This window comes from Macaca mulatta, chromosome 3 (assembly GCF_049350105.2).
Source record: "Macaca mulatta isolate MMU2019108-1 chromosome 3, T2T-MMU8v2.0, whole genome shotgun sequence".
NCBI lineage: Eukaryota > Metazoa > Chordata > Mammalia > Primates > Cercopithecidae > Macaca > Macaca mulatta.
In genome coordinates, this window is record NC_133408.1 from 1,445,984 (window position 1) to 1,515,282 (window position 69,299).

The window sequence follows — 69,299 nt, forward strand, 5'->3', positions numbered from 1 at the left end:
GACGCTGGTGGGGGATGCTGGTATGGTATAATTGGTGAAGGGCCAGTGGTGAGGGGCGGTTGCTGGGTGGAGCCTGTGGGTAGCTGGAAGTCCTTTCTAGTGGGACTGATGTTCCTGCCCTGCAGGGTCCAAGGCTGCATACACAGGAGCTGGCACCAAGGAGGGGAACATCCTCTCCCTGCAGAGGCCCTGGGTGGCTCCTGTGGGCAGAGCTTGTGCACCTGCAGGGGCCTCTGCCTCCCTCCGCCTGAGGGACCTGCAATGTTCACCTGGAGCACAGAGATCTGAGGACTGACACTCAGGGCACAGGGGCTTAGCGAAACAGGCAGGCCTCTTCTGCGTCTGTTGCAGGCATTTGAATAGATTTTTGTGGGATGGGAAGAGGAGAGGAAGAGAAAATAACTGATGTCCTGTCCTGGAGCTGTAGGCTGTGTGGTCAGATGACGGAGAGGTGGAGTATGAAGAAAAGAGTGAGTCTTCTCAAAGAACAACCAAGTTTTGGGTTATCTGGAGTGAACTGCATTCCCCCAGTTTCACATGTTGACTCCTAACCCTAACCCTAATCCTTAACTCTAACCCTAACCCTAACCCTAACCCTAACCCTAACCCCAGACCTCTGGATGTGACCTTGTTTGGAAATGGGGTCCTTGCAGATTCAGTGAGCTCAGGTGAGCTCATCCCAGAGCAGGCTGAGCCTGGTCCAGTGTGACTCGGGTGAGCTCGTCCTAGAATAGGCTGAGCCCTGGTCCAGTGTGACTCGGGTGAGCTCGTCCCAGAATAGGCTGAGCCCTGGTCCAGTGTGACTCGGGTGAGCTCGTCCCAGAATAGGCTGAGCCCTGGTCCAGTGTGACTCGGGTGAGCTCGTCCCAGAATAGGCTGAGCCCTGGTCCAGTGTGACTCGGGTGAGCTCGTCCCAGAATAGGCTGAGCCCTGGTCCAGTGTGACTCGGGTGAGCTCGTCCTAGAATAGGCTGAGCCCTGGTCCAGTGTGACTCGGGTGAGCTCGTCCTAGAATAGGCTGAGCCCTGGTCCAGTGTGACTCGGGTGAGCTCGTCCTAGAATAGGCTGAGCCCTGGTCCAGTGTGACTCGGGTGAGCTCGTCCTAGAATGGGCTGAGCCCTGGTCCAGTGTGACTCGGGTGAGCTCATCCTAGAATGGGCTGAGCCTGGTCCAGTGTGACTCAAGTGAGCTCATTTTAGAGTAGGCTGAGTCCTGGTCCAGTGTGACTCGGGTGAGCTCCTCTTAGAACAGGCTGAGCCCTGGTCCAGTGTTACTGGGGTGAGCTTATCTTAGAACAGGCTGAGCCCCAGTCCACTGTGACTCAAGTGAGGTCATCTTAGAGCAGGCTGAGCCCTGGTCCAGTGTGACTCGGGTGAGCTCATCTTAGAGTAGGCTGAGCCCTAGTCCAGTGGGACTCAGGTGAGCTCACCTTAGAGCAGGCTGAGCCCTGGTGCAGTGTGACTTGGGTGAGGTCATTCTAGAGCAGGCTGAGCCCTAGTCCAGTGTGGTGACTTGTGCCCTTATCTAGGAGCTCAGGAACCCTGGGATGCTGGGGAGAGACTGGGGCAGACCCTTCTCTAGGCCTCCAGAGGGAGCTTGGCCTGGCTGACACCTCCAGAGCTGTGGCTGATAATGGTAGTTGTTCAAGCTGTGTCTGTGGTGCCCCGTGATGGCCGCCAAGCCCACTCCTGCCAGGCCAGCACCTGCCCATGGAGCCTGTGGTTCACCGTGGGGCTCCCAAGCTAAGCCTGAAGGACCCTGGGGGTCTGAACAGCAAAATCTCACCGAGATTGCCCCAATGAACAAAACAAGCTCAGAACCTGCCGTCTCTCCCCATCTAGTGTCAATCATGCGTCCGCCCACAGAAGACCCTCACAGCCATCGTGACACTTCTTAGAGCACTTTGGACCTGGCTGGGGCTGGAGGGAAAGTTTGCTGATGAAGCCCATGGGGTCTGCACAGGTGGGGTCAGCCAGTGCCTGCAGGTGATGTCCTAGGAGGGCAGGGCTGGGCCAGGGGGAGCCATTGATCCTGGTGGGCAAGTGACAGCTGCAGTGTTTTCCTTCTGACCACAAGACAGCTTTGGGGTCTCTCCTGAACACAGATGCTGGCAAGCGGGCACGCAGTGGGTTCAAAGCCTTTATTGGGTCAGGGCTTGCTCCCGAGCTCAGGGGCCAGGCAGGTCAGGAGCCTGGGAGGGCTGCAGGGGGAGGGAGGCCAGGCAGCCTGCCTGGGGCCTGGGGACACCTGGGGCTGGGTGGGGTCTGGGGCTACGGGGATCCCGTGGGAGGAGCTGGAGGGGTGCGGGCCCGGGGCGTCCTCCGAGTGAGCAGCGGTGCTGGCTGTGCGGGACCCGGGCCCGCTTAGCACCATGGACGGGGTGGGCTCACGACCCTCGACTGCGGGGCCGGGTCGCGGTGCTAGCAGATCCAGCGGATGAAGCGGTCAAAGAAGCCGGGTTGCGCCAGGCTGTCGTAGTCCTTCTCGCGGAACACGGCGGCGCGGTCGCCCAAGCTGAGCGTGGTGAGCACATCCATGTCCACGTCGCCGCCCACGGCCACCACGGTGGGCACCACGTTCTGCTTGCGCATGGAGTGCGCGGACTCGTGCAGGCTGTCGTTGCCCGTGACGCCGTCGGTGAGGAACACGAAGGACAGCTCCGCGTTCCTCCGGGCCCCACCACGCGCATTGAGCACGATGGCGTTGATGGCGTGCACCACGCCTGCGCCCACGTGCGAGAAGGAGTTCAGGTATTGTGCGGCCTCCAGCGCCTCGTGGATGGCTGTGAGGTTGTGGCTCAGCGGGAAGGCCACCTGCTGCTCGCCAGGGCCGCCGAACTGCAGCAGCGCCACGCGCGCGTTGAGGGGGTCGTCGTCCCGCCGGGCCAGCGTCAGCCGCCGTGCCACCTGCTCCACGAAGCGCCGGGCCTTGTGGAAGTTCTGCTCACCCAGCCGCTCGGAGCCGTCCAGCAGGAAGACGATGTCCACAGGCCGCTGCGTGCACTGTGCCACGGACAGCTCTGCGGGGAGACGCGGGTGGGGGCTGGGCGGAGGGGAGGCTGGCAGGGCCGGGCAGGCGCCAGCCCCGCACCTGCGCCCCTCCACTCGCACCCCACCTGCTGACCCCACAGACCGCTGGGCTCTGCGCGGGCATTTCTGCAGGGCAGCCCTGCGTGTGGGTCCTCAGCCCAAGCCCCTTTGAATTGGTACTGGCGGAGCCACTGTCTCTTCTGGTGCTCCCAAGCCTGAGACCCTGAGGCAGGCCCCAGGCCCTGTCTGCCTGCTGAGTGCCATCCCCACCCGGGCTGCCCTCCTGGTGGCGGCCTGTATCTGCATCTTTCTGTGGCTCAAGAATTTGCTGCCCACAAAAAGGCCACTATCTGTGTGGTGTGGGAGGGACTTCAGGAGGACCCCGGCCCTGACACCCCCAGCCTGACCCCTCGCTGGCTGGGTCCTAGAGCTGCTCAGAACCCCTAGAGCTGGCCGGGCCACGTCCCTCCCAGAAAGACCAGGAGCCCCTGACCCTTCTGATTGGCCATGGTGGGGGGCAGTGGATACAGGGGCAGCCAGACCTTCTGCGGCCGCCCAGGTGGGCTCTGCCTTGACTCCTGTTACCAAGAGGGGCCCCCACCTGCCTGGGTGGTCACCAGCCCCGGGCATCCTGGACAGCTTGGGGGCCTAGCCATAGCCCAGGCCACCCACCACACGTGGGTGTCACGTGGGGTCAGGGACCACAGGACAGGACACGGACAGTCCACATGCTTGGACCCGGCCCTGCGGCCTCGCCAGGACCTCAGCTCCTGGGACGGGGGAGGGGAGGGACACAGCCAGTTTCCCCAAGGGTGTCTGCTCCTCGGCCCAACCCCTGGATGTTGTCACAGCTGGTACATGAACCCCCAGGAATCCCTCAGGAGCAGGGTCCTGACCCCAGGAATGCACACGGAGGACACTGACCCGAAACTCAGCTGCCGGGGGGCCCTGGAGGTGCAAAGGTCCAGCCCCGCAGGCAGTGGGCAAAGCCCTGAACACAGCAGTGTGACCTCATACTGCACTGCAGCCGTTATAGAATGCTTGAGACACGGACCTCGTCTGCGCACACACGAGCTGGCAGACGGGGTTCCCTCAGTGAGCTTATGAGTGACGCAGCTTATTCAGTGAAAGGAAGGGAAGCCTCCACATTAAGGCCACACCCAGGAACCGGCTTAAATGTCCAGAAACTTCTCAGGTACCACTGGGCTTCCCAAACCCCCTCCAAACTAATATTGTCACTGCTGTCAGCACACACACGGAGACAGACATGCAGGCGGAAGCTGGTGTTGGGGGTCTCTCCATGTATCAGTGTCTGTGGGGCCTGGAGGAGACGGGGAAGCCGTGGGGGCCGGCCAGGCACAGGGAGGCTGAGGCTGTCAGGATGTCTGTGGACTCTGCTCTCCCTCTGTGGGGGATCCTTCATCCCCACAGTGGGAAGCCCAGCCTGGCCTGCCCTGTGCAGCGGGCGTGGGGACGAGAACCTGGCCCCATGAGAAATGGTCACAGCCCTGCCCAGCAGGAGCCCAGCCTGGATGAAGCCTCAGAACATCGGGGTCTGAGCTCGCTGTGGGGGCTGTGCCCTATGGATGGTGACCCCTGCTGCTCCCCAACATCGTGGCCCCCGGGGTTCTCTGCTCAGTCCTCCGAGGACAGCAGAGGTCGTGCCTGGTGGATGCTCCCCCGACTGCTTCTGGGGACCCAGAGGATGGGCTGGAAGGGTGCAGACACCCCGGGACCGGAGCTGCTGGCAGGCAGCTGTGTCCATTTGCCCCAATGGGCATGACACTGGCCCAGATCGGTCATGGTGCCAGGACCGCCAGGTTCCCCCAGGACTATCTGCTGCCCAACCCAAAGCCTTCACCCACCATAAGGTGGGCCATGAGCGCCCACGAGTCACGGTGCACGGGATTAGTGCCCACACCCAGCAAGGCTTAGCAGCCTTGGGGCCTGTTTCTGAGGCTCCACTGGAACCCGGTAGGGGAGACATTCTCCAGCGGGTGGGCTGCACCCTCCCTCAGCCACATCCCAGATGCACAGCAGCCCAGCTGGGCCACTAAGTAAGGGCCTCCAAAGACTTCCACGCCCCAGCACGGGAGCCTGCGAGGGTGACCTGAATTGGCAAAGAAGGACTCTGCAGACGGGACTGAGTTAAGGGTCTTGTGAGGAGGTCATTCTGGACTTGGGGTGGGCCTTAAGTTCAATGACTGGTGTCCCTATAAATAGAGCGGCTACAGTAAGACGGAGGAGAGAGCGGAAGATGCAGCCACAGCAAGGGACATGGCAGCCACCAGGGTGGGAAGAGGCCGGAAGCTGCCCTGGAGCCCCTGGAGGGACTGTGGCCCCGCTGACCCCGATCCCAGACCTCTGGCCTCCACTGAGCGCCAGCCTGCAGGGGCAGCCCTGGGAAGTGAGCGTGGCAGGGAGGGGCTGGCCCAGCTGGGCGGGTGCCCCGGTTTCAGCAGAGGGCCAACGCGGTCTCAGGGTCGCCCACGATGTCCCTGTGAACCAGCTTAAAGGTGTCAATGAACAGCTCCATCCAGTCCTGCCGCTCTACCCCGGTGGCGAACTTGGCCCGCTCGGCGGTGTAGACCAGCACGGCCACCAGCTGGGAGTAGGCGGCCGGGTCCTGTGTGAGCTCCGTGGCGTTTAGCAACTGTTGGATCAGGGGGATGGTCCTGGGGAAGGTGGCGTCCGGCCCCTCTTCCGTGCGGAGGAAGGTGACCGGGGACTCGCCGCCAGGCCACGGTGCATCTGCAAGGGAGCGTCCAGAGAAGACTTTAAGGCCTGTGGCGGGTGTGGGCCTAAAGCTCCTCCTCGGGCGGCCGCTTGGCGAGGCCAGAGTGAAGAGAGGCACTTGGGCCGGCAAGTTGGTGGAGATGCAAGTGGAGCGGTGTGTGGCTCGGCCTTGGCAGGAGGCATGGGGGCGGTGAGCACGGGAACGGGGAGCTGGCAGGGAGCTAGGAGAGGAGACCCACACGGCAGCACCTTTGGGGGACACCACGGACCCCGAGAAAACCTTTCAGCACAAAACAGCTCCGTCCAAACCTGCGTCAGAGACGCGCCAAACGCCAGCAGGGCTTCCAGTGCCGCCGGCCCCGCTGCCAGGGAGACCCCAGCCACCCTTCAAGAGCCTGCCTAGGAAAGCTTGCGGTGGCAAACTCTTCCTCAGCCTCTCTAGGATGTGTCCTCTACACCCAGAACTGTCTTCCCCTGAGCAGACCTGGCCTCTGCCTTTTCTTTCCACCGAGTGGAGCTCAGGTTACGCTGCGGCCCCCATGCAGCTCTTATCGCTGAGTGGGCTCTGCCCTGGCTGCCTTCAGCTGCGTCCGGTTTGTTTCTCCGGCACCCTCTGGTCCCCATGCAACTGAGACCTCCACAGGCCTGGTGCAGGCCCAGGGTGGCTGGGCTTGAGGGTGGACAGGGCTGTCTGGAGAAGGCCAGGGCCAGGCCACAGCCAGTGGCGTCCACCCAGTGCCCAGGAGAGCCGAGGAGGATGCCTGGCCGTGCAGGCTGGTGAAAGCTGATTTAACACTGTCCCTGCTGTATCTCCTGGAGCCACAAGGTCGAGTTCACTTTGAAATTGCAAACAGCTTGAAAGGAGGATGAGCTCTGAGTGTGGTGGACGGGGTGTCAGGGAGCCGAGGGGAGGGGTTCTGGGGGGCTGCTCCCAGTCACTGTCAGGTCCTGGAGGCCTCAGAGGAGGCCAGAGCTTCAAGGGCCCCCGTGTCCTCCCTGGCTGCCTTCCCTGTGGTGCTCTGGTGGCCTGAGTGACCCCCTCCCAGGAGGGAGAACTGGCTCACCCCACATCACCATCTTGGCCCTACGAGGCCCACATCACCCTGAGGCCAGAACCAGAGACATGGTAAGAAAGGAAAAGTGCAGGCCAATACCCCTGATGAGCACAAACCCTCAGGCAGGCATCAGCAAATCAGGGCCCACACGCATAAACAGAGCCACACACCATGGCCAGGTGGGTTCATCCCAGGCGTGCAAGGCTGGCTCAGCATTGGAAATTCAATGAGGCTCAATGGGCTCACTCCCAATCACAATGGCAGGCTAAAGAGGAAAGGTCACGTGACATCCACAGACGCAGAGAAAGGCCCTGACAAGACGCAGCGCCCACTCACGATAGAACCCGGGGTGGAGGGGAGGCCGCAGCGCCCACTCACACTGGACCCCAGAGTGGAGGGGAAGCCACAGTGCCCACTCACGAGAACCCGGAGTGGAGGGGAGGCCGCAGCGCCCACTCACGAGAGAACCCAGGGTGGAGGGGAGGCCGCAGTGCCCACTCACGAGAGAACCCGGGGTGGAGGGGAGGCCGCAGCGCCCACTCACGAGAGAACCGGGGGTGGAGGCCGCAGCACCCACTCACGCTGGACCCCGGGGTGGAGGGGAGGCCGCAGTGCCCACTCACGAGAGAACCCGGGGTGGAGGGGAGGCCGCAGCGCCCACTCACGAGAGAACCGGGGGTGGAGGCCGCAGCACCCACTCACGCTGGACCCCGGAGTGGACGGGAGGCCGCAGCGCCCACTCACGAGAGAACCCGGGGTGGAGGGGAGGCCGCAGCGCCCACTCACGAGAGAACCCGGGGTGGAGGGGAGGCCGCAGTGCCCACTCACGAGAGAACCCGGGGTGGAGGGGAAGCCGCAGCGCCCACTCACGCTGGACCCCGGGGTGGAGGGGAGGGGAAGGCCTCCATCTGGTAGAGAGCAAAGCGCCCACAGTGAACATTGCCGTGTCGCCCATCATGGGGTCCTGAGACTTCCTTGCCCCATCAGGGACGAGGGGCTGGGTGGAGGGGCCAAGGTCTGGTTCCTGCCCTCAGGGTCCAGCTGCCCCTGGTGCTGGTGCAGGCCCTGGCAGACCCTGAGAGAGGACGCCCACGCCTCGGTGGCAGAGGCACAGCCCACTGTATTGTGGGACCAGAGGCTGCCCATCTGCTGAAGGGCAGCCAGATCCAGATGCAAACTCCAGGTTCTGTCGGAGCACGTGTGGGGAACCCTGGCCCCGAGTCCACAGCTCCTCCCTGGGGCAGCCTCAGGGCCTGTGAATGTGGCCCAGCGCACCCACCGGAAGTTCCCCATGGAAAGCCTGAACGCACACCCTGACCCGAGTGCTGAGGAAGTGCTGACTTCGCACTGCAGACCCCGAGCTTTCGTCCCTGTGGTCCTCCAGGTCGGACCCTCCCACCCGTCTCCACGGCGTCCCCACCTTGATGCTTCTGGAGGGGACGGTTCACGGAGGGGGACTCCTGTGGGCCCAGTTACGGTGCAGCAGTCACTGTGGGGGCAGCACCATGTCCAGCAGAGCCTGGATGGCACCCCCAGCCCTGGGCACTGGCAGAACTTCTGCCTTGGGCACCCCCAGCTCCAGCTTCACATCCACGTGGGCCACATCCAGGACACGGGTTCCCCCACTCCCAGAGATGAAAGCCACGGCCGTAGCTCCGAGGCAGGCCAGGGTCGGAGCAAGACCTGCTGGCGCTGGTGGGTGTCAGTGCCTCTGCCCTGGGATGGTTTCACTCACTGAATCCAGGGCTTCCTCCGAGTGGCACAGGCATGGCCAGCCCATGGGAGTTGGGCGGCAGCTGAGGGAGACTGCAAGGTCTCCTCATGGAGACCTTGGTGGGTGATGGGCCTTCAAGACCAGTGGCCACACGCTAAGCACAGAGCCAGGCCAGCAGCAACCGCCCCATGGCCTGACGATGCGGTTCCTGTATTTCCGGGAGCCTGCCCTCCCCGAGCCCCTCCTTTCCTGCACTGCCGTCCTGCTGTCCCGGGGGCATCTCACTAAGGAGCAGCCTCTGTGGCTTCGCTGCCCGCTGGGTCCCTGCACGGCCCCTCCCCCAGCCCGGCCCTCGAGGAGGAAGGACACCGGGGCTGCTCTGCTAGTCTGGGGTGGGGGGCTCGGGGTGCCCTGCATTACCTGTTTGGCAGGGAAGGTCTGGGCACACGATCTGAGGGTCTGAAAGAGAGGAGAGAGGCCGGGCCAGGGTCAGTTCCTAGCGAGCCCTCAGTGGCCGTCCACTGATCTGCCCAGACAGGCTCAGGGTGCAGCTGGCCTCTGCCATGCAGCCCCGAGAGGAACCGACTCCTTCCCATCCAAGCCCAGTGTCCTGGGCTGCACATTTGTCCCTCGGGTGAGGGGTGTCCCTGGGGCCGGCGCTAGACAGCGGCTGGGGCCTGCTGCTCCTCGGCCGACTGCCCCACGCCTGCACGCTCACCCGGGCAGAGGACGTCCTCCATGTCGTCAATGAACTTCTCAGCCACCAGGTCGGAGAACAGCGTCATGTTGCGCACCTGCTGTGGCTTGTCGCAGGCTATGGAGTACAGGTTCTCGCTCTCGTGCTTCTCGTGGAACATGTCGCCAATGCCGATGGCCGTCACTGTGACGTCGCGGTCACACAGCGCCCGCAGGTTGAGGTCATCATCCCGAGGGTCGTGGCGCCCGTCCGTGATGACCACCGCAAACACGCGTGTTTTCTGGCGCCGGCTCTCCTTGATGAGGCGGTCGTAGGCAAACTTGAGGGCCGAGGGTGTCCAGGTGCCGCCCGCGATCCACTCGAGGTTCTTGACGGCCTCCTTAAAGCTCGACAGGGAGTCGATGCGTTCGTCGTCCAGCTGGATGGCCTCGAAGGTGCCCTCGTGGCTGTACTGCACCACGCCCACGCGCGTCCCTGTGAGCCGCACGCGAGGCCGTCGCCGGAGGCCCGGGGGCTGGGGCGTCCCCGGCCGTGCAGAGCCCTCGTCGGAGGGACGTGTCCGGACTTCTCCCGTCCCATCGCCTCCCACGCCCCGCCCGGCCCCTCTGCCGTGCCTGCGCCCGCCCCTGCCGCGCTGACCTGTCTCGGACTTGGGGTCCTTCGCGATGGCGCCCAGCCTGTTGACCACGTTGATGACGAAGTTCTTCTCCAGCGTGAAGTTGGTGTACCCAATGCTCTCGGAGCTGTCGATGACGAAGACGACGTCCAGGGCGCCACAGCGCTTCTCACAGTCTGGGGGTGGCAGGGTCAGCAGGGCGCACCGGGGAGGGAGGCCTCAGACCCCAGGGCCGGGCACACATGCGGGACCCGGCGATGACCCGGCCCTGCCCGCCCTCCACCCGGCGCGTGGGCCCCGACCCCACCGTGGGCAGTGCTCACCGCAGCACCCGCAGGTCTCCCTCACGTAGGTCATGACGTCACACTCCTGCAATGCACGCGTCAGGCAGGGCAGGGCCGGCCCCCCCGCCCCAGAGGAGCTTCCACAGCAAGGTCCTGGCCCGGGGGCCCCGGGACATTCCAGCCCACGGCGGGAGGCTGGTTGGGTCCTGTCCCTGCCAACCTCGCTGCCGCCCTCCTCCCCCCACCAACCTTGCCCTGTGACCTCCCCCAACCAAGCTTGCCCTCTGACCTTGCCCTCTGACCTCCTCCACTGACCTTGCCCTGCTGACCTCCCCCTGCCCCGCTGCTCTTGGTTTCTAGTTTTGGCAGGAGAAGGACACTGGTTCTGCCCCATGTGACACCTACCGTCAGGCCGGGGTCTCCAGGGGGTCCAGGCTCACCCTGGGGAGGGAAGGATGAGGCTGAGATGCCGGGGCCAAGGCTGAGCGGCCAAATCACTCCCAGGCCACTGTCCACTGAAATGTGGGTCCACCATGGGTGGAACCATGAGGCTTGGGTGCGCGTTGGCAAGGCAGGCCGGGGGCTGAGGTCTGGAGGGCACGGGGACTGGCCAGCCACCTACCTCGGGTCCTGGGACTCCTCTTGGCCCCCGAGGGCCTGGCTCACCAGGGGGACCAGGATCCGCCTGAGAAGGAACAAGGACAGGTAGGCTTCAGTGGCCACAGGGACAGTCTCTGCACCCAGCAGGGCCCTGTGCTGTCCCCAACCACGGGTCCTGCCTTGGGGGGGCCTGACAGGTGCAAGGAGGAAGATGAGGCTGTGCCCCCACCTTCCCTGTGCTGGCACCAGAGCTGGGAAGGCCGTGAGTGGCCACCGTCAGAGCCTGGCCCATCAGAGGAGTAGGGGCCTGGCAGAGCTGAGTGTCCCAGAAATGGCAGCTAAAACAGCTCATTCCAATCCATGGCTATTCCACCCCATTATCAGGTACCCACCAATTCCATGCCCACCCAATCACCCATCCATCCAGCCACCCACTCACCCATCCATCCATCCTCTATCCACACACCCACCCATCCATTTATCCACCCACCCACTAACCTATCCATCCATCCTCTGTCCAGCCACCCATCTATCCATCCACTCATCTATCCACCCACCCACTCACCCATCCATCCATCCATCCATCCATCCTCCCTCTATCTACCCACTCATCTATCCACCCACCCACCCACTCACCCACACATCTACTCATTCACCCACCTATCCATCCATCCACCCACCCACCCACCCACTCATCCATCCACCCACCCACCCATCCATCCATCCATCCTCCCATCCTCCCATCCTCCCATCCATCCATTTGCCTACCCCCATCCGCTTGCCCATCCATCCATTCTCTATCCACTCACTCATCTATCCACCCATCCATCCATCCATCATTATCCATCCCTCGTCTTATGCTCACTCAGTTCCAGATCAACCTGCAGTCCTGGTTAAACCCTTGGCCAGCCTGGGGAGTTGGAGGCACAGAGCACCTGCTGGGGGATATCTGTGGGGAGGACCCTGGGGAGGGGATGCTGGGAGCGGATGCTGTGTGTGGGACATTGGGGAGGGGACCCTTGGGGAATGCTGTGTGTGGGAACTCTGAGGGGAATGCTATGTGGAGGGACCTTTGGGGGGAGGGGACCCTGGTGGGGACGCTGTGTGGGGGGTGCTGGGGAGGGGACCCTGGTGGGGACGCTGTGTGGGGGGTGCTGTGTGGGGGATGCTGTGGGGGGGGGACGCTGTGTGGGGGATGCTGTGGGGGGGGGGTCGCTGGGGAGGGGACCCTGGTGGGTGATGCTGTGTGGGAGGATGCTGTGTGAGGGGTGCTGGGGAGTGGACTCCGGGGGATGCTGGAAGTGAGGGTGGGTGGAAGGAGGAGGACCCTGAGCCAGCCGTCCCCTTCAGGAAGGTGGGGGTGGTGCTCATGGCTGGGGCCAAGTTGCCTGGCATCCTCCCGTACTCTCAGATGCACACGATCAGCCTCAGGGCCCCTCCCTGCCTCTGCCTAGCTGCTGCGGGCTTCGGGACGGTGATACTCACAGGCTCTCCTTTCTCTCCTTTCCTCCCAGGTTCTCCTTTCAAGCCAAAGTCGCCTCGGCCGCCCTGTGACAGGGGACACGTGTTAGCCTGGGACAGATGATTTATCTCTACCAGGGACACCAGTGAGATTTTTACGTGGAAAAATCGATCTGGCATTTTGGGATCATTTAAATGGGAATATCTATGTGGTTTTTTGGCAAAGCCTGAACTTTGGTTGGAAAGGGACCAGCCAGTGGCCGGTGGCTCCCTCAGAGCTCAGCATAGGTGTCATGGCTGGGCCTTGGGGAGCCAGGACCATCCCAAGACAGGGATGGTCCTGTCAGTGACGGTGGGTGCTGTGTTCCCAGCAATAGTGGGTGGGCATGCAGACCCCCACCCCGGGTGGGCACAGGTGGCCGGGACCCACATGTACCTCGGGGCCGCGTGGGCCGGGCTCGCCTTTGTCTCCCTGTGAAGCAAACAGAAGTCAGGGTGACTCAGCCTCAGACCCAGTGCTCCTTCCTCCCTCTGGGCAGCTTTCTGCAGCCGTTTCCCTCCTTTGCTTATGCACACTCTGGGTGAGGCCACTGTGCTGCGTTCTGAGCCACACTCTTCTCCTGATGCTGCGCTGGACCTGTCCTTCGCTGAGTCACCCAGAGCCTTCTCACCACTCCGTCCCCTAGGAGGGACCTCACACTTTCTTCTGCACCGAGGAGGCCTTGAGGGAACTACTAGGAACCTTCAGGGCCCTTGGGACAATGTCCACCCCCTCCTGGGAGCTGCCATCCCAGGCTGTGACTCACAGGTGCTCCTCGGGGTCCTGGGTAGCTGAATCCAGGCCTGCCGGGGTCTCCCTGGAGGAGGACGTTGAGTTGGTCAGCATGGTCATAGGATGGGGTGGGGCCAGGGGGCTGTGCTCGACAGGGCCCAAGGTGCACACTGGGGTAGAAGTGGGCTGGGGGTGCTGTCCAGGGCTGGCTGTGAGCAGGGGCCTGGCAGAGCCAACCTCGCCTTGTGCATCTCCAGTTGGGGCTGGATGTGCCTAGAGACCCAGGAGCTGCCGCCTGCCCACACATGCGGAGGACCCTGCTCAGGCCACATGGCTGCCCTCAGGCCCTGCCTCAGGAAGGATGCGCCAGCCACACCCAAGGGTCACCGATGAAGAGGAGAGCCGGGGGCCTTCCTGGACCCTGGAGGCATCCCCTCTCTCCAGAGCGGAGAACAGGAGGCAGAGGCCCGGCCTGAGGCACGTCTGCTGGCAACAGGGGCCCCAGGCCGGCCCCCTGTCCTGCTCCTCAGGCAGCTGCCCTGAACCCCCAACACATCCTGCTGGAGGAGGAGCATGTACCTTGGGGCCTGGCTGTCCTGAGTCTCCACGGGGTCCTGCATCACCGGGGTCTCCCCGAGATCCCTGAGGGCAGGAGAGAAATTCAGAAGTCACCACAGGCAGGGACTGGCCATGCCCAGGGGTCGCCTGACATGCTCCGTCCAGCCCTGAGCATCAGGGCGTATGGCCCCAGCTCCTCCTGCTGCCTGTGGGGGCCGTGGACCCCTGTCTTGAGGGTCCCAGCTCCTCCTCTCCCCGTGGCCCATCCAGGCCCTCAGGCCCACCGCTTTGCCCCTGACTCCCCCACCTGGGTCCTTCAGGGCAGAATGAGGGGCTGGGGCTGAGAGTGGGTATGAGGTACTTGGGGTCTAGGGGAGCAGGTCCTGGCTTCTGAGGCCAGGCCCTGCTGCCTGGGTTTCCTATGGGGACAGTGGCTGGCTCCAGCCTGTCCCCACACGGACAGGGAAACCCGAGTGGTGCCACAAAGAGGTCATGGACGTGGGGTCAGAGGGCGCCGGGGTCCCACCTCTAGCCGTGCGGTCAGAGGGCACAGGGGTCCCACCTCTAGCCATGGGGTCAGAGGGCACCGGGGTCCCACCTCTAGCCGTGGGGTCAGAGGGCACCGGGGTCCCACCTCTAGCCGTGGGGTCAGAGGGCACCGGGGTCCCACCTCTAGCCGTGGGGCTTCAGGTTCCCACACTGACCTGGTTTCCGGGCTCCCCAAGAGCCCCCTGGGGGCCTCTGGGTCCAGGCAAGCCTCGGTCTCCCTGGAAGAAAGGGGAGGAGTTTGGGGTCCTCTTGACAGCGGCACCCTGGAGACCCCGATATCAATCCTGTGGACACTACAGGGCTTCGGGGGTAAGAGATGGGTCTGGCCCGGGCCCCTGTGACCCTCCTGGAGGTTGTGGCTCCACTTGACCTTCAGCCCTGACCACACTGCGTGGAGTAGGCCAGGTTCTGGGTGCAGTCCCCGCCTAAGCACCCCTACCTTGGGGTGCAGCACCCACCTGGGTTCCCAACCTTGGGGTGCAGTCCTGGGCCACCTTACCTTGGGGTGCAGCCACCCTGGGCCCCCCTACCTTGGGGTTCAGCCCCCATCTCCCACGACCTTGGGGTACAGCACCCCTCCTCCATTACCTTGAGGAGCAGCCCCCTCCACCACACCTTGGGGTGCAGCCTCCCTGGGCCTCCCTACATTGAGGTGCAGCCCCCCTCACCCCCCTACCTTGGGGTACACCTCCCCTGCCCCCCTACCTTGGCTCCTTTGTTGCCAACCTCTCCAGCCAGGCCGCGGGGCCCCTCAGGGCCAGGGTCCCCCTGTGGGAAGGGAAGGGAGGCCCCATGAGTCTCAGCTGAGGCCTCCAGCCTGGGTCCCACGTGAGAGGCGGGTGTGGCCGGGGTTGGGGAAGGGGCCTGAGAGGAAGACCCGTCTGTCCAGGGGGACACGGACCAGTCGACTGTTTCACCCACAGCCCTTCCCGGTGCCTGTAGCTGCTGCTCTGAGCATGGGGTCTCTTGGTCCCCCTGAGGCCACCCACACGTGGGTAAGACCTTGTCCACCGCCCGGGAGGAAGCCCCTTCACCTGATGTCGAGGGGAGCTGGTGGCCGGGGTTTTGCCACACAGCCCTTCAGCATCACCCCTGAGGTCACGGGCCTGTGCCTCAGTGGGCCGGGGGTGTGAGCGGTGCCTGCACAGCCGTGTGGGGTGTGCCTGGGCGGGTAGTGGAGCTCCCTCAGCAGGGAATGGGGTGTGGGGACCTCCAGGCTGCGTTCCCAGACTCTACAGGAGTGTCCCCTGGAGGGTGAGGCCCTGGAGTTCTATCGTTCTCTGGGAGGAACGGGGTTGGGGCCCTCATCAGGAGGGCCCATGGGCACCACAGCGAGACCCTGTGGCACCTCCACACAAGGACTCACCTTCTCCCCCTTGGGGCCGTCGCTGCCTGGGCTGCCCTTGGTGCCGGGGTCTCCCCTGCGCCCCTGCAGAGAACAGGCGTGTGGGTGAGGGAGGGGGCTGAGCACAAGCCCAGAGGCCCGGGAGGGTGGGAGCTGTGCCGGGGCCGATGCTGCTTCTCTGCAGGAGGGCTCTGCTTCCCAACGGCCTCAGCCTGCGCCGGTGGCTCTGCTACCAGCCATCATCCCTATGTTGACCTGCCTGGGCCTCCCCTCTAAGTTCAGCCCTGGGGGTACCCGTGGGGTGGTCTGGGTCCACTTCTCAGGAAGATGGCGGCCTGGCTGTGCCTTGCCAGCAGGGGGTCCTGCCTACAGCCCAGGTGTCCTTCCCCCATGGTCCTCCTCAAGCTGCAAGGAGGATGCTCAGAGCGGGGCCCTGAGGCGGGGGTGCGAGGGACTCACCGGCTCGCCTTTGGGTCCACGGGGCCCAGGCCCACCCTTGGCTCCCTTCACACCAGGACTTCCTGGGGCTCCATTGTTGCCTTGATACCCCTGAGGAAGGAGGAGACAGCACAGTCACCCAGAGGCAGGGCCACAGCAGGGCCCGACCCTGGGCCCTCAGGCACTGTCACGCCTGTCCGTGTGTGGTGTGGAGCGCCTACTGTCTTCCGGCGGAATCCACTTGCCAGGCACGTGGGGCCCTGCAGGGTCCCCTGGAGCTTGTCCAGCCTCGTGAGGAGGACACAGGTCAGAGCGGTTGGTGGCTGAGGGCACATGGCCTGTCCTTCCTGTCCCTCCCCATGTCCCCAGAGCCCAATGGGGAACCATGGTGACAGCAGAGACGGTGGCCAGTGTGACCGTCCATCCGGGCCATGGGCGTGAGTGTGGCCAGCTCAGCTGCAGGTGAAGAGGCAGAGGGGCTCACCTTGCTTCCCTTCGCCCCGATGTCTCCCGGGGGCCCTCTGCGTCCTGGGCGGCCAGGGTCCCCCTGGAAGGGTTTGCAGAATCAGCCTCACGTCTTTTGGCAGGGGAAGGGGGTGCAGGATGCCCAGCGGTGGGGCAGGACCCACAGTCGGGCTTGGGTCTGCACCTCCCTGATGTCCGCAGGGCACCTCGGATGCCAGATGCTGGCTGGGGGCTGCCGGAACCTCCGTGCCAGCCGAGGGCAGAGTGTGTGTCACGGGCAGGACGCCCGTGCATCTGCACAGGGGACTCAGCCAGACTTGGGCTCGGGCTGAGGGGAGGTGGATCGGAAGTGGGAAGCCCTGGGTCCAAGTGCCAGGCTCCCAGAGAAAAGCCCTTGGGGATCCTGGGGCCGCCAGGGATGGGGCGATACTGCAGGCAGCCCAGGAGGGCAGAGCCCCTGTGGCAGGAACATTCCCATGGGGAGCTCCAGGAGGTGTGGGTGGGGCTCCCACCTGGGAGGAGGTGGGTTTGTTGCTGAGGCTTAGGTGGGCAGTGGTAGAGCCGCCCCAAGCCGGATGTGCAGCCCTGGGTTAGACGCAAGCTGATGAAGCAGTGGGCAGGGTACCCCCCATTGCGTCCCACGGCCGTTGAGTCCTCACTGACCAGTGTTTCAGGAAAGGCCCTCTCTGCTCAGCTTCTCAGCTGGGGCTGCCTCCAGGAGGCCCCTCTCGGTGGGGGGCAGGGGAACCCCTGGAAGCTGGTGACCCCACTTGCCCTGGCCGGCCTGCATCTTGACAAGGTCACTTACCTTGCCGCCTTGGTCTCCTCGCTCCCCCGGACTCCCTGCTTCCCCTGGGTAACCATCGGGGCCCTGAAGGAGGAGTGAGAGGTGGAGCTCAGCACACGGTGGGTGAGGTTCTCCCCATGAGCCAGGGCCCAAGTACCCCATTGTCCCAGCCTGGGAGGCACCTCCCACCCTCGCTGTGAGGCCCCAGGCTCAGTGACGGAGAGGCCAGGCCCAGATCTGCTGCTCAGGGAAATGGAGCTGTCCAGTGACACTGAAGCTTAAGACGCATCAGGTCTCCAGGCCACGGGGATCCGCCAGGAGCTCCCAGGGGGAATTCCTTATATAACTCAGACCCAGCAGAACGCTGGGCTGGGGGTGCTGGGCTGCCGGGAGAACCCAAGCTCCCGTTGTAGCAGCAACCACTCTCCCGCCCAGTCAGGCACCCATACCCCCTGAGCCGAGGCTGAAGGAGGGGTGCAAACGGCCCTTACCCGGTTTCCGGGGTCTCCCTTGCAACCAGGAGGTCCGATGCGCCCCAGCTTGCCCTGAAGGAGAAGGGGGCAGGAGGAGTCTCAGGCCAGGGTTCTGGGGTCCGTGTATGCCAATGACCAAGGCACAGCCCGCCCGGTTCTGCCCCTGAGCTGCAGCGTTCTCTTCCCAGCACACGGGCGCACACATGAGGCCATGGCTGTTGTGCAGCTGTCTCCAGGGAGGCAGAGTGGCCGGTGTGCGGGAACAAGCCATCCCTGGCTGCTCCTCAGCCCAGGCTGCCTCCCAGAGGCCCTGAGGGCAGAGCTCCCTGGGCACAGAGGACATTCCCACGGGGAGCCATGGAAGGAGTGGGTGGTGCTCTCCTGTGGCTCAGCCTGGGAGGAGGTGGGCTTGTTGCTGGCCTCTGTGGGCAGCTGTGGAGCTGCCCCAAGCCAGGATGTGCAGCCCTGAATTAGATGCAGGCTGGTGAAGCCCTGGGTGGGGCAGCAGGATGTGGCGGGACCTGGAGTGCGTGTATGTGCATGTGCATGTGCGTGTGTGTGCATGTGTGTGTATGTGTGTGCATGTGCATATGTGTCCATGTGTGCGTGTGTGCATGTGCATGTACATGTGCATGTGTGTATATGTGTGCATGTGTGTGCATGTGTATATGTGCACACGTGTTTCCGTGTGCATGTGTGTGCATGTGTGTGCGTGTGTGCATGTGTGTGCGTGTGTATCTGTGTATGCATGTATGCACACGTGTAAGCTGACAGGTCAGGCTGGATCTGGGGGCTCTGTAGAGGCTCGGATGCCTCCGTGAGACCAGTCCAGCTGTGAGCCCGAGCTCCCTCTACCTTCTGTCCATCGGTCCCATTCTTGCCAGCCAGGCCAGGGGCCCCCTGGAGAGAGAAGGAAGAGGGGACTCCATTAGCCCCGGTCCTTCTGCCCTAAGCAGCAGAAAGGAGGGGCTCTGCATACCCAACCAGCCTACCTTGCGACCGTCGGCTCCAAATTCACCCTGTGTAGGAGGAAAGCCGGGGCAGTGAGCTCGGTGCCTCAAAGCATCATGGGTACTGCTGTCTCTGGGGGGGCCAAAGCCCTTAGGCCAAACTCGAGGCCACAGGACCCCCCAGGAACCCCCGAAGCCACCACTGAGAAAAGCCCAGGCCGGTGCCCCAGGAGCAATGACAGGCTGCGGCAGACGCTGCCAGGTGGGTCTGGGCCAAGGCTGGAGCAGGTCTGAGGTCTGTCAGGGTGAGAGCCTCACCTTCTCTCCTTTGAAGCCAGGAACGCCCTGGGGGCAGGAGGAGAGAGGGGATTAGTGAGGAGTTCCGCAGAGACGCAGGCAGGGAAGGGCCGGCCCTGCAGGCTGAGGGGAGTGCTTGGTGGGCCGCTGGCATCTGGTGTTCTCGACAAAGAGTCTGTGGAGGAGGCTGAGCCCAGGGTGGGGCCGGAGGCTGGGTTTTGGGACGGCCGTCAAGTTATCGAGGTGCTTCTGTTCCTTGGTAACTGGGGGAGGGTGGTAGAGGCTGAGGCCGAGGCTGGGCTTGGGGGAGCCTGCCTGGCAGTGCTGGGGCCGCAGGGTGGAGCCAGGCCCCTGGCCGAGGTCACTCACCTTGGGTCCTGGGAATCCAATGGGGCCTTCGATGCCTGGGTCTCCCTGTGAGGGACAAAGCAGCAGTGTGAGCCCAGCCCTGGGGCACCAGGCTGCAGGCGGGGCGGGCGTGGGGCAGGGACACTCACCTGTCTTCCCTTCTGGCCAGGCTCTCCCGGCTCACCCATGTTGCCCTTGGCACCCTAAAAGCAGGCAACAGAGAAAGGAGTAAATTGAGGCAGGGTAGGGTGGGCGGTAGGCAGCTGGGGACCCTGCCACAGCTCCTCTGAGAGGTGACATAGCCCAGGCTACTGATTCCCCCGCCCAGGTGGAGATGTCTTGGTGTCGGCTGCTTCCCAAGGGGCCAGGCTCTGTCAGACCAGGGTTTGCTTTGACCCATTTCTCCCAGCTCTGAGGGAAGCTTCCCACAAAGCGACCTGCAAAATGGAGCCAGAACAGCTGCCTGGGGGTGGGGGTGCCTGGCCCGTGGGGGTCCCTTCTGTACCCAGTGGCCGTGACCATGGCCAACACTGGGCTCTGATTTCTCCAGCGATGCCCAGGTCACTGTCACTACAAAGATTAATTTATCTAAGTAGCTTTAGAAAGATCAGGACTTCAGAAAACCACATAAAGGTTACACTCCCTTGGAATTAAAATTTTAATCTATGACAGAATTTTATTAAATAAATAAATTTATTGATATGCTCCCAATTTAAGTGCAAAGAGGAGCAGAGGAAAGGGGAGGAATTAAGAGGTCAAAGGGAAGAAAAGGGAGGAAACTCAGGGCAGGGAATGAGGTGGGCAGAAGCTTCTGGAACACTGCAGCTGTGCCCTGTCCTGGGCTCTGCTTGGCACCTTGCAATCCCCTCAAACTCTAACCACATTGGCCCCTGTGGCAGCTTCCAGTGGCCTCCCAACAGAACAGGTCACTGCACTGCTGTGTGCAGCCAAGGCTGCCCCAAGTGGCAAATTCATTCCCAGCTGTGGTGGGGTAGGCACTGCCACCAGGACTGGAGAAGCCAAGGAAGGAGATGGCAGGATTTGACCTGCAGCCTGGAGATGTCTCATCCTGGAGAAAGTACATCCAGTTACCTACTGGTCTAGACAGCTGTCATCCAAATCTAGAAAAACACGAAGCTACTTAGCAATACCATCCTCTATGATGGTCAATTCCTTATTTCACCTCCTTAAAAGCTGCTTTCTCCTCCTATGCCTTTCTTTATAATTTTTGACAGATGTGAATTATTGGAGTTTCACATACTCAGTGAGTTTTGGAAGGATTTTATTTTATGCACCTCTGTTAGGAAAATGCAGGAAACGTTCAAACCAGAAAATGCAGACGTTCAAACCAGGCTCCCTAAAACCACTTATCTAATAAGCCACAAAAGAGGTTCCTTCATGTTAATGAGCAATCATATTATTAACTGTAACGCATCTCACATTTACTTACTTGAAAATGCTTGCTTACAAAAGTAGTTTAATGGCATATCTTAATAATTTTTTTAAAGTTTCTGCTTTTCTCAACATACTATTTAAAAGGAATTAGACAAATATAGAATTTTAGTTTCTCCAGGGTCAGAAGTGTTGAGACCATCTGAGGCACAGCTGGCCTTAAATGTGGATTTTTTTTTCTTTCTTTTTGAGATGGAGTCTCGCTCTGTTGCCCAGGCTGGAGTGCAGTGGCATAATCTCGGCTCACTGCAAGCTCCGCCTCCCGGGTTCAAGCGATTCTCCTGCCTCAGCCTCCCGAGTAGCTGGGACGACAGGCGCATGCCATCAAGCCCGGCTAATTTTTGTATTTTTAGTAGAGACAGGGTTTCACCATGTTAACTAGGATAGTCTCGATCTCCTGACCTTGTGATCTGCCCGCTTCGGCCTCCCAAAGTGCTGGGATTACAGGCGTGAGCCACTGCGCCTGGCCAAATGTGATTTCAAAACAAATCAGGGGCTTCCCAGTAGTTCAGACCCTGCAGGCAATCCAGGCTTCTTACCTTCTGTCCACGGTAGCCCTTGGGGCCGGGGGGCCCAGGGATTTCCAGGCAGCTCACCCTGTAGCACTGAAACGAGCAAGCAGAGACAGAAGGTTGCACGGGTGGGACATTCCCCAGGTGGCAGAGCAGGGGCTCAGAACGTGTAGCCCACGACCCTCAGCTGGGGCCAAGGAGACGCTGAAACGCCCTGAGAACCCGGGCGGGGTGAGGGAGCAGACATGGGGTACTGTGAGGCTCTGCCCCCACCAGGGACAAGCCAAAGAGTTTGGTTCTGTCAAGTGCTCTAGGTAAGTTTTGAAAAACCAAGGCTGGTTTAAGCCATGACAGAAAATAGAAGGGAAGAAAGGCCGGGTGCAGCTCACGCCTGGAATACCAATATTTAGGTAGGCCGAGGCGGGAGGACTGCTTGAGGCCAGGACTTAGAGACCAGGCTGGGCAACATAGCGAGATACTATCTGTATGAAAAAATATGAAAGCAATCCTCCCACCTCAGCCTCCCAAGTAGCTGGAACTACATGCTCACACCAGGTATGGTGGCAGGTGCCTGTAGTCCAAGCTACTCGGGCAGCTGAGGTGGGAGGATAGCTTGAGCCTCAGAGTTCAAGGCTGTAGTGAGCCGTGATCGTACCACTGCACTCCAGCCTGGGTGACAGAGAAAGACCCTGTCTCTAAAAAAACCAAATATAAATACATAAATTTTACAAAAGGATGGAAGAGCAAGGGGCATCGGTGAGGGAGGCACCATTTGTACACAGCCATGAAACCACAGTGAGCAGTGATTCTGAGGCAGGGCACGTTTTTGCAGGAACCTCACAGGGGAGACCGCAGACGCCTGCTCCCCTTCCTGAGAGCTGCAGCTGGGACGCACGGGGAGGTGGGGATGTCATGGACCCCGATGACGCCAGTTCCTTCTCCCCCCGACCTACTGGGCTGGGCTCGGGCCTGGAGTCCAGGGTGGATGGATCCCACCTGCCCAGAGGCCAGACCCTGACCTCTCCTTGCAACACGTGCTCTGTGGGTGCCCTAATGCTGACCCCCCGGGATCTAAACAGCCTGGCTTTGGGCTTTGTCCAGACTCCAAGGCCTCAGGTCCAACATGGAGCAGGTGGTTCCCTCTCCTCTCATCTGTTCCAGCCTGGAGGTGCCAGGAGTCGGCAGCTTGGTGCCGTCATCTCTGCTGGGTCAGCTGCCCGCCAGCACTGGCAGGAAGGGAAGCGCCACTCACCTCTCCGTAGGCTTCGTGTTTCTGCAGAAAAGACAGACGCGCTGGTTAGCTGTGCGCCTGGAGACCTGGGGCAGCTGCACCTCGAGTCTGGGTGGGGATCGAGGGACACCTGAGTGGCCCAGGCCCTGCCCGGAGCTTCCTCCCTCGGCCTCGGCACTCACGGAGGGGTAAAGTGAGGCCCGGAGTGGGTGGACGGTGCTCCCGCCCGCGGCTCACCATGACCTTGATGATGCGGTTGATGGTGTCCTGGTCGATCTCGGTGGAGTCGGGCAGCATGGTGGCGTAGTCGTTGCGGTAGAGCTCGTGCGGCGTGCTGGCGATGTCCCGCAGGCCCTGCTCCTTCAGGTTCCGGTTGGGGGCCACGGCGAAGAGCCGGATGCCCTCCTCGCGGGCCCGCTCGGCCTGCAGCTTGATGCCCCCGCAGGGGCTGCCGGTGACGTGGCCGTCGGTGATGACCACGGCGAAGTGGACGGTGCCCTTGGTGCCGTGCTGCCGGATCTGCTCCGTCATGTTGGCCAGCGCGCAGTCGGTGAAGGTGCCGCGGCGGAAGGAGCTGATGCCCTGCAGGCTCTTGATGAAGGAGGCCCGGTCGCTGCCCGGTGGGCTGAACACCTCCACCTGGTCGGAGAAGTGCAGGCCCCCGTAGCGCCAGCTCAGTGCCACCTGGTCCAGGTAGAACTCGTTCTGCAGCTGGCTGATGAACTGCGGCACGAACTGCTTCATGTGGAAAAGCAGGATGTCGGTGGGGGACTGCATGGTGACGCTCTCCGAGGTGTCCAGCACGAAGTACACATGGATGGGGCAGTCCGTCTTCTCTGTGGGACACGGGACTGTCGTGAGCCAGCCTCAGGAGGGACTGCTGGTCCAGCCCCGTTTACTGGCCCCATGCCTGTGGTTTGACCTGACTGCCCCTTGAATGCTCAGAGTCCCCACTCCCTGACCCCTGGCACCTGGGCACTGGTCCCGACTGCCCCTTGAATGCTCAGAGTCCCCACTCCCTGACCCCTGGCACCTGGGCACTGGTCCCAACTGCCCCCCGAATGCCCAGAGTCCCCGGCCTCCTGACCCTTGGCATCTAGGCACTGGTCCCGACTGCCCCCTGAATGCCCAGAGCCCCCGGCCCCCAGCCCCTGGCACCTGGTCCCAACTGCCCCCCAAATGCCCAGAGGCCTGGCCTCCAAACCCTGGCACCTGGTGACCCTTGGCATCTGGGCACTGGTCTTGACTGCCCCCCAAATGCCCAGAGCCCCCAGCCTCCTGACCCCTGGCACCTGGGCACTGGTCCCACCTGCCCCCTGAATGCCCAGAGCCCCCGGCCCCCGAACCCTGGTACCTGGGCAGTTGTTGTTTCTCTCCGTAGTATCTGGCGAGATGACCTCCTGCTGCTGGGCCTGGGTGGCCCCCAGGATTCCCCAGAGCAGGAGCACGGAGCAGGGGCCCTGGAGCATCTTGGCAGCACCTGTGGCCCTGAAGTCCTGCAACAGGGGGTGGGGGTAGCTCAGACACCCCCAGTGCCTCTCCCCTGGCACCCTCCCCCATGGCAGGTGCACACACAGCAGGTCAGCGGGATTGGGGGCACTGCCCTCAGTCTTCAAGGAAGTGGGGTCTGCACCCAGCACACACCGTCAGCAGCATCTGAACTGGGGGGGCTTGTGCCCTCTTGCCCCGCCCTGGGTGGGGTAAACAGATGTTTAGTGGGTGCCTCTGGGCTCAGGTTTGGGTGGGATTTGGATGTTTGAGGCCGTTCCCTGCCCTCCAGGGCTGGACAGAGTGGGCAGCTAGGCGGGTTGGCATGGAAGGGAATGGAGCACCACTGTCTGGAGCCCCTGACTGCCTGGGGCTGCCCTGGAAGTAGTGCAGAGGGGAGGGCGGGAGAAAGATCCCAGCTTCCCCAGACAGGCTCCCCTGCAGAGCTAGGCACTCTCTCCAGCCTGGCTCCATTCCCTTTAAACTTTGATAGGACGGAGGGAGGACTCTGTCAAGTGTGGGGACACGGCTGTCATTAGCCTGGCTTTCCTTTCTGTTGGGTGCCAGGATCCTGGAGCAAATGGATCCAGCCCTTGACCATCTGTCCTCCCTGATGCCCTGTGGCTTGCCCTGAGCTCCAGCTCCAGGAGGACATCAGGACGGGCCTCACTGTGCCACGGGCTCCGCAGAGTGGGGCTGGCAGCAGCCGGGCAGCCAGGCGGAAGGGGCACTGGGTCTGGTTCAGAGCATGCAGTTCCAGGGTAATGCAGGGATGGGACTGCCGCCCTCCCCTCGGTGCAGACGGGAGGCGAGTCCTAGCACCAGAACCAGGGGAGGCGCTGCCAGGAGAGGGCCCTGAAGGGTTGCTGTGATTCTGCGGCATCTGGAGTGGAGGAGGTGACCCAGGCCAGACCCGCTCAGCCTGGGGCCCAGGGAGGAATGAAGTCCCTTCCCAAAGGTGCCAGCTCAGGCCGTCTGTGGGTGAGTTTCACACCTCAAGGACAAACACTTCTATGCTATTTAACTTGTTTTAGAACATAAAAGGATAAACTTTTTCCCAATTCATTTTTAAATGTGGCATAACCTGTGACCAAAGCTTGATAAAAAAAAAAATCCCTAAAAGTACCTACAGATAAATATCACTATAAATATTACGGATGGCAGTGGCAGGCCACCTGATGTAGCTGCTGCCGTCACACCGGCTGCTCAGGGAGGGCCCAAGGCAGAGGCAGACAGGCCCCCAACCCCGTAGACTGCCTCCCTGAGGGCTGCTGCCATGGGCCGGGCTGGGTGAAGGGGAGCTCATGGCGGTGTTGCCACGACCGGGATGCTGGCTCAGGTCTGGCAAGGACCTGGAGACCCCACCCCAGGTGGCGAGAGGACGTGGCCAGGTGCCATGCTCCACGGAGCCAGCAGGAGCTGGGGATAAGTGGGATCCCTGCCCCTTGCAGGTGGGCGAGGTGGGAGTTCTCCAGGTACAACTGCAGCTGCCCAACTCGTGGCTATGGATCTAGGCCTCCTGCTCCACGGAGCAGGCAAGAGCCCGCCCCCACTCCTGGTGCAGGTGCAGCTGCCCAAACTGGGGCTGCTGACCCAGGCATCCCTGCACTCTTAGGGAGCCAGGGAAGGCCCCTCTTGCCCTTGTAGGCTTGGAGGTGCCTGTTCCCGCTGCCCAGCCTCTTCCCGCTCCCAGCACCCACTCCAATCTCAAAGCAGAGTTGGGGCTGAGCCTGGGCACTGTCACAGCCTGGCCGGGTGTGTGCCTGCTTGTGGCAGTGCTGACATGCCAGCCCCTTGCTGCCTTGGCCCCCTCCAGACTGTGGGCACTGAGAGGTGCAGAAGGGGAAGCTTGGGGGTGCTGAGGGTGGCTGGGCACACATGTGCCTTAGTACCAGAAGCCTGGGCACCATGGATGGCTGCAGGAGGCAGATAGGCCCCTGGGCAGATGGGGGTGGGTCCCCAGTTAAGCCCCACCTTCAGGCTGGGACAGGCCTGAAGCCTGGGGGCCAGGCTGCCTGTCCTATGAACCAGAGGGGAACTCAAGGTGCTTTTTTCTGGGCCCACACATGGCTGCCCATGGACCAGTCAGCATGCACTTTCCCCTCTGGGCCCATAAAAGCCCCAGGCTCCATCAGAGCAGGGCACAACATGGCACGACCAGCTGCAGAGAAGAGCTGCCCTCTCTGCTGAGAGCTTCAGGGCCTGAAGGGACATCAGCACGACCAGCTGCAGAGAGGAGCCACCCACTCCAGGGCCTTCTCTCTGTTGAAGGCTGAACACCAGTTGAGATGCCCTGTCTGCAGAGAGGAGACACCCTCTCGAGGGCCTCCTGTCTGCTAAGAGCTGCAGAGACAATGGGACAACCTTCCTGCAGACAGGAGCACCCACTCCAGGGCCTTCTCTCTGCCAAGAGCTGAACACTCAACAAGACAACCTGCCTACAGAGCGGGGCTGCCCCCTGCGGGTCTCCTGTGAGATCTAACACTCAATAAAGCTTCTCTGTCTTGCTCACCCTCCACTTGTCTGTGTACCTCATTCTTCCTGGACACAGGACAAGAACTTGGGCAAAGGCGCCACTGGCCACAGAGGTTTCAGGCCAGAAAAGTGACACTCTAAAAATCCCATAAAATTATCACAAAAATTCTAGCCAGTATTAAAAATTAAAATCCAATAGCATATTAAGGACCACTATACCAGAACTATAATATGAAGTTAAAGTACAGTGATGTCACAAACACTAGGGAATATGTTAATATAAGTCACATTAACATAAAAAGAGAAAAATATGCAATTGCTTCAATAGATCCCTGAAACATCAATTTCTAATTGAGAAACAACAACAGCCAGACAAGGTAAAACCTAGTAAGAAATTTGGGAGTAGGATCTACATTATAAAGGATATACATTTCAAATCAAGAGCTCACATCATAGTTTACACAAAAAGCTAAAATAGTGGTTCTTATCTTTGTGGTCATGGATCTTTTTAAGAGTCTAGACAATTTCACCTTACACAAACGCATAGATACTCATATACAGAAATTACATCCAGGAATTCAGGGATTCCATTCACAGATCTAACCCTGGGTTAAAAACTCCTGCATTAGAAGAATGCTTACTAGAGTACAAAAAAAACGGGGTGGGGGCAAACAGTGCTGACCTTACGCTACTATTCAGTGTTGTGTTGGAAGCCGATGCAATAAGACAGTGAAAATAAACAAAGTATAAATGTTGGAAAAGAAGAGACAAAACTGTCCTTATTAAAGATAGGATGGTCTATTCAGAAAATCAACTGAACAAAGTTTTTTAAAAAAGAGAAAAAGATATACATATATATATATATATATAAAGACATCTATCTATTTATAGAAAGAAAGAAAGCACGGGAGATTAGGGAGAGAGAATTTAGTGAACCCTTAGAAAAATATATCATCGATGAAAAAAATCAAACCCTGTAAAAGGTTTTAAGAGATTTATTCTGAGCCAAATATGAGTGGCCATGACCCATGACACAGCCCTCAGGAGGTCCTGAGAACATGTGCCCAAGCTGGCTGGGGTGTAGCTTGGTTTTATTCATTTTAGGGAGGCATGAGACATCAATCAAATTCATTTAAGAAATACATTGGCTTAATCCAGAAAGGCAGGAAAATTCAAAGTGGGGAGGGATGGCTTCCAGGCTATAGGTAAATTTAGACATTTTCTGGTTGACAATTGGTTGAGTTTGTCTAAAGACCTGGGATCATAGAAAGGAAATGCTCAGGTTAAGATAAAAGACTGTGGAGACCACGGTTCTTCTGAAGTCTCATAGTGTTGCCCTTAGAGACAATCAATGACAAGTGTTTCCTATTCAGACCTTTAAAACCTGCTAGACTCTCAGTTAATCTCTTCGGGATTGGGAGGGCCTGGAAGAAAAAGATCCAGCTATGTTAATAGAGATTCTTTACACAGATGCGAATTTTCCCCAATAAAGGACAGCTTTGCAGGGCCATTTCAAAATATGGCAAAGAAATATGCTTTGGGGTAAAATATTTTTATTTTCTTCTTTGTCGTGTAGTGTCATGCCAGAGTCAGATCGGAAAGTAAGTCACGGCATATAGGGTTAGATAAAACCCATCTGATGAGAATTTATGGTTTGTAGGGCATGACTCCCCAAACCCCTTAGATAGGAATATAGGCAAGATTAAAAAAAAAAAAATCAGAGCTTAGTCTTCAATATACAAAAAGTTATTGATTTTCTTCTATCAGTGATGAACAGTTAGAAAATGTTGCAGAAAAATGCTATTTACACTAGCAAGAAAAACAACATAAACCCAAGGAATTAACTGAATAAAAACGTGCAGGACTTATGAAAAAAACTCAAAAAAATTTTTGAGAAATATATTGGAAAGACAAACCTTGTTTTTGGATGAGAAATCATCCCCCTATCTTAAACTGATTTTAAAATATCAGTTATTTCGGCCGGGTGCAGTGGCTCATGCCTGTAATCCCAGCACTTTGGGAGGCCAAGGTGGATAGATCATGAGGTCAAGAGATCGAGACCATCCTGGCTAACACGGTGAAACCCCGTCTCTACTAAAAATACAAAAAATTAGCCGGACGTGGTGGCGGGCGCCTGTAGTCCCAGCTACTCGGGAGGCTGAGGCAGGAGAATGGTGTGAACGTGGGAGGCAGAGCTTGCAGTGAGCCGAGATCGCACCACTGCACTCCAGCCTGGGCGACAGAGTGAGACTTCGTCTCAAAAAAAAAAAAAAAAAAAAATCAGTTATTTCTAACTGAATCTACAATAGAATGTAATTTTAATTAAAATTTCCAAGAAAAATTTATGCATTTTTGTAGATAGGGGTTTGCAAAATGAATCCAAGTTTCACTTGGTAGAAAAAGCAAGAGTAGTTGAGCAAAATAAAAAATAGAGTGATGAGAAAACTTGTGCTATCAAATGAAACAACAAAATTACAGTTTTGGTTTTGGTGCTGGAACAGGCCAACAGTCCACACAATAATGGGTATAACAACATAAGAGAACTTAGGCTATGACATGGTGGCCTTTCAGAGTGGTGGAAGGAGGCTGGGATGAGGGCCGACCCTGTAACTAGAAATAAAGGTACTACCTCACATGGTGCTCCCAAATAAATTCCAGGAAAAGTAAGCATCTGAGTGCAAAACATGAACCAGAAAGTCTTTGAAGAAAACAGAATGTATAAAATGTCAATGAAAAATCTATAATTATTCTGTACCAGATACTGTCCTATATCCCTTCATTTAACATTCACGATTGGACCTATGCCCTTGGACATAGGTACTATTACCATCCCCACTCCAATAGATGAGGAAACCAAGGCCTAGTGTAGGTAACTTGCCCAGGGGGGCACTGAGCTAATAGCTGAGGTCTGAAGCCTGGCAGTGTGGGCTCAAGTCTGCCCTCTTGATACTGAGCTCCCAGATACGACCATCATTACAACAAAAGCAACATGAGCAGACTGGAGGCAGACTGAGAGCCAGCAACAATCTTCCCAATGTAAGATATAAATATTTTGATGGACTGTTATTAGGTGCATAAATATTTATAATTATTATATCTTGCTGTAATGAGCCTTTTATTAATATATGATGTCCTTCTTTCCCTCTTGTAACCTTTTCTGATTTAAAGTCTATCTTGTCTGGTATTAGTACAGCCACTCTCGTTCTCTTTGGGTTACTATTTGTAGGGCATGTCATTGCCCATCCTTTCACTGTCAATCTATTTACGTTTTTGGATCTAAAGTGCATCTCTTATAGAGAGCACATAGTTGGATTTGGCTTTCTAAATCCATTCTGCCAATCTCTGTCTTTTAACAGAGAGAGTTTGGAGAGTTTAATCCATTTACATCTAAAGTAATTACTGATAAAGAGGGACTTCTTTCATTTTGCATCTGTTTTCTGCATACCTTATGGATTTTTTGTCCTTAATTTCCAGTATTACTGTCCTCTTTTGTGTTTAATTAATTTTTTGGTGGTGAAACATTTAAATCCCTTTCTCATTCCCTTTTGTATTTATTCTTTAGTTATTTTCTTTGTCGTTACCATGGGGATTGCATTTAACATCCTAAAATTATAACAGTCTAAATTGAATTTATACCAGTTTAGCTTCAATGGTACAAACAAAACTCTGCTCCTTGAGCGGTTCTGGCCCCAACCCTTTTAGTTATCGATGTCACAAAATTACACCTTTATATATTATGTGTCCAAAAGCATAATGTTATTTTTAAATCATTAGTCTCTTAAATTATGTAGAAAACAAAAAGTAGCATTACACACCATTGTTACACCAATACTAGCTTTTATAATTGTCCATATATTTACCTTTACTGAGATATTTGTTTGTTTGTTTATTTATTTATTTATTTTGAGATAAGGTCTTGCTCTGTTGCCCAGGCTGGAGTGCAGTGGTGTGGTGATAGCTCACTACAGCTTCAACCTCCCAGGCCCAAGCGATTCTCCCACCTCAGCCTCCCAAGCAGTTGGGACCACAGGTATGTACCACCATGCTTGGTCAATTTTAAAAATCATTTTTATTATATAGAGATAGGGTCTCCCTATACCGCTCAGGCTGGCCTTGAACTCCTGGGCTCAAGTTATCCTCCTGCCTTGGCCTCCCAAAGTGATAGGATTACAGGTATGAGCCACTATGCCTGGCTGAGATCTTTATTTCTTCATACAACTTTGAGTTACTGTCTATCATCCTTTTATTTCAACCTGCAGGACTCCCTTTTGCATTTCCTACAGGGCAGGTCTAGTGGTAATGAACACTCTCAGCTTTTGTTGATCTAACAATGTCTTAATTTCTCCCTTACTTTTAAAGGACAGTTTTGCGGGATGTGGGCTTCTTGGTAGACAGTTTTTATTCTTTTAGCACTTTGGATATATTGGCCCACTGCCTTGTGGCCCTCAAAATTTCTGATCAGAAATCTGCTAATAGTTTTATTGAGGATTCCTTACATGTGATGAATCATTCTCTCTTCTGTTTTCAAAATCTTTGTCTTTGGGTTTTGACAATTTGATTAGAATGTTTCAGTGTGGGTCTCTTTGAGTTCATCCTGCTTGGAGTTTTTTGGGCTTCTTGGATGGTTATGTTCATGTCATTCATCTTATTTTGGAAGTTTTCAGCCATTATTTCTTCAAATAGTCTCTCTGCTCCCTTTGCTCTCTCTTCTTCTGGGGCTCCTTACAATGTTTATGTTGGTTTGCTTGATGGTATCCCACAGGCCCCTTAGGCTCTGTTTACCTTTCTTCAGTCTTTTTATTTCTGCTCCTCAGACTCAATAATTTCCACCGTCATATCTTCAAGTTCCCTGATACTTTATTCTGCCTGCTGAACTCTGCCTTTGCATTTCTCTAGTGAATTTTAAATTTCAGTTATTATACTTTTCAGCTCCAGAATTTTTTTGGTTTCTTTTTAAATTTTCTAGCTTTTTACTGATATTTTCATTTGTTCCTACATTGTTTTTTGACTTTCTCCACATTTTCCCTTAGTTATTTGAGTATCTTTAAGATAGTTCTTTCAAAGCCTTTGTCTAGTAGATTACCACCAAGTCTTTTTCAGTGACCGTTTCTGTTGGTTTATTTTTTTCCCTTTGAAATAGGAAAGCTTCTTTGTATGCCTTGTGAGATCAGAATCTCTTTCTTCCCCAGAGTTTGCCAGTTTTTCTTGTTTTTATAATTTTGATTGTTGCTGTCTCTGTGCTAAGGATCAGCATAAAGTACAACCTTAAAGTCTCTTTAGGTCTTTTCTGAGCCTGTGACTTCCCCTGAGCATGTGCAATGACTCTTTAATTTTCTCTACATATATGGTTGCTTTTGAATGTGCTAGTCTTCAATGTCTACCTCTGAAAACAGTAAAAAGAGAAAAATGAAGGGAGAAAAGGGTGCCAGTCCTTTAAATCTCATGGAAGTCACTTCAGCCAGAGGGAGAAGGGCTTGCAATGATGGGGGTAGTTGCAACAACAATGTCTGTGTCAATAGATTTTGAAAGATCTACATTATACAGGATATCTTTTCAGACCACAAAGGAGTAAAGTTAAAAATCAGCAACAAGGACATTTAAAAAATCACAAAATTAAACAATACCCTGTTAAATAACCAAGGATCAGAGAAGAAATCACAAGGGAAATTATAAAATACTTAGAAATGAGTGAACATGAAAACACAAATTTAAAAACTTGTTGGACAGTGAAAGCAGTGCTAAGGAGGCAACTCAGGGCTATACATATTTACATTAAAAAAGAAAGCTCTCAAACAGGAACTTAACCTTACAGTGTAAGGAACTAGAAAAAGAACAAATGAGACTCCAAGCTAGCAGAAAGAGGGAAACAATAAAGATCAGAGCAAAGATAAACAAAATGGAGAACAGACATATGACAGAGAAAATCAATGACAATAAAAGTTGGTTCTTTGAAAAGATCAACAGAATTGACCAGCCTTAAGCTAGATTCTAGACTAAGAAAAAAAGAAGAAACTCAAATTACTAAAATTATAAGTCAAAGTGGCAACATTGCTACCAATTCTACAGAAATAAAAATGACTATAAGAGTGTACTATAAGCAACTATATGTCAACAATTTGAATAACACAGATGGAATGGAAAAATTTCCAGACAGACAAAACCTATCAAGACAAAATCAAATCATGAAGAAACAGAAAATCTGAATAGACATAACTAGTAAGGAGATTGAATCAATACTCAAAAATCTGCTGACAAAGAACCTCTGGACATGATGGCTGCACTGGTGAATTCTACCAAACACATAAAGAACTAACACCAAACCCTCTCAAAATTTTCAAACAACTGGAAGAGAAGGTAACACTAACTCATTCTTGTGAGGCCAGCATTACTCTGATACCAATACCAGACAAAGATATTACAAGAGAAGAAAACTACAATCCAGTCTTCCTTATGAACATTGATGCAAAAATCCTAAACAAAATACTATTAAGAGTAAACTAAATTCAGTATAATTTGATGCAATTAAATGGAATTTAATGAATTGACCAAGTAGGATTTATTTCTGGAATGCAAGGATAGTTCAACATACAAAAAATATCAATCAATGTAATACACATTAACAGAATGAAGGAGAAAAAAAAAACTCTCACATGATCATTGCAGTTGATGCAGAGAAAGCATATGACAAAATTCAATACGCTTTCATGATAAAAACACTTAACAAATTAGAAATACAAGGAAACTACCTTAACACAATTAAAGCCATATTATATGAAAAAGCCACAGTGAACATCATACTCAATGGTGAAAGACTGAAAGCTTTTCCTCTAAGGTCAGAAATAAAGGAAGGATGCCTGCTTTCACTACTTCTATTTAACACTGTACTGGAAGTTCTAGCCAGAGCAATTGGGGAAGAAAAAGAAATAAAAGGCATTCAAATTGGAAAGAAATAAGTAAATTATCTCTGATCACTGATGGTATGATCTTACATGTAGAAAACTCTAAAAATTTCACAAAAATTGTTATAACTAATAAACAAATTCAGCAAAATGGCAGGATACATAGTCAACACATAAAAATCAGTTGTATTTCTATTCACTAACAATGAACAACCCAAAGGAAATTAAGAAAACAATTCTAGGCCAGGCGCAGTGGCTCACGCCTGTAATCCCAGCACTTCGGGAGGCCGAGACGGGCGGATCGCGAGGTCAGGAGATCGAGACCATCCTGGCTAACCCGGTGAAACCCCGTCTCTACTAAAAAATACAAAAAACTAGCCGGGTGAGGTGGCGGGCGCCTGTAGTCCCAGCTACTCGGGAGGTTGAGGCAGGAGAATGGCGGGAACCCAGGAGGCGGAGCTTGCAGTGAGCCGAGATCGCACCACTGCACTCCAGCCTGGGTGACAGAGCAAGACTCCGTCTCAAAAAAAAAAAAAAAAAAAAAAAAAAATTCTATTTACTATAGTATCAAAAATAATACAATACTTAAAAATTGACTTAGGAGGTGAAAGACCTGTACAATGAAAACTACAAAACATTTCTGAAAGAAATTGAAGAAGACATTAAAAAAAAAAAAAGACATTCATGTTCATAGATTGGAAGACTTACTATTAAGATGTCAATACCACCCAAGTTGATCTAGAGATTTAATGTAATACCTATAAAAATCCCAGTGATTTTTTTCAGAAATAGTGAATACATCCTAAAATTTAGATGGAATCTCAAGGGACCATGAATAACAAAAAAAAAAAAAAAAAAAAAAAAAATGGCTGGAGGACTCACATATCCGAATTTCAAAACTTACTGCAAAGCTGCAGTCATCAACAGTGCAGCTGCGGCACTGGCATAAAGACAGACATACAGATGAATGGAATAAAATAGAGAGTCCAGAAATAAACCCTTGCATATATGTCTTTCAACCAGGCTGCCAAGACCATTTGATAAAGACAGTCTTTTCAACAAACGGTCCTGAGACAAGTAGATATCCACACGCAAAAGAATGAAGTTAGACCCTTACCTAATACCATGTACAAAAATTAACTCAAAATGGATCCATGTCCCCAGATCTTTAGGTTTTAAGACCTAAAACTTTAAAGCCCTTAGAAGAAAACACGAGGCAACACCTTGATGACACTGGATTGAGAGACGATTTCTTGGGTATGACAATAAGGGCACAGGCAACAAAAGAAAAAACAGATAAATAAGATTACTCCAAAATTTAAAAACTTTTTTTGCATCAATCTAGTGAAAGGACACCATTAACAGAGTAAAAAGAACCCAGAGAATGAAAGAAAATATTTGTAAATTGTGTATCTAATAAGAGATTAATATCCAGAATATATAGAGAACTCCTAAAATTCAACAACAAAAAACAATCAACCTGATTCAAAAATGGGTCAAGGACTTAAACAGATATTTCTCCCAAGAGATACATAAATGGCCAAAAAGCACATGAAAAGATGCTCAACATCACTAATCATGAGGGAAATGCAAAGTCAAAACCACAATGAGATACCACCTCACACCCATTAGGATGGTTAACATTTAAAACAAACAAACCCAGAAAATGACACCTGTTGGTGCAGACATGGAGAAACTGGACCCTTGTGCACTGCTGGCAGGAAAGCAAAATGGTGCAGCCACTTTGGGAAACAGTGAGGCAATTCCTCAAAAAAATGAAAAAATCAGATGATCTACAATCCCACTTCTGGGAACATACTCAAAAGAAGTGAAAGTGGGATCTCAAAGAGGTATCTGTGTGGTATGTTCATGGCCACATCATTCACAGTAGCTCAAACATGGAAGCAATCCAAGTGTCCAGCAACACATGAATGGGTAAACAAAATGGGGGACATGCATGCAGTGGAATATTACTCAGCCTTACGAGGGAAGGAAATGCTGATCTATGTTACAGTATGGATGAATCTGGAGGATATTAAGCCACGTGAAATAAGCCAGTCACAAAAGGAGACATTTCATACAATTTCACTCATGAGTCACCTAAGTGGCCAAATTCCTGGAAACATAAAGTAGAATGGTGGCTGCCAGGGGATGAGGGAAGGGGTGACGGGAGTTGGGGCTCCTCGGGCTTCAGTCTGACAAGAGGAAAAGAGTTCCGGAGATGGACCTTGGTGATGGCTACACGATACTATGAACATACTTACTGTCGCTGAACTAGCTGCACACTTAAAAATGGTTAAGATGATACATTTTATATTGTATACCACAATAAAAAATTGGGGAAAATAAAGCTTTTTCAAATCAATAAAAAAAAAAAGAAAAGAGAAAACCCCCAAAACACCCCAAACAAACACACACATCCATGGCCTGGGCAACATAGTGAGACCCCATCTCTTAAAAGAAAATTAGCTGGGCACAGTGGTGCATGCCTGTAGTCCCAGTTACTTGGAGGCTGAGGTGGGAGGCTCACTTGAGCCAGGGATGTGCAGGTTACAGTGAGCCGTGATTGCACCACCACACTCCAGCCTGGGTGACAGAGTGAGACCCTATCTCAAAAAAAAAAAAAAAAAAAAATCCCAAAAAACAAAAAACGAACATCCATTGGGAATACGGGGACATCACAAGCAGGCAATGCACATCACTACACACGGTCAGTGATCAAATAGCCCAAATAGCCTTGTACTGCACAAAAACCAAAGATATGCAGAACAAACCCCCAACAAGGCATCATTCCTCATCTATGAAAGGAGCAAAAAAAAAAAAAAAAAAAAAAAAAAAAAAAAGGCAGTGCCCCTATCCATTGTGGAGACAGGTTCCTCACCACTTCTGGGATGGGCATCTGACGTTTCTGACCTTCTGACCTCTGGACCCAGACGCCGCCCTTCTAGAGCAGGCGCCCTGTGAGCTGGGAATTCCCACCGCCCCTGCCCATTACAGCTTCCACGGCAGGCCAGGATGGGCCTCTGGGCGGGGCTGGGTGTTTGGATCCTGGGTGGACCTGGGCAGCCCCGTCCCAGCGAGTGCTCCGCGGGCTGGGCAGGGCCCCTTCCATGAGCAGCGCCAGGACCCCTGCTTGTGGCAGGTGGGCCCCTAACCAGGTACCTGACTTTGCATAAATGTGAGATAGGCCACAGGAGGCAGCAACTCAACGTGCAGGGCCGTGTTTGAGAGAAAGCATCTCACTGGGCCTTTCTTTCTTTTTTTTTTTTTTAGACAGTCTCGCTCCATCGCCCAGACTGGAGTGCAGGGGCATGATCTCAGCTCACTGCAACCTTCGCCTCCCGGGGTCAAGTGATTCTCTTGCCTCAGCCTCCCGAGTAGCTGGGATTACAGGTGCCTGCCACTACACGCGGCTAATTTTTTTTATTTTATTTTATTTTTTATTTTTAATAGAGACGGAGTTTCACCCTGTTGGCCAGGCTGGTCTCGAACTCCCGACCTCAGGTGATCTGCCCGCCTCGGCCTCCCCAAGTGCTGGGATTACAGGCGTGAGCCACCGTGCGCGGCCTGGCCTTTCTTAAAATAATCACCAGAGTCGACGTGCAAGGGGCCCTCCAGGCCAGAGCTGTGTTATCGCAAGAACAAGGAGCTCCGCGGATCGCAGGCCCCTCCTTTCCGGGTACCGACCCCAGAGGGAAGGTCCCTTCTCCCGGGATGCCCGAGGCGCGGGCGCCGGGGTCCTGCCAGCACCGCCCGGATGGACACAGCTCGTCCGCACACCTGCGGCTCCACAGGCGGCCGATCCGTGCGGTTGCCAGCAGTGGAGACCCGGGCCCAGCGGTTCCTCCAGCGCCCCCCGCGGCGTCCCAGAGCGGGTGTGGGCGGCCGGGCAGGGGTTGGGGGTCGCTGGCAGCCCGGGTCCCGCCGCCCTGTGGAGCCGCCTCCGGCTGCAGCCTCTCCAGGGCCTGGCGGGGGCGCAGCGATGGGGCGTCGGGGCCACCCGCGTCCCCGCCCCGCCCTGTCCCGCCCTGTCCCGCCCTCGGGCGGCGAAGGCCCCTCCTCCCCCCGCCCGGCCGCCCCTTCCCTCCGGCCCGGGGAGAGGCCCTGCGCCCCCGGAGGTCCCAGCCAGCCGGGGCGTCTTCCCCGCGGGCCGGAGCTGGAGCCGAACCGCTCGCAGATGCGGGGCCTGGCGGGCCGTGCGGTGCCGGGGTCGTCTCGGGAGCGGGGGTCCCAGCACCGAGCTCGGGCGCAGAGAGGGACCCCCCACCCCGCCCAGGCCGGCTCCGCCCCAGAGGAGGCCGCGGGGAGGTGGCCCCAAGTCGCGGGCCCGAGGGCTCGGACACTGAGACGCGGAGCCACACGGGCGGGCGCGGCCCCAGCCCCGCGGGGAGGAGCCCCGAACCCCCGAACCCCCGCGCCGTCCCTGGGGCTGGAGTTCCCATTCCCGGGGGCCCGAGGGACGAAGCCGCCGCCGCCGCCTTCCCAGGAGCCGGGGTCACCCCCGCAGGCCGAGCGGCTTCCAGGGTGCGGGTCCGGGAGGCGCTCACCTGGTCCCGAGGACGCTCCGGTCCCGACGGCCGGAGGCGCGGGCGCCGAGTAAGCAGGAGGGAGGAGACTGCGGCCGGAGCCGCCCCCTTTATACCCCGCCCGCCCGCCCGCCCGGACCCGCCACCAGGAAGCGCTGCGGCCCCGCGGATGGGAGGAGGGGGCGGGGGGGGAACGGGAAGGGGATGGGAGGGAAGCGGGGACCCTCGAGGGCGGGAGGCGGGAGGAGGAGGTGGCGAGGATGGGGACCCCCCCTGCAGCCCGGGCCGAGTTCCCCCCCATCCCCTGTCCGCCGCTGCTCGGACTTCACATCCCGGGCCGGCCGCCCGTCGTCCCCGCCCATTTCCCAGGGTCGACCTGGCCGGGGCTGTGTCCGCCTCGGGGGCCCTGGGTGTTGGGGACCGCGCCCCGCACGCAGGGCCGACGGGGGCCCTGGGACTCGCCCCTCGGTAGGAGCCTTCCTGGGGGGTGCAGGGTTCCCCCCATCAGACCCTCCTGTACCCGGTGTCACGTGTCCCGCTTACTCTGGCCTCCTGCGAGAGGAGGGGCCCCGGGTCAGGAGCTCCTGGAGAAACTGCTGCTCCTGGGGCCTGAGGGTGGGGAGCCGGGATGGCAGGGACAGCAGAGCCTGGGCATGCGGCGAGCCACCCCTGCCACCCCTTTACCGCTGGAAACCACAGGTGGGCTTGGTGCTGGGCCCTGGGACCACCGTGAGGTCCCTACCTGAGCCCAGCCTGGGACAGAGTGACAGGGGTCCCCATTCCCCACCCTAGTCACAGCCCTCCAGCCAGGGCCAGGGTTCCTCCTTGAGGTGACACGCAGGCGGGGTTGGGGAGAGTTCCCCGGGCTCTGGGAGAGGTCCCTGGGATCCAGGACAGGGCCCTCTTCAGAGCTGTCCTGGAAGGGGGTGGAGCAGCTGGGGGCAAGTCCCCTCTTCGGATGAGCAGGTTTGCAGATGGCTGCTTTAGCCCCTTCTCCGGAGGAGAGGGTCCCTGAGCTGCCTGGTGGCCCTTGCCCCAGGAGGCAGCCTCCTGTGTGGGCATCCTTCGGTCTTCAGGGCCTTCTCTCTCTGCCCCCTGAGGCCAGGCCCTCTCTCTGCATCTTCACCCCCTCTCCTGGTGGATGGTAGGGTGGCCAGGGCAGGGGTCTGTGGCGGTGTCTTGTGTTCCCAGTGTGCCCAGGTGGTGGAACTTCCTAGTGTAAGGAAGGGAAAGCCGCCATGGCAGCTGTCCACCGGGATGTCCGGGAACTTGTCCCCAAATGCCCCTGCCTGCTGTCCACAGGGCCTGCAAGGTCCACCCTGGCCCCAGCCTGGGAGCCAATGGCCTCCCGTCTGTCCTGGTTTCTGGACTCTGGCTGGACCACCTCACAGCTCATGCCAGCTGTGCCTGCCCCTCCTTTTACGGCCAACCTCTCCATAGCAGCGTCAGCCACTTCTGTCCTCTGCCACCTCCTATGGGCCCTTGAGTGGGCGGTGGTGCCTGGAGCCAGGGGTGTTAAAGGAGAGGTGGTGTGAGTGTGCAAGTGACTATGTGTCCTGTGTGAATGTGTGTGGTGTGTGCATCTGTGAGTGTGTGGTGTATGTTTGCATCTGAGGCTAAGTGGGAGCATGTGGTGTGGTGTGGTGTGTCTGTAACTGAGTGGGTGTGAGTGGGTGGTGTGTGCATCTGTGAGTATGTGGTGTGTGTCCTCCTCTTTGAGTGTGAGTGTGTGATGTGTGCATCTGTGTGTGGTGTGTGTCTGTGTCTGAGACTGAGTGTGAGTGTGTGGTGTGTGCATCTGTGTGTGGTGTGTGTCTGAGGCTGAGTGTGAGTGTGTGTGTCTGAGACTGTGTGTGGTGTGTGCATCTGTGTGTGGTGTGTGTCTGTGTCTGAGACTGTGTGTGGTATGTTCATCTGTGTGGTGTGTGTCTGCATCTGAGGCTGTGTGAGTGTGTGTGTCTGAGACTGAGTGTGAGTGTGTGGTGTGTGCATCTGTGTGTGGTGTGTGTCTGCATCTGAGGCTGGGTGTGAGTGTGTGTGTGTCTAAGTGTGCCTGAGTGTGAGTGTGTGTGTCTAAGTGTGCCTGAGTGTGGCAGCCACATGGTGGCCGTGAGTTCAGGCCTCCTGCCTGCTGCACCTGAGCTCAGCTGACTGGGCACCGTGTGCCACTCCCCTGGGTCCACGCTGAGCTCTCACCTGGGCAACTCCTCCTGCTTCCAAGCCAGCAGCTCCCGGGGGGAAGCCAGGCCCCTCCTCACAAGACCAGAATCCTTTAGGGGTTACCTTGGCTCCGATGTTCCCCTCACTCTGGCCAGCACTGTCTAGGGGCACGTGCTGGCCGAGGCTCCCTGTGTCTCTTTCACAGGGGTCTCACCTGTGGTCTGAGGCTTCCATCCTCTTTGGCCACCTCCTCAGCATCCTTCACAGACAACACACTGATAAATCTCCAGTCACATCAGAACTTCCGTGGCACCTGCCTCTTGGAAGACCCTAATTAACACAAGTGGTCCAGGAGGGGCCTGAGACTCAGCTGGTGCGGTGGCTGTTCCCTGGCCAACACCTAGGACGCCATTCTGGTTGATGTGGGACATGGGTAGTCTTTGGGACAAAGTTAGGGCCCCAGTTGTTAAAGATTTCACCAAGAGTGACCTGGGAAGTTTTCCTGGTGGAAGGGAAGGCCTTGTGGGTGTGGCAGTTTCCCCCTTTCAATGCATGGGGGACGGTGGGGTTGGATGCTCCACAGAGGGATGAACAGAGATTGCGATGTTACCCACGGTTGCCCATCAGGCTTGGTGTGAGAACAGAGGGCCTCTCTGGTTGCTGAAAAGGAGTCCCATGTCCGGCAGAGGTAGAACTGGTGTGGCTGAGGAGCCGACAGTGACTGGGGAGCACCTGGCTCTAGGCATGTTTTGATGCCTGGCCTATGTGAAGACCAGCCTATGATGCTGGTCTATGTGAAGGTCGGGACCCTGGTTGGGAAAACCTGGGACCCTGAAACATGGGCTGGACATCCAGCTGGAAGCCCTGAGGGCGTGGCCCTGCAGACCCCTGTCCCCACAGAGCTTGCAGAGGGACCCCTCCTGCCCTTGGAAGCCAGTACTTCCTCTGTGCTGGAAGATGCTCCAGGGGCCTCCCCCACCAAAGCAGCAGGTGTCCTCACTGGGGGCTGCCCCACCTTGTCTCTTGGCTGCCAGCAGTGACTAGGGAGAAAGTCCAGGGTAACCTGGATGGGGACCTGCTGGGCCTGGTCAGGGAGAAGAGAAGTTGCATGTCCAGGAGCTGCACGAGGCAGCCAGGACGTGCCTGCAGGAGCCAGGGAGCAGCCCCAGTATTAGATTTCCAGGGTGCTTTATCCAGGGGGACAGAAGAACTATTGAGGTGGAGGCACTTGCTTGGCACATAGGATTAATTACCTGGCAAGGTCTGCAGGTCGTGGGTCAAAGATGATTCTGGGATGGCTCCCAGAAGCCTGGAGAAGGCGATGGGTTGTGTTGAGCCAAGCTGCCCTGGCAGATGGCAGAGGAAGGAAGAAAGAGGCCGAGGGCAGGGACTCCAGTGAAACATCGTGGTTCCCTACTCCCTTCCTGGACTTGAGCTAATTTCCTGTCTGGAACCATTGATTGCAGAGGTGGCCAGGTCACCAGAAGGAAGGACCAGGCAATACCTTGACAAGGATGTTCTGTAGAATCCCGCTGTCACTCAGGTGGCTGCACGCTGGGAAAATCCAGAGATTTTGAGGACAAATGGACACGGGATGTGAGTGGACCCTGATACTGGAGGCCCAGAGTTCCACTGTGGCCTCCCTCTTAGAGAAGGGGCTGACGGGGCCAGGTAATAAAAGGAATCCTGCTAAAGTGTTGGTCACAGTGAGACCCCTGGACCAGAAGACCATCCAGTGGCCGCTTCCCTGCCCCCTCAGTACATAATTATAATTGATGTACTTGGTGGCTGGAGTAGCCATATATTGGATCCCAGGCCTGTGTGGTAACAGACATCACAGTGCGGAAGCCCACAAAAAAGTCTTTGACGCCGTCCCCTTTCCATGGCCAAGAGAGTAAATCACAAGCCACGTTGCATCCTGGGAGGATGGCACCACCATTAAAGGCCTCATGGAGGTGAGGGTTGTGGACTGTCATCTCTGTTTAATTCTCTGGCCTGGTCATTGCAAAGACTGATGGATCCTAGAAAGTGACTGTAGACCACTTAGCCTCAACCCGGTAGTAGCTCCAATTGCATCTGCTGTGTCAGACGTATCATTGTAGCAGATTAATGAGGCCAGTGATTGGCCATTGCAGTCTTTGCTATTCCAATTAGAAAAGAAGAGCAGAAAGAGTTTGCATTTACACGGGAGGAACAGCAATTCTCATTCCCGGTTTAGTGGCAGGGCCATTCTAACTCTGTCCTCTGTCCTAATATTGCCTGAAAAGATTTGGGCACCTGAGCAGTCCACCGGACACCACACTGATCCATTACAGTGACATTATGGGCAGGAGGAGGACGAGGAGGGTCATGTGCTAAATGAGACACGTTTGCATTTATGGGTGGGAGGTGACCTCTGAGGATTCAGGGACCTAACTTCATGGAAGTTTTTAGGGCACCAGTGATCAGGTTCATACCAGGACATCCTCTAAAGTAAAAGAGAAATTGCTACATCTTGCATCCCCTACTTCAAAGGAGGAAGCACAGGGCCTGGCATGCCTTTTTGGGTTCTGAAGGCAACATATTTAAAGGAGGGAGCACTGCTCTGACCCATAGCTCAGCTGACGTGGAAGGTGCCAGCTTCGAGGTGGCCAGGAACAGAAAATGACTGTCCGAGCAGCCCTGCCACCTGGGCCACAAGACCCGGCAGCCCCCGTGGTGTTGGGGGTGTCAGGGTGGGAGCAGGCAAGTGTGGGGCCACGGCAAGCTGCAGTGGGAGGGCCAGAGCCCCTGGGTGTGGGTGGAGGCCATGCCACCTGTAGAGGAAGCTGCTCACCTTTAGAGAAATGCTTCCTGTGGCCCAAGCGGGTGGAGCAGCCCAGCCGGGCATCTCTGTGCACACCAGGACCTGGCTTCAGGATCACGGGAGGCTGGGCACTTGCTTTGGGGCCTTGCCGGGACCTGACAATTTCCACCCTATTCTTCCCATGAAGGGGCCCCGGTGATGGCTGCCATGTTGGGTTTCTGTTTGTCTCTGCAGGTGGCAATGACAGTAGTAGTCCCCTGGCAGCCGCACACGCCTCTCCAAGAACCCCAGCGTGCCACCTGCCAGAGCCTGCAGCTCCCACATCCCTCTCATGCCTCCAGCACAGCCCTGCCACCACTTGCAGAGGAAGCTGAGGCCAGAGCGCTGAAATAACCTGCCCAAGACTGCGCAGCTTGCTGGCAGAGGAGCAGAGCCTGCGGCACGGCCTCTGTGTTACACTGCGTGCCCCAAGGATGAGGACTGGCCTGGTGTCCTCTGCAGGGCAATGCCTGGCACAGAGCAGGCCCTGACTGGGGCTGCTGAGTCACTAAGTCCCTGCATGGGGCCCCAACTGATGCAGGCTCTGTGAGGTCCCAGGATTCTGTGGAGAGTACAGGGGACCTAGGACCCTCAGAACTGTCCTCTGAATTCAAGCAGTAGTGACTCCTGTGCTTGGCAGGGAGGATGATCTGTGGGGTCTGTGGGCTTTGACCTCACACTACTGCAGCAAAGCCCAGAGGCCTTACTTTTTCATGAACCAGCACAGGCTCTCCTGAGAGCCCTGGAGGGAAGGCTGTGGCCTTACTGCCGCCTGGTGTGAGGAGGCTTCCCTCTCGTCTGTCCCACTAGGCTGGGGCTGACGTTCTAGCCTTGCCAGTGGGCTCTTGTCTGCTTCCCCTCATCACGCCCTTCTCCGCATGCTCATTTTCAGACTGAAGTTGGGTGATTGCTCCTTTTGTAAGAGTGCTGGGGTGCAGCAGGCTGTGGAGGGGCACTGAGGCAGCCCGGCCTCAACCAGGGTTCCCAGGACCTGAGGCCCCAGTCCGGACCCCAGCAGGCTGCAGGCTGCCCTGTGGACACCACACCTCAGCAACACAAAGGGCCCTACTGAGGTTGGCAGTCAGTGTGCAGGGCACCTCCAGGCCTGGCTCCTAATGAGGAAGCCAATGCTAAGGTCACATGACCGTGAGTTTTTGGGTCCGGTTTATGGAGAGATGGTGGGAGAGGAGCAGCATGGGTGGGTGGTTGTTCACACTTAGGGGAATAACTGGGAACTACAGTAACACACATGCATTGCCATTAGAGAAGGGACTTTCTCTATCTGGGCTGTGGGTGCTCGCAGGCCTGGCCTGGAGGAGGAGGAAGCTGTGCTGTTCCTTTTCTGCCCACGTGTTCTCAGGCCGAGGCGGCCTTAAGCGGCTCCATGTGGAAAAGCTCTCCGTGGCTTTCTCACACTCTGGACACCATGTGGACCACTCAGGGCAGTGGGGGCGTTACTCTCGGGCTTGCAGCCTTTCACGGACATTTGAGAAGATGCTTCTGTAGTCAGACTTTCCTCTGCTTACTCATGGGGCTGACAGACAGAACTAATGTTCTCCCCGGCCGCAGCTGATCTCGACTCAGAAAAAAATGAAAAATGGCAAAACCTGCCTCTAATGGGCAATTGCACATGAGTCAGTTTGTGTCACGGGTGTGTGTTCAGAGCTGGCGGTAGATCCTCTGGCTTTTACTTTTTAAGCCAGAGTCACTGCATTATTCTCAATAATCTCACCAGGCTTTTGGGCTGCCAAGCACTTGTATTTTTGTCTTTTAGATTCACAATAACACAGGAGTGCTGGAGAATGCGGCATGGACCACAGTGTACAGTTTCAGTGGAAACCAGGACCAGAGGCAGTGTGCTCGAGGCTCAGATGGGGTGGGGACACCAGGTGGTAGGAAGGTCGGGGGACAAAGGCTGTGGATGAGAACCTCATCGATCCTGCACCCAGGAGGAGCCAGGGGAGGCTGCCCCGTCCCACAGAGAGGAGACGGAGGCTCCCAGAGGAGGACAGGTAGCAGGAAGAAAACCGTGGGTCTTTTCTCTCCCAGTCGGGGGTGGTGTGTTTCCCCTCCACCACCTGGGAGGCTGTCTAAACTACATGGGATTTGATTACAAATATTTCAAAATATTTATGCCTGAATAAAACCCTCTTCTTAACCAGCTGTGCGGTGCTAACTGAAGGGGCCACGTGAATGTCATGCAACTCAGTTCCCTGCTGGCGCAGGAAGGCCACACTGACACACTTCAGTGGCTGGCACAACCTGTTTGTGACATGAGAATGTCAGGTAAGCACAGCACAGGGCTTCTCACTGCGGGTCCAACCCAGAGTGTAGTGCCACAACTCCCCAAAGTCTGAACAAAACTCTATTTTCCTGGGAAGAGGGCCCAGAAATTTAATTGGAAAAAGGTACATGTAACTCCAAAGGTAATGCGTAGTTTCAAAGAACTGGAACACAACAAAACACACAAAATCCACATTAAGGAAAGTTCAGTTTTTCTCTGATGACTTAGGGAGTCCAGATTTGACACTGCCACCAGTAATCCCATGATCATCTCCACCACCATCACTACTACCACCATCATCACCACCATCACTACTACCACCATCATCACCACCATCACCACCACCACCACCATCACCATCACCCCATCACCATTATCACCACCACCACCATCACCATCACCACCACCACCACCACCACCATCACCACCACCATCACCATCACCACCACCATGTTTGCCGTAATCTGTTTGTTAGCAGTCAGTCACTAGGTCCGGTCTGCACTCAGGCAGAGGGGATTATACAAGGTCAGGAATACCAGGAAGCAGGATTGCTGGAGGCTATTTTAGAGACTGCCTAGTGTGGGTCTGTTAGCAATACATTTCCTCAGTTTTAATTTGTCTCAACAGCCTTTTATTTAACCTTCAGTTTTGAAAGGTATTTCCCTAGGTAAGAATTCCAACTTAGTTATTTTCTTTTGATACTCTGAAGATGACATTCCATTATCTTCTGGCTTTCAAATTTGTGGAAAAAATCTGTCTTTCTATTGTTTCTTTAAAGAAAGTGTGCTTTTTCTAGTTCTAGATCCTTGAGGAATCGCCATACTGTTTTCCATAATGGTTGAACTAGTTTGCAATCCCACCAACAGTGTAAAAATGTTCCTATTTCTCCACATCCTCTCCAGCACCTGTTGTTTCCTGACTTTTTTTTTTTTTTTTTTTTTGAGACGGAGTCTCGCTCTGTCGCCCAGGCTGGAGTGCAGTGGCCGGATCTCAGCTCACTGCAAGCTCCGCCTCCCGGGTTCACGCCATTCTCCTGCCTCAGCCTCCCGAGTAGCTGGGACTACAGGCGCCCACCACCTCGCCCGGCTAGTTTTTTGTAGTTTTAGTAGAGACGGGGTTTCACTGTGTTCACCAGGATGGTCTCGATCTCCTGACCTCGTGATCCACCCGTCTCGGCCTCCCAAAGTGCTGGGATTACAGGCTTGAGCCACCGCGCCCGGCCGTTTCCTGACTTTTTAATGGATTGCATTGGGAGTTATACCTGATGTAAATGACGAGTTGATGGGTGCTGACAAGTTGATGGGTGCAGCACACCAACATGGCACAAGTATACATATGTAACAAACCTACACGTTATCCACATGTACCCTAGAACTTAAAGTATAATAATAAAAAAAAATAAAAAAATAAAAAATAAAATAAAAAGAAAATGTGCTTTTTCCCCCTGGTTTCTTTCAAGGTTTTCTTATTGTCTTTGGTTTACAGCAGTTTTATGATGTACCTAGAAATGATGTCCTTTATGTGTAGATTTTATTTTTTGCATCTGTGGTAAGATATCTTTGATCAGTTTTAGAAAAATTCTTGGCTATTTTCTCTTCAGATATTGCCTCTGTCCCTTTCTGTCTTTATTTTCCTCCTGGGCCTTAAATTTCACACATGTTAGAGCCTTTCATCATCTTCCATGCATCTCTTATATGCTTTTCTATATTTCCTGTCTGTCTTTGTCCTTCAGTCTGCCCATTTCCTTTTGACCTATTTTCAAATTAACTTATTCTCTCTTCTGCTATGTCTAATCTGCTATTAATCCTACCCATTGAGCTTTTAATACTAATTATTACATTTTTTACTTTTAGAATTTCTGTTTTATCTTCAGTGTCAATTACTTTTTTAATGCAATTGTCTGTCTCATCTTTTAATGTCTCGTGAATCATACTTATTTTAAAGTTCATGTCTGATAATTCCCAAATCAAGGCCACCCATGGATCTGTTTCTCTTATTTGTTTTTTCCCCCATACAGGCATATGGTCCTGTCTCTTGTCTTGCTGGGTCATTTTTGATTAAATTCTGGACATTGTGTATGAAATATTGTAGACACTCTGTTTAATGTTATCTTACTTTTTATAGGATTTAATGTCATTTTGGTGGACAGATGGTGTAGGGACAGTTCACCTTTTACCAATCACAGTTGGATGTAATTCAAATCTAAGTTTATGTCTTTGTGAATACGATATATCACCAGTTTTTCCCTAATCCTAGAGCCTAACTTTCCAAGGGACCCAGCTGAGAGTCTAAGGTATTTGCCAAGAGTCCTGTTTCTTCGAGGGCCCTGAATTCTAGGTGTTTTCTCCCTAGCACTGAGAAACTGGCAAAGACTATGCTTAGTTTGTTTTTCTTTCCAAAATAGGTTTATTCAGGTATATTTTACATAACATAAAATTTACCCTATTCAAGTGTGAGTATGCAATTCAATAATTTTTGGTAAATTTACCAAATGGTATCATCATCATCATAAATCAGTTTTAGAAAGTTTTCATCACCCCAAGGCCGGGCGCGGTGGCTCAAGCCTGTAATCCCAGCACTTTGGGAGGCCGAGACGGGTGGATCACGAGGTCAGGAGATCGAGACCATCCTGGCGAACACAGTGAAACCCCGTCTCTACTAAAACTACAAAAAAAAAACTAGCCGGGCGAGGTGGTGGGCGCCTGTAGTCCCAGCTACTTGGGAGGCTGAGGCAGGAGAATGGCGGGAACCCAGGAGGCGGAGCTTGCAGTGAGCTGAGATCCGGCCACTGCACTCCAGCCTGGGCGACAGAGCGAGACTCCATCTCAAAAAAAAAAAAAAAAAAAAAAAAGAAAGTTTTCATCACCCCAATAAGACTTCTCATGCTCATTTATGGTTAACACCCTTTCATACCCTCCACCCCAGGAAACCACTAATCTGTTTTCTGTCTATAGAGTGGCCTTTTCTGGATGTTTCATGTAAATGGAATCATACAGTATGTGGTCTCTTGTGTCTGGCTTCTTTCATTTAGCATAATGTTTTTGAGGTTCATTTATGATAGAGCATGTGTCAGTAGTTCATTCTTACCAAGGTACAGTATTTTTTCTGGAATAAATGCTTTTCAGGTTGTTGCAATCCTTTGGTTAATCTGCAGAGCTCTGAAAAAGAAGATTTTGATAAAATTTCTAGTAATTTAATTGTTTTTAAGGAAAACTGGATTTGTGGAGGTTCTCACACCACCATTCCAGAAGTCCTGGCCTTATAATTAATTTTTGTTCATTGATCATGTGCCTTGTCAAATTCACTTATCGGTTCTTGCAGCTTTTAAAATAGATTCTGTAGAATTTTCTAAGCACAAAATAATATCCTCTGTGAATAAAGACAATATTACCTCATGATGTGGTCTGACTCTGTGTCCCCACCCAAATCTCATCTTGAATTGTAATCTGAACTGTAATCCCCACATGTTTGGGGAGGGATCTTGTGGGGGGTGATTAGATCATGGGGGTGGTTCCCCCATGCTGTTCTTGTGATAGTGAATGAGTTCTCATGAGATCTGATGGTTTTATAAGGGGCTTTCCCCTTCTTCACTCTGCACTTCTCTCTCCCTGCCACCATGTGAAGAAGGACATGTTGGCTTCCCCTTCTGCCACGATTGTAAGTTTCCTGAGGCCTCCCCAACCATGTTAAACTGTGAGTCAATTAAGCCTCTTTCCTTTATAAGTTACCCAGTCTTGGGCCGTTCTTTATAGCAGCATGAGAACAGACCAATACACCTCTTCTTTCCAATATGTACACCTTTATTTCTTTTTCTTGCTTTTATCCACTAATTAAACCTCCAGTACAGTGTCAAATAGCAGTGGTGAGAATGGATGTTCTTAACATAGTCCTGAATTTAGAGAGAAAGTCTACTGTCTTTCACATGAATATGGTATTAACTATAGGGTAGTTTTGGTGGTTGTTGGTGATGATGCTCTTTATTATGTTGAGAAAGTTAACTTCTTTTTTTTTTTAGTTTTTATTTTAGGGAAAGTTAACTTCAATTCCTAGTTTTCTTAGAGTACTTTCACAAACAGGTATTGCATTTTGTCAAATATACTTTCTGCATTTATTGAGGTGATCAAATTGTTCGTCACCTCTATTCTGCTATTAGAGTAAATTATATTGTTTGATTAAAAAAATCTTAAGCCAAAATTGCATAAGCCCAGTTAGCTATGGTATAGTATCCTTTGTATAAATTTGCAGGTTCAATTTGCTAATGCTTTGTTAAGGAATTTTGTGTTTATGTTCATTTGAGATGTTGGTCTGTGTTTTTCTTTTCTGTTTTCTTTTCTGGTTTGGGTATCAGGATGATTTTGGCCTCATCAAATAAATTTTGAAATGTTCCCTTCCCTTCTATATTCTGAAAGAGTTTATTCAGAATTGGTGTTACTTCTTTCTTAAATGTTTGATAGAATTCTCCAGTGAAGCCCTCTTACACAATTTTCTTAATAACTACAGGAATATTTTTGAGTTAATTTAGATAATTTATATATTTCAAGGAATCTGTTTATTTTATATAAGTTGTCTAAATTTTTTGGCATAAAGTTGGTCATCATATTTCTTTATTGTCCTTTTAATGTCTGTCAGATTTGTAGTGATGTCTCCTATTTCAATTCTCATGTTAATAATTTGTGACTTCTCTCTTTCAAAAAATCAGTATAGGTAGAGTTGTATCAAATTTATTGATCTTTTCAGAATCAGCTTTTTGTTGTGTTGATTTTCTCTATTGTTTGCCTGTTTTCTATTTCAGTGTTGTATGGCTGGGCCTGTCATTTTGTTTGGGATGATGACAAAGTTTGAAGGCCACCATTCAGCCCAGGCCAGCCTGTCTGAGGAGAGCAGTGCCGCTGACTGGTCCATGATGACAGTGGTCGGGATGGTGGGGCAAAAGCACCCACGTGACCAGTCACAGGGGCAGGGTCCTGGAGTCACACCATGCCCTGGCTGTGTCACTGCTCCTCCTCTGAGACGGGGCAGGGCCCTGGATTCACACTGTGCCCTGGCTGTGTCACTGCTCCTCCTCTGAGACAGGGGAAGGGCCCTGGAGTCACACTGTGCCCTGGCTGTGTTACTGCTCCTCCTCTGTGAGAGTGGCAGGGCCCTGGATTCACACTGTGCCCTGGCTGTGTCACTGCTCCTCCTCTGAGACAGGGGCAGGGCCCTGGAGTCACACTGTGCCCTGGCTGTGTCACTCCTCCTCCTCTGAGACAGGGGAAGGGCCCTGGAGTCACACTGTGCCCTTGCTGTGTCACTGCTCCTCCTTGGTCACAGGGGACTCTTCACCGCACCTGGGTCAGGCGAGCTGCCCATGAGGAACTTCCCAAGGTCCCAGGGTTGGGACAGTGGCAGCCGCAGGCAGGTTTCCCTGGCTCACTGTGGAGGCTGGCATGATGGTGTGAAAACCACATGCAGCCAAACACGGAGGCACCTAAATAAGTGTCCTCGATGGACACAAGAGGAGAGAAACCCTGTGATTGGTTTAAGAGAGGCTGGAAGGCCGGGCGCGGTGGCTCAAGCCTGTAATCTCAGCACTTTGGGAGGCCGAGACGAGCGGATCACAAGGTCAGGAGATCAAGACCATCCTGGCTAACACGGTGAAACCCCGTCTCTACTAAAAAATACAAAAAACTAGCCGGGCAAGGTGGCGGGTGCCTGTAGTCCCAGCTACTCGGGAGGCTGAGGCAGGAGAATGGTGTAAACCCGTGAGGCGGAGCTTGCAGTGAGCTGAGATCTGGCCACTGCACTCCAACCTGGGCGACAAAGCAAGACTCCGTCTCAAAAAAAAAAAGAGAGGCTGGAAATACATTTTAACAAAACCCAATATCTACCTCTAATGAGCCTTATTCTCACATTATTCGAATTGTACATTCACCCTGATGCCAGCATCGGCTTGATGGCAAAACCTGGGCTGCGTTCCGGAATGTTCCTCCTTTTCCAGCTCCTGCCCCACCCAGGGACCTGTCCTTCAGGGTGGCCTGGGCTCCCCTCTGGACCTGGCCTCGGGTGCAGCCTCTGGGTTTGACCATTCGCGGTTCTCACGGAGACCCCAGACCCTCCCCGGCACCACCGCACTCACTGCCCGGGTCAGCTCTCCTCTGGCTGGCAGCCCCTCCCACAGCCCCCAGGACGGCAGGAGGGTTCGGACGGGAACCCGGGAGCAGAGGGGTCTGCTGTGCTCACAGGAAGCCACCACAGTGCAGTGTCAGAGGGCGCTGACAGCAGCCACAGGGCTGGGTGTGGGGCGGTCACACTTCCTGGGACCATTTTCCAGTTTTAGAGGAGAGGGGACATCACAGAGTTCACGACAGGGCCCTGGGTCCCCCCCAGAGCTGCACTAGCGGGGCTGGGACCACAGCTAGCCTGGGGGGCGGTTCAGACCCAGAGACTGGACATCCAGCCTCAAAGTCGGGCTCTTGCTGCTTGCGTCTCTGCTGCCCCATACGTTGGCGGGGGTGGGGAGCAGCCCCCCAGCTCCACAGGCACCAGAGCGGCTCACAGCCCGTGCTGACGAGTGACGTGGATGACACATCCCCGGAAATTAGGAATGCCGCCTGGAAGGGACCCTAGGAGCCATCTGCGGTGGGGCGCCCATTCCACATCCTCAGGGTACAGGCCCTGCTCTCCCCAGCTTCTCCCCTGCAGGCCCAGGACATGGGCCTCGTCTGCGCCTCCCTCCCACTCCTGCCTGCTCCGCTCCCTGAGATTGGGAGGAGTGGGGAGTGGTGGGGCTGTGTGCCCTGCTGAGTTTCTTTGGGGGCACTGGTCCTCCTGGCTCCTGGGCAGCCCCCTCCCCCGGTCTCAGGCACTCATGCTGCCCTCCGGGCCCCTCCCACTCTGTGAGCTGAAGTCCTGGAAGACTCAGCGACATCGGCCGCGGAGAAGCCTCCCTTCCCTTTGATGGAGCCGCTTTCGGGCAGGAAGAAAATTTTAAATTGTCTGACAAATCAAGCCCTAAACAGAACCAGCTGCCTTGAGGATTAACAGCCTTGAGACCCAGAACAAATGTGCAGCCTGGGGAGCTCTGCAGCCCCGTGTGGAGGGCACGGCGCTGTGGGCGGCAGCCGGGGGGTGGCTGCAAGCAGGAAGCCACTTCCGGAGGGCCTGATTCCAGGGCCCACGGTAGTTGTGGGGGTGGGATTTTCTGGGGCTGGTTTAACCGAAATGCCACAGGGGCCTCTCGATTTCTCTGCACAGTCGGGACTCCCTGGAGGCTGCTGCCGGCCCTCCCCCAGGGTCTGAGACCTGGCCTTGGAGGGTCCTGTGAGACTTCACCGGGCAAACCTCCTCTCCATGAGCAGATGCAGTCGAGGGTGAGACCAGCAACATGAGGTCCCCTCCCCGCTCAACCCACCCAGTTACCCAACTCACTTATTAGATCCCTGCAAGTGCAGATGTGTGGCAGGCAGGGAGGGCTGCTGGGTGTGGCCCAGGGTCTCCTAATAAGAAGACCTGGATGGTGATGATGGCCTTCCTGGAGGAGGGGGTCATTTCTTGGCGTTGCCAGGTCCTGAGTCCTCCTGAGCTTCTCTCCTCTGCAGTTGGTGTGGGCAGTCCCAGGCTTGGCACCCCAGGGACACAGAGGCCCAGAGTGAGAGGACCCTCCAGCCCACTTGGCTTCTCTGGCAAGGCGCAGCCCATGGGGTAGGTCAGGCCTGGGAGGGTCGCCGGGGAGCAAGGGTCAGATGGGAAGAGAGGGGCAGTGGCTGCTGGTGGACCCTGATCAAGTGGGTGGGTCCCTGCCGGGAGGGGGCACAGCACCCCCAGGCCTGCTCACTCTGGGACTGACCACAGCCTCCCCCTGGGGCCTGCTTACTCTGGGACTGACCACAGCCCCCTGGGGCCACACCACGATGACTGAGCAGCGAGTGTCATCGTCCAAGCCGTGACTGAGGCAGGGTGAACAGCTGCCTTGTGTGGGTGGGTCGGGCTGTTGACCCTGAAAGCCGTCCTGACGGGAGCCCTGAGGTCGCATCTGCAGGACCCCTGCCCCCACCTGGCCTGGCCTCGGGGCTGCTGCTCCCCCGTCCTAGTACTGCCCACGACAGACACGCACGGCAGCCTCAGGGACTGCAAAGCCACATGTGTTTGAGGGGCGGCCTCTGGACTCTGGGCTCTGGGGCCCTGCACAGTGGACGGGGTCTGTGGAGGGGTCAGGGGAGCTGGCCATTCACCCTCTCTTTGCTGTCCAGGCTCCTGTTGCCCCCTACTTCCAGGCTGCCTCGGCCAACGGCGCTCAGCTGCTCAGAGCCTGGGAGAGACGGGCGTGAAGGCCCCCATTCATCCTCTGCCCGACCTGAAGCAAGTCACTTGCTCCCTGGGTGCCTCAGTTTCCCCACCCATGAGATGGGCATGCATGTCTTGCAGGTTCCTCTGTGGGGTGTGAAGGTTCTCACTGTTCTGTGTTGGGGGCTGCTGAGAACAAGCAAATGGCCTGCTCCCTGGGAGCCGCCGGCACCTGCTTCTCAGCCCTGGAATCCTTAGCCCTCCCGTGGCTGCACCTGCTCTTCCGGTCCTGGAGGGCTGGGCAGAGTCCACGCGGCATCTGCTGCAGGGCCCCTGGGCTGCTCCCCTCTCCTCCTCCGCTGTGAAACAGGGGTGCTGTTGGGAAGTTTCCACGGCTGTCGGGTGCGTCCGTGGGTGCCACAGCTGGTTCGGGCCTCCCTGCTATCTGGGGGAGTCAGCTGCCCTGGCCCAGGCCACCTGCCAGGGGGAGCCCTGGGAGGCCCCAGCTGCAGAGACCCTGAGGCTCCCCCGTCCCTGCTCTGGGCCCATCCCTCAGTCCCTAGGGTTGGGGACCGGGGGGGTCTTCAGTGGGGCGTGGGGGAGGCTTCACCGTCTGTCCCTGCCTCACTGCTGGGAGGATGCAGGGCTGTGCCCACCCCCCACGCCAGCTAAACGACCTCGGCCGTTCCTGTAAATGACACACTTTCCAGAGCCCGGGCCGTGGAGTCATATTCGTCACTCGGAGAAAATGTTCCGAAGGTGGCTGGGTCCGGGTGAATGTGTAACGGCACATTTATCAGGAAGGAATTTGGGCTGTTGGCGAGTGACTGGTAACGGTCAGACGTCCGTGCTTTCTGCAGAGCAGGCCTCTGTGTCTGAGCTCGGGAGGAGGTCCTGGTGCACGGAGGAGAGCCGTGTGCCGGGCGGCTTCGAGTACCCTCTTCATCCTGTTGTCCCTGAGGCCTCTGGGGCTACGCGGCGTCTGCTTTGGCTCACTTGGCCTCAGAAGCCCCATTTAACATCCTCTCCTCGGTGGTGGGCAGGAGACTGGGTGGCCCAGGCCTGCACCCTAGCATCACTCCTGCTCTGTGACACCCCGTTTGCAGAGTAGTTGGGGTGCTCATCAGTTGACCTTAGGTGGGAGGTCACTGGGTGGACCTGGCCTCATGACAGCAGGCCTGTGGCACCTCGGTGGGGCCAGAAGGGAAGTCATAGGGTTGGAAGCACCTGGGGACTCCTGTGAGGAGCTGGGGGCCTGTTGCCGAGGGTGAGGGCTGAGCCTGGCCACAGTCCCTGGAAGACATAGTCCCAAAGCTGCCGGGAACCGGGAACGGGTCGGCTGTCAGCTGAGTGAGCTTGGAGACGGCCATCCCCCCAGGCCTGGGACCAGGCCGCAGTGGCTGCGTGAGACTGGCTGAGCAGACTCCTGGCCCGCAGGCTGGGCTGCAGTGGGAGCTGATGAGGCCACACATCTGCTGCTTTAATCTGCATGTACAGCCCAGGTGCTCGGGGGCCTCCTGCCAGTGCCCCTCGTCGTCTCCTGTGCCTCGGCAGCTGCTCCACCCTGGGCCCTGCAGGTGTAGCTGCTGTTTATGACCCACGGGACTGCACCTGGGACCTCACCTAGTCTAGGCTGGTGTCCTCCTGACACTCACTGAATATGCTTCTCCATCCCTGTGAGACGCTCACAGCGACTTCCTGGTCATCTGCTGGGAGGCCGGTGGCCACGTGGACAGAACTTCACACTGGACCTGCTTCCGGGGAGGAGGAGGGCACGTGAGGAGGAGAGTGGGGGGCGCCACGCTGACAGGACAAGTCTGGGAGCAGCGCATCACGCCATCGGGGGCTCGCCCATGTGGCCCACCCCTTGGCACCCCCCAGGGAACCCCCACAGCACCCCCGGGGCACCCACCAGGCACCTCCATGCCACCCCCACAGCACCTCTGTGGCACACCCCCTCGAGCCCGCAGAGCAGGGGCTGCACCTCCCTGGGAGTGAGGGAGTTGTGCGGCTGCGGCTGCCTCTGCAGACGTCTGCTCTGTTGCACTTTCCCAAAGCAGAGTCCCCAGCAAGGGTCTCCGGACCGAGTGTTGGGAGCCCTGAGTGGTCACTGCAGTGCACTGTGAACCTGTGTTCTGGGTGGCTGCAAGGGACTGGTGAGAGCACACTGTGTGTGCATGTGTATGTGTGTACGTGCGTGTGTGTGTGTGCACGTGTGTGTATGTGTGCATGTGTATGTATGTGTGTGCACGTGTGTATATGTGTGTTTTGTGTGTGCACTTGTGTGCGTCTGTGTGTCCACGTGCATGTATGAGTACACATGTATGTGTATGTGTGTGCACGTGTGGGTATGTATATCCACACACGTGTGTGTGTGTGTGCATGTGTATGTGTGTCTACACGTGTGTGCGTGTGTAGCCTGCTGCTGTTGGCTACGTGCGTGGGAACAGAACCTTCCAGGGCTGGATGAGCTCAGCAGTGTGGCCGACATGTCAGTGGGACACCGCGGGGCTCACAGGAAGCTAGCCCCTTGTTACAACTCCGAAGAGGGCCTGCGTGAGCTGGGGCAGTGCTGGCTTCCTCTGAGTCACAGGCATCTGTTTCCAATTATGAGCCCGGCCGCCAGCGACAGCATGTGCGGGGGTGAGTGTCTGAGCAGCGAGCACATCGCTTTGTGGATTCCTCAGACCCCCAGTCCATGCTGGACCAGGAGGGAGCCAGGAGCAGGGAGGCCGGTGACCTGGCTGGGATCCCAAAGTCTGATAGCAGCTTTGGGGCTTTGACTCCACATCTGGGACCAAGTGGCCTGAATCCTTGGGTTTAGTTGATAAGTTGCAGCTCAGTGGGCCTGGGGTCCCTGCTGCAAGCCCAGGGTATTTGTGAAGGATTCTTGGGGCTACTGAGACCTGGTGAAATGGTTTCTCTTCTCCAATCCAAAGTGACAAAGTAGACACATTTTATCCATTTCTCTTCGTGAAGAGAGAATTTTATTACGTAACATCTGACTTACAGTCAATGCTCCAGGAACCAGGACATCCTGTGTCCTGTAGCTCTGTGGGATTAGGTGGCCCTAATCTAATGGCTGGTGTCCCTGTAAGAAGAGGCGATGATACAGACACAGAGAAACACAGAAGCTGAGAGTATTTTTTTTTTATTTTAAGTTCTGGGGTACGGTGCAGGATGTGCAGGCTTGTTACACAGGTGCACGTGTGCCATGGTGGTTTGCTGCATGTTTCAACCCATCACCTAGGTATGAAGCTCAGCACACATTAGCGCTTTTCCTAATGCTCTCCCTCCCCCAACTCCACACCCTGACAGGCCCCAGTGCGTGTTGTTCCCCTCCCTGTGTCCATGTGGTCTCATTGTTCAGCTCCCGCTTACACGTGAGAATATGCAGTGTTTGGTTTTCTGTTCCTGCGTTGGTTTGCTGAGGATAACAGCTTCCAGCTCTGTCCATGTCCCTGCAAAGGACGTGATCTCATTCCTTTTTATGGCTGCATAGTATTCCATGGTGTATATATACCACATTTTCTTTATCCACTCTATGTTGGATGGGCATTTGGGTTGATTCCATGTCTTTGCTATTGTGAACAATGCTGCAATGAACATACGCATGCATGTATCTTTATAATAGAATGATTTATACTCCTTTGGGCGTATACCCCGTAATGGGATTGCTGGGTCAAATGGTACTTCTGGTTCTAGATCTTTGAGGAATCGCCACACTGTCTTCCACAATGGTTGAACTAATTTACATTCTCACCAACAGTGTAAAAGCTTTCCTATTTCTCCACAGCCTCGCCAGCATCTGTTGTTTCTTGACTTATTAATAATCTCCATTCTGACTGGTGTGAGATGGTATCTCATCGTGGTTTTGATTTGCATTTCTCCAATGACCAGTGATGTTGAGCTTTTTTTCGTATGTTTGTTGTCTTCTTTTGAGAAGTGTCTGTTCTTGTCCTTTGCCTGCATTTTGATGGACTTGTTTGCTTTTTACTTGTAATTTGTTTAAGTTCCTCGTAGATTCTGGATATTAGACCCTTGCCAGATGGATAGATGGCAAAAATGTTCTCCATTCTGTAGGTTGACTGTTTCTTTTCCTGTGCAGAAGCTCTTTAGTTTAGTTAGATCCCATTTAATCAATTTTTGCTTTTGTTGCAATTGGTTTTGGTGACTGCATCATGAAATCTTTGCCTGTGCCTATGTCCTGAATGGTATTGCCTAGATTTTCTTCTAGGGTTTTTGTAGTTTTGCGTTTTACATTTAAGTCTTTAATTTATCTTGAGTTAATTTTTGTATAAGGTGTAAGGAAGGGGCCCAGTATCAATTTTCTGCATATGGCTAGCCGGTTTTCCTGGTATCATTTATTAAATAGGAAATCCTTTCCCCATTGCTGCTTTTGTCAGGTTTGTCAAAGATCAGATGGTTGTAGATGTGTAGTCTTATTTCTAAGTTCTCAATTCTGTTCCATTGGTCTGTGTGTCTGTTTTTTTTTTTTAACATTATCATGCTGTTTTTGTTACCATAGCCTTGTAGCATAGTTTGAAGTCCAATAGTGTGATGCCTCCAGTTTTGTTCTTTTTGTTTAAATTGTCTTGGTTATATGAACTCTTTTTTGGTTCCATATGAATTGTAGAATAGTTTCATCTAATTCTGTGAAGAATGTCAATGGTAGTTTAATGGGAATAACATTGAATCTGTACATTACTTGCCATTTTCATGATATTGATTCTTCCTATCCATGAGCGTGGAATGTTTTTCCATTTGTTTGTGTCCTCTTTGATTTCCTTGAGCAGTGGTTTGTAGTTCCCCTTGAAGAGGTCCTTCGCTTCCCGTGTGAGCTGTATTCCTAGGTATTTTATTCTCTTTGTAGCAATTGTGAGTGGGAGTTCACTCATGATTTGGCTCTCTGCTTGTCTGTTGTTAGTATATAGGAATGCTTGTGATTTCTGCGTATTGATGTATCCTGAGACTTTGCTAAAGTTGCTTATCAGCTTAAGAAACTTTTGGACTGAGATGATGGGGTTTTCTAGATATAGGATCGTGTCATCTGTGAGCAAAGACAATTTGACTTCCTCTTTTCCTACTTGAATACCTTTATTTCTTTCTCTTCCTGCCCTGCACCTCTGAGCTCTGTGGGGTTGAAGGTCTTGTCCTCAGAGTCCCCTTAGACCCAGTGTTCTATCTGCCGGCACTTTGGACTCCTTATGTCCCAAGACTAACGGGTAAGAAGGAAGTCACTGTCTTGGAGGAGGCATTGGCTAGGGGCACGCGTGTGGAACCCAGGTGTCTCGCCTGGTGCCCTGTGCCGCCTTGTACTGGCCGCAGGAGGTCTTGAGCACACCCCAGGCGAGTCATTGAGACTTGCCCGGGTGACAGCTGCTGCGGGTGGGGGGATTCGGAATGGAGGGAGGGACGGGCATCAGTTGTGGCCCTGAGACCCCTGGCAGGGAGGAGAGGCCGGTGAGAGCCTCGGAGTGGCTCTGGTCAATGCCTAGAGGAGCGAGGAGACAGCCGGGAGTGCGGTGCGCAGGGAGTGGAATGATGGGCAGCTCCTGGCTCCTCCACCTTGGTGGGCCTGGCCGTGCTCCCAGCTCCGTTCCTGGGGCACACAGGACCCCATGCAGTGCTGACCTGGGCTCGAGAACCCCGTCGGCGTGTCCGAGCTCCCCGACCCGAGCTGGAGTCCCAGGCCCCACTCCCATCGAACTCTCTGCTTCCCCGGCTCCTGCCCCTTCCTCCCCAGACGCCTCCACATCCAGGCCCGTCCAGCCTCTGCCTCTGGTAAGGGCCTGAGCTGGCACCTCTTGTCTTTTTCCTTCTGAGGGGCAGCATTTAAAAATGGATTCCAGTGATTTTCTTCACTCAGTGTTTTTGAGGGAGGTCTCTGCCCGAGTGCCTCGTTCTTAGGGTCATGCTGGAACTGAGAGGGGCCTGTCGGGGACTGAAGGACGTTCCCAGCGGAGCTCCTTCTCAGCCAGATGAAGGGAGAGACTGACCCCGAGTTTGTGTCGGGTTACGCTCCAGCCTGCAGTGAGGAGGCCTCATGGGTTACGATCCAGCCTGCAGTGAGGAGGCCTCATGGGTTACGCTCCAGCATGCAGTGAGGAGGCCTCATGGGTTACGCTCCAGCATGCAGTGAGGAGGCCTCATGGGTTACGCTCCAGCATGCAGTGAGGAGGCCTCATGGGTTACGCTCCAGCATGCAGTGAGGAGGCCTCATGGGTTACGCTCCAGCATGCAGGGTGGAGGCCTCATGGGTTACGCTCCAGCATGCAGGGTGGGAGCTGAGAGCCTGCACAGGAACAGAGACTCTGTGGCTGGACATCCCGGAGCCCCCAGCTGTGGCCGTGGCCCCAGCGACCCACCTCCACAGAGACGGGCATCGGGGTCTATGGCCCAACAGTCCCAGGCCCGCCCTCCCTCTGGCCCTGTGTCCTGGGCCTGGGTCCCTTGCAGAAGGGGAGCCAGACAGCCCCCAGCTGCTCCTGCTTCTCACTTCCACAAAGGCCGGGCAGCTTCTGGGCAGCAGCTCAGCCTCTCCCCTGGCTCCCAGCACGCATTTTTAAAGAGGGTGGGGAATTTCCAGCCTAGATGTGCTTCTCAAGGGCTCCTGGATGGGGGAATTAGAAGTTGCTTTTCCAACCACGGCCAGCATCGGTGCAGCCACGTAGCTGGGAGCCACGGCTGCACTTGCAAAGCCTGATGGACACCTGGAGATTTTAATAATTGTTTCCTGTTTTTGTTTCCTTTGGGTATAAGAATAAGGACCTAAATACTAAATTGTGTTTGCCGAGAGGCCAAAGCGACAGATATTCTCCCCCTGCAGAACGCCGCAGACCCACCAGCCACGCGCTGCGGCCTGCACTGTGCACCAGCTTGTCTCCGAATCGCCTTGTCGGAGAGCAGGGCTCCTGAGGTCTCTGGGCAACACCAGGCCTCCTTCCCCCAGCCCGCAGTGCAGTGCTTTGCTCTCAGTACGTGCTGAACAACTGTTTGGTGAATTAATGAAGGGCGGGGAACTTGGCTGATACGCTGTATGTGTTAGGAAAATTTGTGTTGTCACAGTATATATTTGGGATTCAAAACTGGGTGGAAACATGGAATTCTTTGTTTAGAACAAAAATAGAACAAGTCAGCAGGAACGGAACTGGAGAAGCGACCGCCCTTGGTCCCAGAGGCCTCCGGCCGCACAGGCACAGCCGTTCTCAGGGGCTGCAGGGCGGGAAGGTCAGGCGGGAGGCAGTGCGGGAATGGGGGTTCCCGGTTCTGGTTCTGCCACCCATCCGCTGTGTGGCCTTCTCTTTGCCCCTGGAGTCCTAATTTTGCAATGAGAAGGCTGGATTAAAGGCTTTCCAGCAACACAATCTGTGACTTCTAGAGACAGGGATCTTCAGCCTGGTTTTGTTTCATTTTCTGCCAGAGCGGTCTGGGGAGAAGCCTCTTCTGCGGGCGGAGGCAGCAGCCCCGGTTCCTTCTCCCGGGGGCCCTGGAAGAGGCGTTTCCCACCCACCTCCGTGGCAGGGCAGGGGTGTGTCCTGAGCGGGACAGGAGGGGTTAACAGAGAGTGAGCTTGGCGCCCAGACCTCTGGAGTCCGAGCCCTAGGTGTCTGCTGGAAAAATGTAGCAGGGAGCCAGGTGACACAGCTGTGAGTGTTTGTTTTTGGGGTTACCAGAGAAACGAGAGGGAACGTAAAAAAATAAAGTTTCCACAAAAATCCAAACTGACTTCCAAAGCATCTGAGTGCATGGAAGCGACACAGTCGGCCGCGCCCCAGTCCCAGCGCGCTCTGTTTTGCTGGCGGCCCCTCCGGCCCACGCCCAGTGTCCACAGGAAGGAGAGGAGCTGGCTTTTCCATGGGGAAAGGGGCCAGGAGTGGTGGCTCCGCATGGAGCAACGGCCAGGGCCAGTGACACATTGCTCGGGCTGTTCACTCTGAACCACCACCAGCCACAGGGAGACACCGCCGCATTCTAGGTGGTTATGAGTGGGAGGGAAGGTCCATCAGCACATTGAGCACCAGCAGTCGGGCGGAAAGGTGGAGGCTGTGAACTTAAGGAGAAGGCCCACAGCCAGATGCAACCTCCAGTTTATCCTGCAGCACCCACGTCGAGGGTGGAGGAGGTGCAGGCACTGCCAGCGTGCTTCCAAGCAGTGGGATGAGGCCCTCTCCCCTCAACCAGGCCCAGAGAAGGGGCGCCACACACAGGGCCAGGCAAGCGCGGCACAGGTGGGACCCTGTCCTGCTGCTGGCCGGTCACCAGGCAGTCCCTGGCTCTTGCCTCCCTATAAAACAGATGGATGCCCCTTCTGGGCCTCGGCATGTTTATTCCATCTCTCGAGCACCCCCCAGTGCCATCCTCCATGCCTTCCAGGGGAGCCGAGCACCCTCAGATGACAGGCGTCAGGCACCCACCATGGGAGACCGGAACAGGCCTCTCTCTCTCTCCTCCTTCCTCCCTCTCTCCCTCCTTTCCTCTCTTCCTCCTTTCCTTCCTCCCTCCCCTCCCTTCCCTCCCTTCCTTTCCCTTCCCTTCCCTTTCCTTCCCTTCCCTTCCTTTGCCTTCCCTCCCTCCCTCCTTCCCTCCCTCTCTCCTTCCCTACCTCCCTCCTTCCCTCCCTCCCTTTCTTCCTTCCTTCCTTCTTCCCTTACTTCTTCCCTCCCTCCCTCCTTCCTCCCTTCCTTACTCTCTTCCTCCTTTCCTGTGTTCCTCCCTTCCTTCCTTCCTCCCCTCCCTCCCTCCCTTCCTACTTTCTTCCCTCCCTCCCTCCCTCCTTTCTCCCTCCCTCCCTTCCTCTCTTCCTCCTTTCCTGTCTTCCTCTCTTCCTTCCTCCCTTCTTTCCTCCCTCCCTCCCTTCTTTCCTCCCTCCCTCCCTGCTTCCTCCTTCCCTCCCTTCCTCTCTTCCTCTCTTCCTCCTTTCCTGTCTTCCTCCCTTCCTTCCTTCCTCCCTCCCCTCCCTCCCCTCCTCACTTCCTTCCTTCCTAATTGAGATAAAATTCAGGATCCATCATTTTAACCTTTTTAAAAGTGTACAGTTCAGCCACATTTAGTACTTTGACAGTGTTGTGCACCCCCATCTCGATCCAGTTCCAGAACATTTCATTTCCCCAAGAGGAAACCTGGTCCTCATGAAGCAGGTGGCCCCCTGCCCATTCCTCATTCCTCCAGCCCCTGGCACCCCCAGCCTACCTTCTGTCTCTATGGATCTGCCTATCCTGAACAGGTCGTATAGATGAATCCTACAACAGGAGCCTTTTGTGTCTGGATTCCTTCGCTCAGCAGAACTCGTCTCGGGTTCGTCCATGCCGTAGCATGCCTGCGTTAGGACTTCACGTTTTTCACGTCTGAATGATACTCCGTTGCGTGGACAGACTCCATTCATCCACTGGGGACGCGTGGATTGCTCCCACCTTTTAGCTATTGTAAAAACGCTGCTGTGGCCCCCGTTTCTCTTGAGAGCTATGAAATCAGCATGAGTGGAGGGAGCAGAGGTGGTGGGCGTGACTACTGCACAGGCGCTGATCCTGGATGGGCTCCGGGCAGGGCTGGCAGAACCCTCAGCATCCACCGGAGTTTCCACAACCAGCGAGTGGAACCCACACCCCAGATGCTGTTGGGCTTTCCAGGGCCTCTGGTGCCAGGTCCCTGTGACTTCCGGCAGGGCAGAGCTCCCTCCTGCTGGGTGCGGGTGACTGGGACAGGTACCGAACCTCTGGCCTCTGTGCGTGGGGAGGCTCTGGCTTCCCCTTCAGGTGACAGGTCCAGGCTGCCTGGCTCTTCTTGAGCATATTTGGGGTCAGAGGACCTCTGTGGGGCTGTGGGCACATGCGGGCTTCCAGGGTGGGTCATGGGTGCTGTTAAATTAAGTTTGGCCTGAAGCTGCCCCCATATGTAGTGAACTGCAACCTACCGCGGGATGTAAACAAGTTGCAACCTAACTAAATGTGTTCAGGTGGTCCCTGACACTGGTTTGATTTATGATTTTTTTGGTTTTTCAATGGGTTTATTGGGGCATTAAATGCATTTTTTGACTCATGATTTTTTTCTACTTACAATGCATTTATTGGGCCATAACCTGATTGTAAGTTGAGGGGCCTCTGGTATTCTTTCAACAAGTAGCTGAGTTTCAGCCAATCACAGCAGCCAAGCTTCAGCCAATCACAGGCTGCCAACAGATCAGACCACACCCACATGAGGCAGACGTCCAGCTGTAGCCAATCAGGCTGTTTCTGTGCCTCACTCTGGGTTCTGTCTGTAAGTGCTGCTTGCCCGTGTTTCTGGGTGGGACTTGCTGAACCTCTAGAGGCTCTGGGTGCTGCCTGATTTGTGAATTGTTGTCTACTCGAGTAAACTGCTAAATTTAATTTGTCTAAAGATTGTTTTAAACGGTGCTTGAGATCTGCAGTTTAGTAGGTGGGAATGGGCCTGGGTCCTTCTTTTCCTGAGTTTCAGGCCAGACCCCTGGCCACCCTGCTCTGTAGTCTGGGAGCTAGATGACCATGCATGGTGGAGGCAGAGTGGCCTGTGTCAGGGTGTCTTGCTGGGGCTTACTATAGCCCATAACTGATGAGCAGTGAGGCGGCCATGGAAGACACAGCAAATGAGAAAATCCTGTGAAAGGCAGTGTCCACCAGGGCTAGACACCTGTGGTCATGCACCTTTCTGGAAACCCAGAACTTGAGTCTGTGCTCCACACAGGGAAGCAACACTATAGCTGGGAGTTAGGGAAATTTCTGTCTAATTTGGAGAAAATCTAAGAACGGCCAAAATAGGGGTTGCGTATGGGGCCTAACATGGTATGGGAAGGGGAAAAGTGGGGTGGAGATGAGACGTCTCCACCTAGGAAGCAGACGCCCCCCTGCCCATTCCTCGTCTACACTGACAGCAGTTGGACAGCTTATGGCAGAGGGTGACCCAAGCACAGCTCTGAGATGGAGCCCGGAGACTCTGGGATTATGATGGACAGCTTAAGGCCGAGGGTGTCCCAAGCTCAGCTCTGAGATGTAGCCCAGGGCTCTGGATTTATGATGGCACCAGGACAGATCCAACTCAGGAAGGAGAAAGTGTTTCCTGCAGGGTTCTTCCTCCCCATGCACAGACAAAACCAATTCATCAAGACCATGGCTTTGCAATAAAGAGTTTAATTAACATGGGGCTGGCTACGCCACTTGGGAGAGAGAGTCACTACTCAGATCAATCTCCCTGAAAATTTAGAGGCTAGGGATTTTCAACAATAGTTTGGTGAGCAGGGGGCTGGGGAATGGGTGCTGTTGATTGGCTGGGGATGCAGTCTTAGGGATGGAAAAGGGTCCTTGTGCACTGAGTCTGCTTCCGGGTGGGGGCTGCAGAAGCAGTTGAGCCCGGAGTCACGGGTCAGAGCGGGGCAGTCATCAGAAATGCAGAAGTCTGTAAAGACGTCTCAAAAGGCCAATCTCAGGTTCTACAACAGTGATGTGACCCACAGGAGTAACTGGAGACATTGCAAATCTTGTGACCTCTGGCATAATGGCTGGTCATCTTTTTTGCCTACATCTTAGCAAAATTCGGGTGCCTCTCATCCTCTTAACCTGGTGGTCTTTCATTAGGTTTACAAAGGTGGTTTAGTTTTGGAAGAGGGGTATTATCATTTAAACTATAAACTAATTTCTCCCAAGTTAGCTTGCCAAGCCCAGGAATGACCAGGGGCAGTTTGGAGGTTAAAAGTAAGATGGGGTTGGTTAGATCTCTTTCACTGTATACTTTCCCCACTGTTATAATTTTTGCAGAGGTTTCAGAAAGGATTTCCATAAAGGTCAGAGCATGAAGAGATGATTTCTCCCTGGAGTACCGGAGCTCAGGAGTCGGCAACACAGCCAGTACTGGAGCTTCCCTGTCAAAGGAACCCTTGCCATTCCCCAAGGACGGAGCATGAGGTTCCCGCCTCTCATTTCTCTTACGTTCTTCCCCACATCTGAAATGTGCCCCAACCATTGCCATCTGTTTCCAACTCAACCATCTTTCTAGAGCTGGAAAGCACTCTTGCATGAGAACTGTTTCCAATACCATCCAAATTTATGCGGCCTCTTGCCTACTTTGACATAATGAACAGGGTCTGGCAAACAGATTCAGAAAAGCTTAGTAAACGTTTATTTCAAATCGATTTCCGTTGCGTTGACTTTCTTAAGTGTTCCCACTGGGATGGGCCACCCCATCCTTCTTGAGTCAGAAGCACAGACGTTCCACTGGAAATCCCCAGAGGACCCAGGCAGCCGAGGGAGGCGGGGGCTGAGCCTCTCCCGCATGACTCACTGTGGTCACCCTGTGACCCACTTCCACTGTGAGTTTTGGCTGAATGGATTCTCATGATCCTTGTTTCACCATGGTCACCACCTCACTGGAAAAGCAAGGCTGAAGGAAGCCAGTCAGAGCCAAACGCCAAGCTGTAGAATGACACTCCGGAGAGGGGACAAGAGGAACTGGGGGAAGGGACGGCCCCTCCATGCTGTGGCATGACCTGGGCTGTTTTTCTCCTCCAAACCACAATCCTTCCCTAGCTGTAGAATTGCAGGTCCCATGACGAATGGGGACAGAGAGCCAGGGTGGGGAAGGGTGGCCTGCCCAGGGCCACTGAGGCTGTGGCTCGGGAGTAGGTCCACAGCCCTCCACCCTCAGAGCCCTGTGACTGGCACATCAGGAAAAGTGAGGCATGGGTTCTCTCAGAAGAACTTCTAAAAATGAGCTCTTCAACATGACTTACTAACTTTTTAATAAATACCTTCACCTATGCAACCCTTTAACCTTTAGAAAGTTTTGGATGCAGCTGCTTTGGCAGCCTCTGTGACTGTTGCACCCTGGTGTGTGGTATCTCCTTGTGCTTGCTAAAGGCAGGTGGGGCTGGTGAACCCGACTTTCAGTCCAGGATCAAGAAGCAATCCCTTAAATTAGAAAGACAAAACATCCCATGACTTGTACAAAACTCAGAGTATGAAATGTACAACTCTACTAAGCAAACATTATGAAAACAACGACACTCTGGATTTTTGTTGTTGTTGTTTTAACAACTCCATGTGAGAAAAAGAACAATGAGGAGCATGAAACAACCACGTGACCTGTCCACAGAGAGATTGAGGGACAGGCTCAGGGGAACGTCCACGTCCATACGACCTGGCCACAGAGAGACTGAGGGATGGGCTCAGGGGAACGTCCATGTCCACACGACCTGCCCACAGAGAGATTGAGGGACAGGCTCAGGGGAACGTCCACGTCCATACGACCTGCCCACAGAGAGATTGAGGGACAGGCTCAGGGGAACGTCCACGTCCATACGACCTGGTCACAGAGAGACTGAGGGATGGGCTCAGGGGAACGTCCACGTCCATACGACCTGTCCACAGAGAGACTGAGGGATGGGCTCAGGCGAACGTCCATGACCACACGACCTGTCCACAGAGAGACTGAGGGATGGGCTCAGGTGAACGTCCATGACCACATGACCTGTCCACAGAGAGACTGAGGGACGGGCTCAGGGGAACGTCTATGTCCACATGACCTGTCCACACAGACACTGAGGGACAGGCTCAGGGGAACGTCCACGTCCATACGACCTGGCCACAGAGAGACTGAGGGATGGGCTCAGGGGAATGTCCACATCCACACGACCTGTCCACAGAGACACTGAGGGACGGGCTCAGGTGAACGTCCATGACCACACGACCTGTCCACAGAGAGACTGAGAGATGGGCTCAGGTGAACGTCCATGTCCACACGACCTGTCCACAGAGAGACTGAGGGATGGGCTCAGGGGAACGTCCACGTCCACACGACCTGTCCACAGAGAGACTGAGGGATGGGCTCAGGGGAACGTCTATGTCCACATGACCTGTCCACAGAGAGACTGAGGGATGGGCTCAGGGGAACGTCCACGTCCATACGACCTGTCCACAGAGAGACTGAGGGATGGGCTCAGGGGAACGTCTATGTCCACATGACCTGTCCACAGAGAGACTGAGGGATGGGCTCAGGCGAACGTCCATGACCACACGACCTGTCCACAGAGAGACTGAGGGACAGGCTCAGGGGAACGTCTATGTCCACATGACCTGTCCACACAGACACTGAGGGACAGGCTCAGGGGAACGTCCACGTCCATACGACCTGGCCACAGAGAGACTGAGGGATGGGCTCAGGTGAACGTCCATGTTCACACGACCTGTCCACAGAGACACTGAGGGATGGACTCAGGCAAACGTTCATGTCCACACAACCTGTCCACAGAGAGATTGAGGGATGGACTCAGGCAAACGTTCATGTCCACACAACCTGTCCACACAGACACTGTGGGATGGACTCAGGCAAGTGTCCATATCCACATTACCTGTCCACAGAGAGACTGAGGGATGGACTCAGGGGAATGTCCACATCCACATGACCTGTCCACACACACACACACACACACACACACACACACTCTCTGAGGGATGGGCTTAGGCGAGTGTCCATGTCTACACGACCTGTCCACACACACACTGATGGACGGGCCCAGGCAAGTCTCCATGTCTACACCACCTGTCCATATAGACACTGAGCAATGCGCTCAGGTGGGCATTCATGTCTACACAGCCTGTCAACAGAGCCACTGAAGAACGGGGCTCGGGGAAGCGTTTATGTCCTGGTGTCATTACTTGTAACCTTGGGTTATTTAAAACTTGGACATGGACAAGTAGGAAAGAGATGGGGCCATTCAGCATCACACTGGGGTATGGTATGCCAGCTTCTTGTCATGTTAGTGCTGTGGACCTGTGAACCTGTGGACCTGTGGACCTGTGGACTGGAGGACCGGTGAGCCTGTGAATCTGTGGACCTATGGACCTGTGGGCCTCTGAACCTGTGGACCACTTTACCTGTGGACCTGTTTACTCGTGGACCTGTGAACCTATGAACTCACATATGTGTGAACCTGTGGACCTCTGAATCTGTGTACCTGTGAACCTGTGTACTGTGGACATGTGAACCCATGGACCCAGGGACTGTGTGTGAACCCATGGACCCGTGGACTGCTGGACCTGTGGACGTGTGGACCTGTGAACCTGTGAGTGTGTAGATCTGTGACCTGTGGACGTGTGGACCTGTGGGCCTGTGAGTGTATGAACCTGTGAGTTTTTGGACCTGTGAGTGTGTCGACCTGTGAGTGTGTGGACCTGTGAGGTGTTGGGTCTGTGAACCTGTGAGTTTGTGGACCTGTGGGTGTGTGGATCTGTGAGTGTATGAACCTGTGAGGTGTGAACCTGTGAGTGCGTGAACCTGTGGGTGTGTGGACCTGTGAGTTTGTGGACCTGTGAGTGTGTTGACCTGTGGGTGTGTGGACCTGTGAAGTGTTGGGTCTGTGAACCTATGAGTTTGTGGACTTGTGAGGTGTTGGGTCTGTGAACCTGTGAGTTTGTGGACCTGTGGGTGTGTGAACCTGTGAGTTTGTGGACCTGTGGGTGTGTGGACCTGTGGGTGTGTGGACCCATGAGTGTGTGGACCTGTGGGTGAGGAGACCTGTGAGTGTGTGAACCTGTGAGTGCGTGAACCTGTGGGTGTGTGGACCTGTGAGTGTGTGGACCTGTGAGTGTGTCGACCTGTGGGGGTGTGGACCTGTGAGGTGTTGGGTCTGTGAACCTGTGAGTTTGTGGACCTGTGGGTGTGTGGACCTGTGAGTGTGTGGACCTGTGAACCTGTGGCTGTGTGGGCCTGTGGGGTATTGGGCCTGTGAACCTGTGTGCTCGTGTTTCACATCATGGTTCATTCAGGGCTCCGGTTCTGTGAAGTTTCCTGTCTCTCTCTAGGAAAGGTGCCCGGAGCCTCTGTTGGGCGGAGCGCCGTGCTGCTGGGCTCAGCTTCTCTGCTGTTCAGGGTGCAGCGTTTTGCCCCACACCCTCCCCTGACAGTGTCTCCCCTGAGGCCCTGCTGTCCCTGCTCCTCCGACACCTCCTGCACCGGCCCTGCCATCTCCCACTGAAGAGAGACTCAGCTCTGTCCTCACCCTG

The 69,299-nt window shown here is 55.0% G+C and overlaps 1 protein-coding gene and 1 long non-coding RNA gene across 51 annotated transcripts; one reads left to right on the forward strand and one right to left on the reverse strand.

The window, feature by feature from the left end:
• Window positions 1–2,125: 2,125 nt before the first annotated feature.
• COL6A2 (collagen type VI alpha 2 chain) lies at window positions 2,126–38,259 on the reverse strand. Of its 50 annotated transcripts, XR_013414753.1 has the most exons (29): window positions 37,778–37,828; window positions 23,723–23,864; window positions 22,606–23,204; window positions 22,390–22,410; window positions 21,165–21,230; window positions 19,323–19,376; window positions 19,195–19,239; window positions 18,847–18,873; window positions 18,571–18,597; window positions 18,434–18,478; window positions 17,597–17,650; window positions 17,127–17,189; window positions 16,338–16,400; window positions 15,875–15,964; window positions 15,437–15,499; window positions 14,776–14,838; window positions 14,226–14,288; window positions 13,543–13,605; window positions 12,998–13,048; window positions 12,628–12,663; window positions 12,216–12,278; window positions 10,753–10,815; window positions 10,536–10,571; window positions 10,170–10,215; window positions 9,870–10,022; window positions 9,252–9,704; window positions 8,954–8,992; window positions 3,323–5,779; window positions 2,126–3,167 (listed from the first exon to the last, which is right to left on the reverse strand). XR_013414753.1 is itself a non-coding variant. In XM_015132679.3 (28 exons), the coding sequence occupies exons 2-28, from the start codon at window positions 23,835–23,837 to the stop codon at window positions 2,420–2,422; spliced, it is 3,060 nt and encodes a 1,019-aa protein (XP_014988165.3). In that variant the 5' UTR covers window positions 23,838–23,864; window positions 37,778–37,828; the 3' UTR covers window positions 2,126–2,419. The 50 variants fall into 50 exon arrangements, 49 of the variants coding, with proteins under 49 accessions (XP_014988165.3, XP_028701048.2, XP_014988164.3 ...); XM_015132679.3 differs by lacking the exon at window positions 3,323–5,779 and having other exon boundaries at window positions 2,126–3,018; XM_028845215.2 differs by lacking the exon at window positions 3,323–5,779 and having other exon boundaries at window positions 2,126–3,041.
• A 4,078-nt stretch (window positions 38,260–42,337) lies between these two features.
• Window positions 42,338–46,438, forward strand: LOC144339579 (uncharacterized). Its single transcript, XR_013414754.1, has 3 exons — window positions 42,338–44,752; window positions 44,903–45,026; window positions 45,969–46,438. It is a non-coding gene; the product is annotated as an uncharacterized LOC144339579 (long non-coding RNA).
• The last annotated feature ends 22,861 nt before the right edge of the window (window positions 46,439–69,299 follow it).

What these genes read in the sequence shown, in the direction of transcription:
- COL6A2 (XM_077995300.1), bottom strand. Translation starts at nt 37,672, where the DNA reads ATGGGAACTCCAGCCCCAGGGACGGCGCGGGGGTTCGGGGGTTCGGGG. An exon ending in ATGGGACCGATGGACAGAAG is followed by an intron (nt 17,651 to 18,433) that starts GTAGAGGGAGCT and finishes CTTCTCCTTCAG; the next exon opens with GGCAAGCTGGGGCGCATCGG. An exon ending in ACGGCCCCAAGGGGGAGAAG is followed by an intron (nt 14,839 to 15,436) that starts GTGAGTCCTTGT and finishes CCCTTCCCACAG; the next exon opens with GGGGACCCTGGCCCTGAGGG.